The sequence below is a fragment of the Natrix helvetica genome, assembly GCF_964273705.1.
Source record: "Natrix helvetica genome assembly, chromosome: 7".
NCBI classification, from domain to species: domain Eukaryota; kingdom Metazoa; phylum Chordata; class Lepidosauria; order Squamata; family Natricidae; genus Natrix; species Natrix helvetica.
In genome coordinates this window covers 23,771,848-23,843,936 of record NC_138558.1, presented here as the reverse complement: position 1 = coordinate 23,843,936, position 72,089 = coordinate 23,771,848, and the positions used below count along the sequence as shown (strand labels likewise).

The 72,089-nt window shown below is 39.2% G+C and overlaps 1 protein-coding gene across 3 annotated transcripts; it reads left to right on the top strand.

The window, feature by feature from the left end:
* Positions 1-14,591: 14,591 nt before the first annotated feature.
* Positions 14,592-70,854, top strand: PAPSS1 (3'-phosphoadenosine 5'-phosphosulfate synthase 1). 3 transcript variants are annotated; one of them, XM_081960229.1, is made up of 12 exons: positions 14,592-15,025; positions 22,487-22,601; positions 23,694-23,929; positions 28,139-28,277; positions 29,350-29,468; positions 35,603-35,716; positions 37,489-37,600; positions 40,147-40,352; positions 44,245-44,380; positions 47,125-47,393; positions 57,673-57,902; positions 70,020-70,854. In XM_081960229.1, the coding sequence occupies exons 1-12, from the start codon at positions 14,966-14,968 to the stop codon at positions 70,156-70,158; spliced, it is 1,875 nt and encodes a 624-aa protein (XP_081816355.1). In that variant the 5' UTR covers positions 14,592-14,965; the 3' UTR covers positions 70,159-70,854. The 3 variants fall into 3 exon arrangements, with proteins under 3 accessions (XP_081816355.1, XP_081816356.1, XP_081816354.1); XM_081960230.1 differs by having other exon boundaries at positions 14,652-14,670; XM_081960228.1 differs by lacking the exon at positions 14,592-15,025 and adding an exon at positions 15,794-15,858.
* Positions 70,855-72,089: the final 1,235 nt, after the last annotated feature.

Below are 72,089 nucleotides of genomic sequence, written 5' to 3'. Positions count from 1 at the left end.
GAGCGGTGGCAGCCTGGCAGGCTGAGCCTGCGTCCCTTTCAGGCGCTCCGCTCCGCTGAGGAAACGTCTCCGCTCCCAGCCGAGCTGGTGGAGTGCAGGCAAGCGTCGTCCCGTCGCCAGGGGCGGGGCCAGAACATACTTCCGGGTTCAGTGCCGAAAGGGAGCACGCGATCCGGTGCGATCCGGCAGGAAACCACCACTGTCTGGGGCCAGCCAGAGATGGTATTTGCTGGTTCTCCGAACTACTCAAAATTTCTGCTACTGGTTCGCCAAAACCTATCAGAACCTACTGAATTTCACCCCTGTTACAGGTGCAAAACATGCCAGCAATGCTTAAGAGAACTGGGAGCTAAATTTCAAGTTCTGTTGCAAAGGGTCTGAATACTTATGCCACTTATTTCCATTTTTTCTTTTTAATACATTTATAGACATTTCTCAAATTCTATTTTCACTTTGTCATTATGAGATACTGAGTTTAGATTAATGAGAAAAAATGAATTTCAAAAACTAGAATCAGGATGCAGCATAACAAAATTTATAAAGGTTAAAGGAGTCTGAATACTTTCTGAATGCACTATAACTCTCAGACTACCTGTAGATCTACTGCACTTTCCCTGAGCTATAAAGATGGAAAAAGACATGAGGATATATTCAGGACCCACCGATTGGCCACCATATCAAGCCATAGTGAAGCAATCCGTTATTAACTGAGTTATTGGTTTGAGCTCCGAGCTTGGTAATTTGGTTGCAAATGTTTTGTCCTGATTCAAGGAGACATCTTCAGTGCACTTTGGATTGTCAAAGCACACAATTCAAAGCGCACTGAAGATGTCTCCTCAAATGGGGATAAAATGTTTGCAACCAAATCTCCAAGCTCGGAGCTCAACCAACAACATCACTACCAACCTGAGCTACTAATATTCGAAGACATTTCAGTTATTAACTGAATCATAATTGGCTTCCTTTACAAATGATAGTAGCTGGAATCACACAATGCACTATGCTAAAGCCAAATACAGAATATTGCAAATTAATTAGATAAAACACTAAAGTAAAATTGATGGCCCTAGCTATAAATATAATACATTAAATTAAAATTAGATTACATTCATCGGGTAAAAATTATATAGAAATATAGTAACTCGGGTTGTCCAATTTTTTAAAGATTTGGGATTGCTTGTGCAGTTTTTGCCAATTAATGAGAACTGGCTGCAATTCCAAAATCTTAAAAATTTTGGGCAACATAGGTTATTGCATTTCTGGATAACTTTTTAAAGGAACTGGAAATTAAACATTCAGAAATATTGTAGATGAAGATAAGTTGTGCTGCTTGTATTTCTCCTGCCCTCACCTCATTGAATTTTCTTAGCAATATGGATGCATTTCCCAATCTCTTGAAAGGGATTGGGAATTAACTGCTTATCCTTCCAAGATAAATAGATGTTGAAGAGGTGTTCTGCTTTGCATAAACAAGAAACGTTGCCAGAAACAGGATGTTCTGAAAAGTAAAGATTAAAAAATAGATTAAGGTGATAAAATAAACGAATAGTGGAAGACTATGGGAACTCCAGACTCCAATGGAACTTTGACTAAACCTATTCACCTGCATCGTGCAGAATGCAAAAAAGAATGGGACAAACAAACTCAAGAAGTAACCTGTATTATTATATAATTACTTTCATTTTGTCTGCCTTCTGCTTTTTCTTGCCCTAGAAAATGGTGCTATATATGAAGACTTGCTTTTGTGGGTTCATGTGAGCTTGTGCAGGGATGAGGAGATCTCATTTGAACCAACTCCATTGAGACTAGTTAGGACAACACCTTCTGGTGGCTGTTGTCCATGGAGTGTTTTCAAAAACAAACAAATGCTCACTCTCCAGGGTCTTGTCCACCAGGCACTTCTAATTATTTAGAAAGTATTTACCTGAGATGTGGTGCTTAAAATCCAAGCCCAAAAGGGACTTTACTGTTTTATGCCTAGCCTGATAGAGCAACATAAGAAGTGGCCTTTACATACAGTCCGAACATATTAATTATGATACAAATGTTTGTGGAATGCAGCTTATCAGAGCCAAATCAAAAGTTGTTACCGTTAAGCCTGTATGTGCCTATCCATTACCCAATCTAACACTGGCAACGAGGGTGGGATTGGAAGGCAACTAGGCGAACCGAAAAGAGCGTAGAAATCCAGCAAGTATATCCAGCCCGGAGCTCAGCATGGCTTTGAGCAGCGATTTTTGAGCGGCAAACTCAAAACGCCCTCTGAACACAAAATGGCCATGCACGCCCCACCGACTCCGTATGACCCAGTCACCAATTTACATACTACGATTTGACTGTTTCCTCGAGGCAAACGACCTCATGGGCCTATCTGAAGGCCGCAAGAAGAACATGTTCGGGTACTGTGGCTGGGAAGTGTTCGAGACAGAGAAAGACCTCTCTGAGCCGACACCGCTCCAATCAGTCACCTGGTCTGTGCTCCAGCAGAGGCTTAGGACTCATTACGCGCCCAGGCCATCCAAACACATTCGCCGGCATGAATTCAACATCAGAAATCAGAAGGAGGGCAAGTTGATTAACGAGTACATTGCTGCGCTGTGCAAGCCGCAGCGTACTGCAAATTCTGTGGCCAAAATCAAGCAAATTTTGAACTGGGTGTGGAGGGGGTGGCCCAAGGGACCTCTTTGGGCTGATTTCAAAATGTATTTTGCCAAATGTGATGAGTTATCAGTTGTAAATGTCTGTTTACTGTGGGGGGACCCGGTTGTTGTTCCACCCAAACTGCGCATTGCAGTATTAGAGGCTTTACATATAGGGCATCCTGGAATTGTCAGGATGAAGTCTTTGGCTAGGAGTTATGTGTGGTGGCCTAACATGGACAGGGAGATCGAAGAATGGGTGGCTACCTGCACACCGTGCTAGGAGTCCAGACCAGCTCCCCCAGAGGCGTCCGCTAAGGAGTGGGAGCGACCTCAAGCACCATGGTCTAGAGTGGACATTGACTTTGCTGGCCCAGTTCATGGCCAGACATTCTTAGTAGTTGTGTACGCTTACTCGAAGTGGTTAGAGGTAGTCCTGATGACCTCCACAATGGCAGAAGTGGTCATCAAGGTGCTACGAAGACTTTTCTCCACGCACGGCCTGCCTGACATCTTGGTCTTTGACAACGGGCCCCAAATCATGGCCATGCAATTTGAGACCTTCCTAACAGCTCAGAGAATCAGGCATGCCCTGGTCGCGCCACTCCATCGGGCCTCCAATGGTCAGGCGGAGAGAATGGTGACATCTGCAAAAGAGGCCCATTTCTAGGATGGGCCCAGGAAATTGGCAAACACGGGTTAACCATTACTTGCTAATTCAGCACATCACACCCAGTGCTACTACTGGGAGAAGCCCCTCCGAGCTTCTCATAGGTCGCCAGGTAAGGTCCCACTTAGACCGGCTACACCCCAATTATTCTGCCTCATCGCCCCCAGACTCCACAAGCAAGATTTGGACATTTAGCATAGGGGATTCGGTATACACCCACAACTACGATGTGGATTCCTGCCACAGTGATAGGCATCACCGGCCCTTGCTCTTACCTCCTAGAGCTCGAGGACAGTAGGAATTGGAGAAGGTATATTGACCAACTCCATGGCTGCCTCTCCAACTCCACTCTTAGACAACCAGAGGTAACTCCTGCACGAGTTAGCGAAAGCCCTACCCAAACGGAGCAAACACTCACTCCTTCCATGGCCAGCTCAAGCCCGAGGGTACCAAGAAACTTATCTGGTTTTGTTGCAGGCCCATAGTGAGCTCTGAGCGAACCGGCTCCAGAAGCTCCAGCCGCGGCCTGTGAAAGGTTCCAGGAGTTTCCACCAAGCAGAGCTGTGGAGCAAACAGGTCTGTCCGTCCTGTCCAAGGAAACCCCTCCTACTGAACTGCACAGGTCAGCCAGAGCTACCCAAAAGCCCGCCTACCTGGGTGACTACGTTACCAGTAGGATTGTTCCATCTAAGAGGGGAGGGGTGTTAGATACTTGTACTAACTGCAGTGGTTTCCACCAAGGTCCTCTGTTCCAGTGGGAACAGAGGTTTAATCCCATTGATCGAAGGGTCTGACAGCTCCCTATAAAAGGGCTGCTGTCAGACTTCACTTTCGCTGGATTGTTCTCACTTGTTGTACTTAATAAAGAGCTGTTGTTACCGTTAAGTCTGTGTGTGCCTATCCATTACCCAATCTAACAGTATGTTTGCATGTTTGTTAAACCATCTTGTTTGGTTAATGAAGCTACTCCAATGGAAAACAATTGTCTAGTCCAGGAGTGGGTTCTGGCAGGCACTACTGTTGGTTTGCATGTGAGTGCCCTGCGCATGTGAGCTTTGCCCGCATGCGCAGTGCAATACAAATTGTTCTGCACATGCGCATAAGCGGAAAAGAAGATGCTGGTGCCTATGGTGTCACTCAGAGAAGTGGTTCGGGGACGTGGCAGGCCAGGGTCGCTGCAGATTCTAGCAACCCAGGCCACCAAACCACTACCGGTTCAGCCAAACCGGTCCGAACCAGTAGGAATCTACCACTGGTCTAGTCATATTTGTGTTAAGATAATTATTGGAACTGCTGTAATAAGCTCTATGCTTTGATATTGTTACTTCCTAATAAAGAGATGATTTTTTAAAAAATGAGAACTGCCTTTTCCTAATTTTAGAGCCAATTTGTTTCACATTTGTTCTGTTTGTAAATTTATATGTGAAAAATATAGATATGAGAGATATCATCCTATCCTACGGATTTTCAGTTATTTTAGGAAAGTTACGTTGTTTACACTATTATTAGCTTTTCACACTTGGGAAAGCAGGCAGCATATAATATTAGGAAAGCAACAAAGGCAGAAGCCCATGAATGCATTTTTAGGGAACTACTGTTTTCTAATTGTATGGCATATTGACAGCATTGAGGTGGGTAAAATGAGGACCCAGATTGTTGGGGGCAATATGCCAACTCTGTAAATGGCTGACAAAGGGCTGTAAAGCTCTGTGAAGCGGTATATAAGTCTAAGTGCCTTTGATATTATTGACATATCAACATCATCCAATTGGCACAGGACCTAGCTACCTGCGGGATCGCATCCTGCCCCATACATCCCTACGACCAATTCGCTCGCACAGAGAGGGACTTCTCCAGGTGCCGTCCACCAAACAGTGTCGGGGGGCGACGCCTAGGAGCAGAGCCTTCTCTGTGACGGGCCCAACCCTGTGGAATGACCTCCCCCCTGATATCAGGACTACCTCTGACCTCCGCTCCTTCCGTGTAAAGCTCAAGACCCACCTCTTCCAATTAGCTGGCCTGCCTCAACCATAGTTTTACCTTACCGCTCCTGACGGGTTTTTAAATTTTGTAATTTAATTGAGGGTGTTTTAAATTGTCAATTTTAAATTCTATTTTATATATTTGTTACCTCCTCCATGTATATGTATATGTGTACGTATGTGTATGTGTTTATTTTTATTGTATATGTATTGTTCATTTGTATATTTTATGTGTTTTTATTGTACGCCGCCCCGAGTCCTTTTAGGAGAGGGTGCGGCTAACAAATAAAAAATTATTATTATTATTATTATTATTATTATTATTATTATTATTATTATTATTATTATTATTATTATTATTATTATTATCATCATCATCAACATATTGAGGCAAGCTCCTGCCTTTCTGGTTTTCTGGAAAAGCACCAAAACCCCGTTTTGCCAATTGGCACAGAAGTCTAAGAGTGTGTGTGTGGGGGGGGTGTTGGCAATTTGAGGGTACCCCTTCCACCTTTTAAAATTTTGGCCAGTCTTACATTTTAAAACTATTTTTAAGATTGTTTTAAACTATGTCTCTGTTTATGTTTTTTATTGTAAACTGCTCAAAGTTACTTAGATGAGATGGGCAATTGTTGTGGCCCAGCAATGGCCGGCTGAGCTGTTGGTGGACTCTGACAGCTCAGACTGTTGTGGGACTGCTCTGGAGGATGAGGAGGACTCTGGGGGGTGTTTGGAGTCAGAGCAGGAACTGGAGCGGCCTGTTGGTTGCCAGGTGGCATCTGGGTCGGGGAGCAGTGGGGATGAGCGGAGGGAGGTTATCCCTGATGTGCATATGCATAGAGCTGATAGAAGAAAGGAACAGCTGTGGAGAAGACATCATAGAAGGAAGTAGGGACAGCTGGCTAAGGTTGTGGCCCCTTCCAAAGAGTTTATAGGTGGAGTGACGGGAGGGGAATCTTTGCAGGAAACAACAGTCCATTTTACTAGCCATTGAGAAAGCATTCTGTAAGTTTAATCTTGGTTTCTTGAAGATAACTTTCTAGGCTCCTAGCCAAGGGGTGGCTTTATCTATGTAATTAGTCGTGGCAGACAGCCAAGCCTGTGTCTGCATATTCATTGGAATCATGGGACAGAACAGGCAATGTAGAAATATAGTAAATAAATAGGTAAAATTAATTATGTTGATTATCGTGGCTGGTGAATTTAGTCTAATATGTCACACATTTCCAACTTCATAAATTATTTGTAGAAGATGTTCTGATTCTGTTTTTAATATACCCCATGATTATATTCATTGAAATATGGGGAATTTCATAAAAAGCTTGTTGAAACAACATGAATTCACACATTGCTCTAAAGTATAACATGTAGTTTTACCTTAATTTGTTGTACAAATCCAACCACTGTTAAGTTAATCAAACCAGGCCAGGTTTAGCTGCATTAAATAATACATGCTATTTTGAATCTCAGGATCAAACTGTACATTATACCAATAACTTAGCCTAAATTTATTAATGCTTTTGTTATATTTACACTGGGATGAACATAAAATTTTCAAATTAGGATCATCACCAATAGATTTGGAAAATCACCCCACCCATTCCGACTGCTTCGTTTTTTTAAAGGTAAGGTGACAATTGTGCTACCAATATCTCATCAAAACTTTATTTTCTCTAGATCTTTAGACACTGAGTATCAAAGTCTGTGGTGTGGGAAAAGAACAAATATGTAAACTTCTCTGTAATCAAGAACATTGATAAGACAATGTTTAGGAAAAATCTGGTGATATCTTATTTCTACTAAAATAATATTTGGGTCTTCGGTTTCAATTTCAGCTGACCTATGGATTGTTGCACCTAAACAGGACACTAATATTTACTACACAACGAGAAACAAAAGAGTTATTACAGGTGATTGGCTGACCACAAGTCTTCATTCTACGGTATATTGTTGTGCTCATCTGTTGCTTCTGCAATATTTCAGGAAGTTCTTAGTGAAATTTTCCTGATTGCATTTACTGTACATCTGTAGCAGCAGCAATAGCATCTGAGAAATTTGAGTTGTGGTTTGCAAAGTGAAAAAAGATTACACAAATATTGCGAAGGAGAAAAAAACATACAAATGGTTTCATAGGTCTATGGCCGTGATGGCGAACCTATGACACATGTGCCACAGGTGGCATGCACGCAAGCTGTTGCACCAGCTCAGCTCCACCATGCATGCACGCGCACCTCCAGCTGGCTAGCTGATTTTCAGGTCTCTGTTGCGCATGCACGGGAAGTGGGGGGTTGCAAGCAGGAGATGTGCATGCATGCATAAGGGGGGAGCGCGAGGGTGTGCGTGGCACACCCCTCTGCAGCCTGTTTTTGGTCCCAGGAGGCTGCTAGGCCCAAAACGGGATGCGGGGGATCGCACATGCATGTGCAGGGGGACAGGTGGAGCACACACATGTGCAGGGGATGGAGTGCATGCAGTGCCACACATGTATTGCATTATGGGAGTGAGCATGTGCACACGTGCTGTCTCACACGTGTGCCTTTTGCACGCCACAACAAAAAGGTTAGCCATCACAGGTATATGGCAACTGCCATTTTTCACATACAGTATATTGCCAAAAGTTTTCGCTCACAACTGTTTCTGATTATGTGGATGGGTGAGCGAATACGCTTGGCAATATAGTGTATATGGTACTACAACAGGATGTGATGATTTCCTTTCAGGACTTAGGACAACTGTAGCCCCACTTTTCAGAGTTTAGGCAAGGTGGTGCACGCTGTCCCCGATGGACCTTGAGATTGGGCCACTGAAATTCAATAGAAATGAACCAATCTCTGGTTGCAAATTTACTGAACTTTTTGTGTTGTTGTCTGGGTATGCTTCTTCAAGTTGAGAGGTTACAATTAAATGTTAAACGCCTGTAAAATATTCAAATCTAAATCAAACTGCACCCCTCCCACACACACACCAGAAGGATAGAAAAAGTTTCAACTTGTACTCTCTGGCGGGGGCCAAGCTGGATCTGCCTCTGCAAAAGTTCTGTTTATTTTATTAAAACAAGGGCAGTTGCCCAGCTGGAAAAAGCTTGCTTATGTCTGCTTTAACTCACAGCTATAGAATGTGCTAGCTATCCCATGTAGTAATGAATGTTTTTGAAGATAGAATGAAGGCACTAAATTTAAAAAGCGGTCTTTTATAATCTTGTCTAATGTATCTACTGCTGCGTTGTGATCAGCATTTGTTAGACAATTTTCTTAGGAATTTGGAGCCGTTTTGTAAAACACATTTTAAATGACGGTTTTCTACATCTCATTTAACAGGACATTGTGTACTTGCTAGCTGAAATAACATAATCTTGGAAAGCATCTCACATTGATTTATGTCTACCTGAAATAGAAAATGCTGTCAAAACTGTTGCCCTGGGAGTGAATAAAAGTAAACATAATTCCTTTGGCTCAGTTATCAGTAAATCAGTTATCTCATTTTCAGGGGATCTTTTAAAAAGAAATCCCATAAAATTAAAATGAACTTGAGTGGAATTTATAAACATTTGTAAACAAGCTAATTAAAGTCTTTTAAAAAAATCCTTGAAGAAAAATCTTTCTGTTTCTCACACTCACACACCCAGATACAAACAGGATTAAATTGTGAGAAGGTTTTGATAAAGCAGCCTAGCTGTGTATTATGAAGTTAAAGTCCATTTTGTTTTGAAAGTATCAGCCTGGGAAAGGATATTTATATCTGCACAATATATTATAGCATTCCAGCTGTTCAGTGTGAAGCTTACCCTCCCTCCTTATGTCTCTTCAAAACGGTTCTCCCCAAAATGTCCTGGACAGAGGTGAGTTTCTGCCCGTTCGCTTAGGATCCGGTGGAATGGTAGTGGCGCTGGCGGGAGGCTGCAGAGGCTGCTTCTGCGCATGCGAGCATGCATACATGAGCAAACAGGTAGAAAAATAAATTGAAACCCACCACTGGTCCTGGAACTCTAAGATTCTAAGTTTTTTGACTTACATTTTAAACCTAACATGAACGTAAATTACAGTCTGTTTGACTAACGTATTGAGCCATTAGTTATGCAAGCATAGATCAGCTCAGAGTATTATGTGAACCACGTCTGTGGTTAGTTTGACTGACTGTACTTGATTAATCCTTAAAACTGGATAAGGTAACTGATCCAAGGTTACTTTAACTATGACAAGAGGTACAAATATTTATTTATTTAATAGATTTATATGCCGCCCATCTCTCTTCTCAAGAGACTCTGGGTGGCTCACAGTGTAAAATATCAATATAAAATAACAACATTAAAAGCATTAAAATATTGAGCATTAAAAGTTAAAACACTAAAATTAACAATAAACTGGATTAAAAGTCTACAAAAACAGAGGGAAGGTGAGATTGTCTTCTCATTTACTAATCACTTCCAAAATGGGACATCCTCTCTGAGGCAGCAAGCCAGTTGACAGAGCTAGGTTTTCAGGCCCTTTCAAAAGGCCAAGAAGATGGAGGAAGATCTCACCTTGAGGGGCCACAATGTTCCATAAGCAGGGAGCCATGGCAGAAAAGACTCTTCTCCTGGCTCCATCAACCAAAATTCCATGGTCGACAGGGTCTGCAGCGTGTCTCTTCCACCACAGGAAGTGGGTAGGCCAATTCCATTAGGGTGAGATAGTTCCTCAAGTAGCCTTGACCCATGCCGTAAAGGGCTTTAAGGGGACAACCAACAGCCTGAACTGGACCTGAAAACAAAGTGGCGACCAGTGCAATTCATGTTGTAATGTGGGCCACCTTAGGTGCCCCTAAAACTGTCTACACTGCTGCATTCTGTGCCAGTTGTAACTTTGGAATACTTTTCAAGGGTAGTCCCATGTAGAGTGCACTGCAGTAGGGAAAGATGAGTGAATGCAGGGTGTCACTTTACATGGTGTATAACACCAAGTTGCACAAATACTCACCTAGCACTGACTGCCAGGAGTCAAGGACTATTATGGCGAACGTATGGCACGCATGCCCAAAGTAGCACGCAAAGCCATGTCACCTGCCGCGCGTGGCCTTGCCTGTTTGTCTTCCGGGTTTCTGCTGTACATGCACACACGAAGATAAGCTGTCCTTTGCATGCGTGGCAGTGCCAAAAACTGGTATGCATATGTGCACCGGCCAGCTGATTGTTGGGTGCACATGAGCGCTAGAACCTGGAAGTTTGACTTTTCCAAAACGCGGCCCCGACAAGTATGCGTGTGACATACCCACACGACCTTTTTGGCACTTGCTGCCGAAAAGGTTCACCATCACTGGTCTAGGAGAACCCAGTATAACCCCATCCAGAACTAAAGATTCAGTTCGATTGGTCCAGAATGTGACAATGTGCACAGTGATGGGTTTCTCAGGTTTTCCCATGTAACACCTTTATTGCATGAGCTTCAATGGCTTTCAGGTTTTTTTCTGGGTGCTATTCAAGGTGCTGGTCATCACCTTTAAAGCCCTACATAGCCCAGGGCCAGGCTATCTGCAGGACTGGCTTTCCCTAAGGTGGGCATGGTCCTGGTTCTTTTGCCCCAAATAGTGTCGTCTAATGGGAGCTAGGAAGCTGCCTTACGCCCTTTGAAGTTTGGCAGGCTACATCTTTTTAGCCTTCCGTAAAATTTTATAAAGATTTGGTTTTCCCTAGTGCGCTACTCGTAGGGCGTGTCAAATTTGTCCACTTTTAATATCCAAACATTAGGAGTGCTCAACATGCCTTGGGGATTGTAAATATATTTTGGTTACTTTATAAATATTTAACATCTTCCACACTAATAATTCCAGTGCAACTGTCATAAATACATACCAGTTGCCAAGCATCTGAATTTTGATCACGCGAACGATGGGGATGCTGCAGCAATCTTGTAAAAAACGGTCATATCACTTTTGTCAGTGACATGTTATAACTTCAAATGGTCAGTAAACAAATTGTTGCATTGGGGACAGTGGTGGGTTGCAGGTGGTACATCCCGATACGGGCGTACCGGAGCCTGCCTGGAGCACAGGATAGCGTTCCGTTACGGTGCTCCAGAGGGCCCACACGCCTGTGCTCCTTACCAGTCTTTTAAGTCTTCAGCGCTTCCGTGCACGGCGCATACAGGTGCTAAGACGCATGTGCGCGTGCGTCCATGTGGACGCCGCCGGTCCAGTTCCAACCGTACCGGTTGGAACGGGATCCGGAACCCACCACTGATTGGGGGTTACCTTATTTATAGCTTAGAACTTACAACTGTTTATTTAATGTCAATGGCATTGAGGTCACTTATGACTGGTCCTCGCACTTATGATTGTTGCAGCTTGCACACAGTCAAATGATCAACATGCAAGCACTTGGCAACCATCTTGTACAGTATTTATACAGTATTTAATGCAGCGCCTGGGTTATTGTGATTGCCATTTATGATCTTTCTAGCCAGGGAAAAGCAGTTTGTTTAATTAGTGATGATTCATTTAACTGCTAATTTGGTTTAACAACTGGGGCAAAAAAGTTGTAAAATTGGGAATGATTCAGTTAACAACTGCCTTGCTTAGTAGTGGAAATTCTGGTCCTAATTGTCGTAAGTTGAGGATTACCTGCACTGTACTGTGTTAAGCAAGTCTGCCATTTCCTACGACCAATGCTAAGGGAAAATATTTTCTAGCAAGCTGGAGTTTATATTTGTTATGCTGTTTTTCATACTAATCTGTTGTCTCACAAAATGCTCTATTTTTCAATTACTTAAACGTTTAAATATTCTTGATCATGCCTCTTTGGATTTTTGTTTTCTTCTCATTTCTGCTAAATCTGCTCAGTTGTATACATGGATGCATGAATGAGACAGCTCTTTTCTCCAGTTTGATGGAGCTCTAACGAAATGATTTGAATGAGACACAATTAAAGGCTGATTTGAAAGCATCTAATGTTAGAAGGAATGTATTATTCTTCCTGTTTTCTGAAGCTTAGAGCTTACACTGGATTGGAGAAGAGAACTATCATCTAATATATCTTAAAATCTTTGTTAGATGAAAGCAGGAAGAGAAATGCTTTGAAAATCCAGGCTTACTTCCTAATTCGTTTATGATTAAAGTGAAAGCAAGAAGCTACCTTTACTGCGGCCTCTGGTGGCAAAATCCAGAACTACAACATTATTTCTGTATGATTTCCCATTGCTCAGCACAGGTGCAAGCCCCCAAGTAATGAGCACATATGTATTCTAGAACAGAACACTTCCCAAGCTTTTGGGCACCAGGAACTGCTTCCGTGGAGAGGCTTATTTGTGGACCAGAGGGGGCATGGTTTCACATGCTGTCTGCATCCTGTGGGTGGAGCTTTGTTTGTGCAGCCTGGTTGCTGGCATGCCACAGACACCTGTCAGTTGACCAGGGGTTGGAGACCCCTGTTCTAGAAACAGCTCAGCTTCCAATATAATCTAAAAATAGTTTTATTAGCCTGCTTAAAATAAATTAATTTGGAAGAAAAGTGTAAACAATTCACTTTTTGGTTTAAGACGGCAATTGCTGTCTTAACTCCAAAAGTGAATTGTTACACTTTTCTTCCAAATTAATTTATTTTTAAGCAGGCAAAACTTTTAGTGTAAAAGAAAACAGATTGTCTTTGGAAGCTGCAGTGGAATCAGCCTATTAGTTCAGCGGAAGGACATGGAGAGATAGCAGAGGGAAATACTTTAATTGTATTGCATCCAGATGAAGTCTGGATACCCAAGCCTAACTAAAACATGATTTGGTTTTGGTTTACTCAATAAACTTAATTGGATAAACTCTCACGTAACAATAAATCATGTTCTATAAGTGGATAAGACCATGCATCCTAAATCAAACCTAGCAAACAATAATATGGCTTTTTATGAACTGCAAGCTCATTGTTCAGTACTTTGTTTTTGGCTGTATTTTCTTGGTGAAGACAGGCAGATTTTATATGGTAGTACAACAGCATTCAAAAGAAATGCTTCACAAAGTGTATTAGGTGAACAAAATAAAGGTATTTTTTTTAAAAAAGCTTTATAACAACCTTGTTTTCTGAAAAGCTGACACAACTACTCTTTCCATTTGTTTTTCTCAAGTGCCATTACCAAACTCAGTTAAAAAATATATTGTTCAACTCATCTCAATTTTTTCAAAATAATTGTTTCTGCTGAAAACATAATCACTACAGAGAGTGATTAATTCGGCAGAACAAACCATTGGTTGCCCCAAACACCACAGGATGACATCACCAGGTCTCTCGGTTTCAGCAGAGTAAGGAAGATACAATACAATACAATAGTAGAGTTGGAAGGGACCTTGGAGGCCTTCTAGTCCAACCCCCTGCCTAGGCAGGAAACCCTATACGGTTTCAGACAAATGGCTATCCAACATCTTCTTAAAGACTTCCAGTGTTGGGGCGTTCACAACTTCTGGAGGCAAGCTGTTCCACTGATTAATTGTTCTAACTGTCAGGAAATTTCTCCTCAGTTCTAAGTTGCTTCTCTCCTTGATTAGTTTCCACCCATTGCTTCTTGTTCTACCCTCAGGTGCCTTGGAGAATAGTTTGACTCCCTCTTCTTTGTGGCAACCCCTGAGATATTGGAACACTGCTATCATGTTTCCCCTAGTCCTTCTTTCTATTAAACTAGACATACCCAGTTCCTGCAACCGTTCTTCATATGTTTTAGTCTCCAGTCCCCTAATCATCTTTGTTGCTCTTCTCTGCACTCTTTCTAGAGTCTCCACATCTTTTTTACATCGTGGCGACCAGAACTGGATGCAGATACTTAGGGATAATTCACACCCTTAAAATTGCCAAGTTTGAAGACCTCTGCCTTGGGAGGATCTCAGGGTTTCCCTCTAGTCTCCTGGAAAGAAAAACAAACCTATCAAACTTTTTTTAAATTTAAAAATAGTGTTGTCTATTCCAAAACACAGCTGAATTTCAGCACTATGAGGCTCTGCGTTACAGCCATGGAAGCTAAACGAGAAGTAAACACTTTCCCTAAGTAATCCAATTAACTGGGTTTCAGGTTCGTCTTAATTACCATCCTAATTTAGAAGAGAGAAATGAAGCCATGCTGAGGCAGCCGGGGGGGGGGGGGGGAAATCCCTCCCTGCCTCCCCATAAGATCCGCGAGAGCATCCCGATCCCTCACTCTCCCCTCAGCCCCCCCCCTCCACGCTCCAAGCTCTGCGAAGGCCATTTTCTCCACGAACGAGACGAGCACGTGCAGGCTAGAGCGGCCAACCGGAAGCCTCCAGCCTTTTCTCCTGAATTGGAAGACGTCGTTTCCCCCGTCTAACAGTAGAGTCGGCTTGAAAAGCCGGCTAGGCGGACCCTGGGCTGCGCGGAGGCCTGGGGTGGGGGAAAAAGAGAAAGCGGACGGAAACGGTGGGTGCGCGCGCAGCCTCGGTCCTCCGCTCGGTGCGGCGCGCGCCCCACCCACTCGCACCCCACCTCCCTTCCCTCCATCTCTCCGCATCTCTCCAACCCTGGTCGGCAGCAACCTGGGAAAGATCCTCTGAAAGTGCCAAGCCGGCATCTCGCAACCTTTAGCGCCGCTTCTGGCTTTTTCTCGTGTTCAAAGTCCCCGCCTGCTTTATTTGTCCTCTCGGCATCCCTCCCGCCGCCTCTGCCTCTGCCTCTTGCTTTGCTTTTTTTTTTTTTTTAACCGCGCCCGCCGCGAATGGATTTGCCCACCAGCCAGTGCAAAAAAGTCAAGCTGAGCAACAAAGTGCAGAGCTGGGTAGGTTCGACGGGGATGGGTGAGTGGGTGGGAGCGCCCAACCGAGGAAGCGGAGGCGAAGGAAAACGGGGTGGGATGGGGGGGGGGCATGGAAGCCCTCTGCTGCCCGAAAGCCAGCCGTTGACCGGGGAATGCCTCCCCAGAAATGGTCAGGGAAAGGAAACAGCAGCGTCTGCATGGAAGGTGGAATAATTCGGGTTGCAAAGGCTCGACCGCTTAGGTAGGAGATCAGTTGCATCCATTGAATAAGCTGCCCCGTTCGTTTATTTATTTATTTTGTGCTTTCAAGAATGGAATAGAATAGAATTCTGTATTGGCCAAGTGTGATTGGACACACAAGGAATTTGTCTTTGGTGCATATGGTCTCCATATCGTCAAGAATCATAAGGTACAAGACTTAATGATAGTCCTAGGGTACAAATAAGCAATCATGAAACAATCAACATAAATATAAATCGTAAGGTTACAAGCAACAAAGTCACCGTCCTGCAGTCATAAGTGGGAGGAGATGGATGATAGGAAGGATGAGAAGACTAATAGTAATAGTAATGCAGACTTAGTGAATGATTTGACAGTGGTGAGGGAATTATTTGTTTAACAGAGTGATGGTGTTCCAGAAAAACCTGTCCTTCTGTCTAGTTGTTTTGGTGTGCAGTGCTCTATAGCCTCGTTTTGAGAGTAGGAGTTGAAACGTTCGATGTCCAGGATGCAAGAGGTCTGTAGATATTTTCACTGCCCTCTTTTTGACTCCTGCAGTGTACAGGTCCTCAATGGAAGGCAGATTGGCAGTACCATATTTTTCAGAGTATAAGACACAGCAAGATTTTGAAGAGGTAATTTTTTTAAAAAAAGTTTTTGCCCCCCCCTCCCCCCGCGGAGCACTCTGCAGGCCTCCCAAACCCTCTGAAAACTGAGGCATGTAGAGAGTTTGGGAGGCCTGCAAAGTGCTTCTAGGGGACAAAAACGCAATGTGTGGGGGCTTGATCATCCTAAAGGGTAAGGCTTTTATTGATCTCAAATCCACTTTTCAGCAGGTCCCAAGCGCGGCTTTCTTTCCCAGTTACTCAGCCTTTTGTAGATGCCGCCGTCCTCCTCCTCCTGTAAACGAGAGGTGCCTCAGAGACGCTAGATTTCTCTGGATGCTAGATCAGGAAGTTAAAAACATGGAATGGGACAATCAAGCTTCATTCAAAGCCTTCTTTGAACTCCTGAGCTAAGCCTCCTGAATTGAGCTTTCTGAGCTCTGGGAAGCGGCTGCCAGCGATGCCCTCAGGGTGATGACATTGCGAGTGGAGAAGGCTCAACCCCCTCAGGAGCCGCCAAGCCCTTGCCGCCCTTCTGACACCCGTGAGGATCGTGAGGAAAGCATTTTCAGGCGGCAGATCCCCTCCCCGATTCCAAAAACGGTACGTACGGAAGGCGCTGCCAACTGAAAGCTCTTTCTTCCATGATCCTCACATTTCAAGTGGCAGATCTGACCAGGAGAAAAGAAAAGGTGCGTCTGCGGTGGGAGGAGGCTAAGCCGGTGTCAGAGGGGTGGCAAGCATTTGGCGGCTCCTGAGGTGGCTTCAAAAGGCTTTCAATGCAATTCCCTGGCCCGCTTCGGGAACTAGGCTCCATGTGGAAGTGAGGATCCCCGCTACATGGAACCACCCAAAAATACGATGCCCGGACCAGACGGGCGGGGCTACATTCGGAGTATAAGACGCACCCAGATTTTCACCCTCTTTTGGGGGGTAAAAAGGTGCGTCTTATAGTCCGAAAAATACAGTAATTGTTTTTTCTGCAGTTCTGATTATCCTCTGAAGTCTGTGTCTGTCTTGTTGGGTTGCAGAACCAAAGAAGGGGCAAAACACAAAAGAGGGAAGGAATCTGCTCACTACAGGTCTCTCGGATCGCTTTGTGATGGGGGGATCCGTTTTCAGGAATCACATTTGCTCCTTTCAAAATGTCCAGTGGCCCAAAAAAATTGCAAGGCTGAGAAATCCGAGGAAATGCCGAATCGACACCCTTCAGTATCACTTTATTTCAGTTGAGGCAGAAGGGGGTGGAGGCTGAAATCTCTGGTATACAATGTGGCTATTCATAAGTCTTGGGAGTCTGAGAGACTTTGTGGAGCTGTTCTTTGAATGAGAGCACTCATTCGAGGTTGGGCTTGAACAAATGTGGAATTTCATCCATGGGGTGTGTATGTCTGATAGGTTAAATTTACAGTACTGACCAAAGTTTGGAAAATTGACAGTCCCTGTCATTGTGTCTTTCCAGACACAAAATAGAGACGCCAATGGAGTGCATTCAGTTTTTCTCCAATTTGGTGTTCTTTGGGTGTGGTGGACTACAAGTCCCATGCTGCCTATGTTATAGTGAAAATACTACCTTGGGAAAAACGGATATCTGACAGCTATCTAAAAATAAATGTAAAATAAATGTATCCTGGAATCGGAGATAACCTGAGTGACATCTGGGCTGCAGAAATGATCATTAGAAGGTAACAAAATGCTGTGGGACTCTTTGCTGTTGGTTAATGGTCATAGTGCAGTCCATATAATGTACACATAAATGTTTAACTCTCATAGTAGCTGGGAGAATAGGGAGAGAATAGAGGATGGAGTAGCTAGCTGGAAGAAAATCCAGATGTCATATTTATTAGAGATAACAGATATGGAACAAAGCATCTCTGTAGGTTGAAAATGTATAGGAAGGGCGAGTTCATACAAGAAGAAGCATACTGTATTTTTCTGACCTAGGAATAATTCACTGGACATGGTTTCCCATTTGCCAATTGAGCCAGAAAATAGACTAGGATTAAATATAAAAGTGACATCTGTCATTCCTTCACTTTAAAGGCTTTCAAGTTGTACCTGAAAACCCTAGACCAGTGGTTCTCAACCTTCCCAATGCCGCGACCCTTTAATACAGTTCCTCATGTTGTGGTGACCCCCAACCATAAAATTGGTTCATTGGTTCCTAAGACCATCGAAAATATGTGTTTTCCGATGGTCTTAGGCGACCCCTCTGAAAGGGTTGTTCGACCCCCAAAGGGGTCCCGACCCACAGGTTGAGAAGCACTGCCCTAGACCATGCATATAAGATGTTCATCAACACTGATCGCTAATATGTTTTTATTTTGTGGTTTTAAAATTTGTGGTAAACCATGATGACTTCTGCATCTTTTAAGTTAGTACAGGATAATTCTGTGGCTCTTAGAGCTATTCATTTAATTAACCTATAACCAGACTACATGAACAAGTTCAGGGGTCAGCGACCTGTGGCTCTGGAGCCGCATGTGGCTCTTTCATCCCTCTGCTGCCTCTCCCTGTTGCTCAAAATACGCATCGCACCCACCAATGTGCAACACCCGCTGGCACACAATTTATTGAGCTTTTTGACCCCCAGTAGGATAAATCCAAGAAAAGAATAGTTTCAGAAGAAAACAGAATGTTTAATTTAACTACAATATGGTAGTTTTGTGGCCGCTCAGGAAATAGTCAGGCACCGGAAGGGTTTTGTGGCCCCTGGTGTTTTCTGTGGGAAATGAGTCCAAATGACTCTTTGAGTGTTTAAGGTTGCCGACCCCTGAACAAGTTGTAAAAGTTACCATTAAAAAAAATCATTTGTTTGCATTGAAGAAATATAGATCAGATTTGCATTTGGATAGACCACTGAGGAATTCTAAGGGTACATACATCCCATAATCTAGAAAATATTAAATATTCTGCAAAAAACCACCCACTTATACATTGTTACTGCAAATCTTCTGGATGGGTATTGAACTGGACTAGAACAAATCTTTACACATTTTTAGCCATTATGAGGACTAGATTGGTGACCTTTTGATTGACATGTTTACACTGTTAACCAAGTATTTGATTTGCTCTGTGTAGCTGGTGTACAATTGAGATACAATGGTGGTTAAACGTTTGTGAAACTTTTTGAACCTAATTAAATAATGAGTCAAAAACATACTGATTCATTTATTTAGTGAAAAAAATGATTCTTAATAAATCTATGAGGTTGTTTTCTAACAAGCTACATATAAATGTGAGTGTAAGAAAAAAATATCACTGAAGCTATTGAAATGCAGGTTGATTCCCTTTTCTCATAAGTTATTGAATATGTTATTTTTTTAGTAGTAATGGTGTCTTCATTGAAACACTATTTAGATTGTAATGGAACACAGTGCTGAACTAAGACAGCTTGTGACTTTTTGGCTTGATCCTGAATGAATAGACAGAGGTCTATAGAATTGAATAACTTTTGAGGAAAGTCTATTTTTGGGAGAGCTGATTAGTATGCAGTTGATTGCTTGTTCTTGCTGCTGGGTATGCTGTATAGATGTTTTATGAAGGTGGAAATGGGCATTTCTAACAGCGTTCTGGATTCTCTCCATTTTCCATAAGATAAAGATTCTTTATCCTGAATTTTATTTTGACTTGAAATGTGTTTTGGTCTACAAAACTGAGGTCTGTAGAACTGCTGATCTACATACTTTAGAACAGGGGTGTCAAACTCAAGGCCTGGGGGCCGGATCCAGCCCATGGGGTGCTTAGATCTGGCTCACAGGGCCCTCCTGGATACAGCGAAGGAGTGGCTCATGATGCCTCTACCAGTTGACAGAGGGTTGCAGGAGGCCATCGCAGCCAAAAATGAAGCTTGTGAGGCCTGTGGGTAGCCCTCCTGAGCTCTGTTTTCACTGGCAGAGGGTTGCAGGAGGCTGACACAGCCGAAAACGGAGCTCAGTAGACCATTTTCCTTGGGAGAACACTCTGGCCACTACAGGCGCCCTTGACATGAGTGATCTCAAGCTGGCCATGTACCCCATGGCCCCCCGAGGTCAAACACATCGCTGATGCGGCCCTCAATGAAATCGAGTTGGACACCCCTGCTTTAGAAATGTCATCTTAATAGGTTCTTATGTTCTCTAGTAATTCCAGTGAATCACTTTTTAAAAATCTGTATAAAAGTATCTTTTGGCCCCCTGAAACCAAAACGCATTGCCTTAATTTGTGTATCTTTATCTTTTTTTTCTTGCATTTTGCATAAAACAATATTAATTGAGCTTGTCTTTCTAGTATTGTGCCCTGCTTTTTTATGAACATGTTCAGGAGTGCAGATGCATGGTTTTCTAGATATTTATGCTTTCACAGATAACTTTTGTTTTAATGATTTGAGTGACGAACTATGTCTGGGAAGGCAAAGGTTCAGTTCCTCATTCAGCCAGGAAGCTTTTTGTGTTGTCACTGTGGCAAGTTCTGTGGTTTTAAATGCTGTGGCCAAAGCTGTAAAGAATTCTAACTGGTTAGCATCATCTGTGTTATAGTTGAGCCCTTTTTGTAGGATACTGTTTTCTGTGGAGCATAGTGGGCAGCTTGATGTTGACAACCGATTTAAGTTCAGGTACCTCTTTGGTTCCGAGTTTTAGTTTGAGCAATTGGGTTTGGAGTTTTGTTTTCCTGTATTCTAATTTATTGTAGAGATGTAGTCCTGATGGTGATCATCAGCATTTTTGTGAGTTCTAGGATCATGGTTTGTTCCAGTGATTCCTTAAAGTTGGCTATTGAGATTGCTCCTTGAGGTTATCTATGGTATGCTTGGTCAACCCTGGTCTTTGGGTTGTCTTAAAGCAGTCAGGATTTAACGCAAACTCTGGGAGACAGTTGAAGACATAGGAGCCCTATGATCCATGGGTTTGTGAAGAGCCAGTAACAACTTAGTGAACAACAGACCAGCCATAAATCATAGTTTAACTACTGTATTTTTCGGAGTATAAGACACACCTTTTTCCCTCAAAAAAGAGGGTGAAAATCTGGGTGCATCTTATACACTGAATACAGCATTTTTGGCCTCCCAAAACCCCGCACCCTTTGCAAAAATGGCCGTGCATAGCCTTTATGAGGCTTCCAGAGTGCTCCTGGGGGCTGGGGAGGGCAAAAATGAGCGAAAAATGGGCTGTTTCTTTGCTCGTTTCCCCCCCACCACCCCCAGGAGCACTCTATAAGCTTCCTAAAGGCTATGCATGCCCTTTTTTTTGATAAAAAGGGGCCCTTTTTTGTGAAAAACGGGCCGTTTTTGGGAGGTCTGCAGAGTGCAAAAAACTTTTTTTTAATTTGCCTCTTCAAAATCTTGGTGCATCTTATACTCCGGTGCGTCTTATACTCTGAAAAATATGGTAGGTTGTTTCAGGGGATTTCTCTCTCTGATTATGGCTATCTGTCTCATTAGATCTTGCAAAAGAGCCATGTTCTGTTAGGAAGTATTATTTAGCAGGGCCCCAAAAGAGACTTTTTGTGTAGCGGTACCTGCATTTTAGAACATCATTCCTCCCAGCTTAGATGGGTCCAAACCTTGTCATCCTTTCCCAAGTCCTTAAAAGCATGGTATTGTCAGTAGAGATGAAGATGTGTGGCAGAGTTCATGCAATAATTGTGCCGATTTGTTCTAGTGGTTTTGTTTTTTACTTTGGCTGTGAATTCCATGAGGGTTCTTGTTTTCACTGTTAGCCACCTAGAACAGTGATGGTGAACCTTTGCGGCAACGAGTGCTGAAATGGGTTTCCGGTGCGTGCATTTGCACTGGCCAGCTACTCTTCCAGTTACTGGCGCACATGCGCATGTGATGATCTGCTAGCCGGAAGACCAGCTCTTTGAGTTTCTGGCACTGCCGGACGCATGAAGGCCAGCTGATAGTCGCGCATGCATGTACCCCAGAAACCCAGAAGAGAAATGGTGATGCTGCACTTGCCAGGCGACATGGTTTCGTGTGCCACTTTGGGCATGCGTGCCATAGGTTTGCCATCACGGACCTAGAGTCATGATTTGGAGATGGGCAGCTATATAATAATAATGCTATATAATGCATCTAGAGGAAAACAAAGCAAAAGGTTGAATGATTGTCACAGTTAGGTTACTTTTATACTCACTTTTATACAAATATCAGGAAAATCTACTTTCATAGTTCTGACTTCACTCCACTTACTTCATTCACACATTTTAGCTCAGTGTATGAATCTGACTGTGATAAGTTGGTCACCAAACCACAATTGAAATTCTGATTATAGCCTGATGTATGAACCTCGGTTCTTGTGGCTTGTCAACTGTGGCTTGTGGCATTTCATGAATGCATCCAACTGTGCTATATTCACCACTAGGATTTTTGAGGTTGTACAGTGTATAAATGAAAACAATTGTGTTCTATACTGGGGTTCACATAATGATTTTTCCATTTTTTTCTTCTATTTCATGGATGTCAAAGTCGATGGCATCACATGACGAATCGTGACCTATCATGATTTTACAGGATGGGTGTGGCTTGTGTGTGACGCATCTGACCCGCGGGACACGTCACAAGCAAGCCACACCCATCCTGTAAAATCCCAGTTTGACCCCCCTGTTCTATTTTACAAGCAATAATGGATGTTTAAGAAGCAATGTCATTTTATCCTTTAATCTTTCTTTATTTCAGGGGATGCAGAGAGCTACCAATGTCACCTATCAAGCTCACCATGTCAGCAGAAATAAGAGGGGCCAGGTGGTGGGGACCAGAAGTGGATTTCGGGGATGCACAGTATGGCTAACAGGTACAAAACTGCTGCCTAACAAGATATGTTTACTTTGACTTTTCCATTTTTCTCTCAACATCATTAGCAGTATGTACAAGTTAATAATTTAACAAGTCTGAGGAGCATAAAATCTCAAATCACCTTCAACCTGATGCCCCTTTTCTACCTTGCTGTTTTATCTTGCTACTTGTATTGTATTGTGTTTTGCATTTTGTGAGTATGTTTGTGTATGATTCATAAACTGATATTGTGTGCTACTTTATTGCCCACTGGGCAAATAGTATCACTCTGTTGGAAAGAGGAAAAACGTATTATTGCAGTTTAGGACATATTGTGTTACATTCATTTTTTAAACAAATAATATCTTTCCTTTGCATTATTTCCAAGTGATTATGAGACTTCAGAATCAGAAACAGTAGAGCATATCCTTCCCTTTTATATAAATGAAGAAGAAACACTGGGAAATATAAAAAGGAAATTTAGGATTCCTTTATTCCTTTGTCTTAAGAAAAAAAAATTGTGCAGTGATCATACTTCTTTTATCTTACTTCTCTGCATGCACCTGATAAGATAAATTTGCTCAGTTACACTGGCAAATGAAAATACTGGTAGGAAACCTGTGACTTATTATTCTTGATCTTATTTCAAGCAGAATTGCACTGGTAAAGCTTAACCCATGGTGAGTCAATACAAATAATCACTTTCCTATCAAAATTGAAAGTTATATTTTAAAAGTCTTTTGGCTAAGAATGTACATGATTTTAGATAAAGAACACTGTAGAAAGTTGGACCACGATTGCTGTTCTATGAGCCCTTTTAATTTGTTGCTTATAATTGATACAGGATACATAAACAATATATATTTTGCATAATGTCTTTTTTGCGCTATGCAGATTTTATGTTCCTTTATTTCATGGACATTGTGTCTAATTTTGGCATAAATATAATAAAGATCATGATGCTATTCTAATATGGTAGGTTGACTGAAATTTTCAAGAGGCCTAAATGCCAGTCTTTCCACTTTTTCGAACACTGGAACATATTCTTGCAAAAATAGTTGTCTGCATAGGTAAAACAAATTAATACTTTGCTTGTTTGAAAATTACGTAGGACTATCTGGAGCTGGAAAGACCACTGTTAGTATGGCCCTTGAAGAATACCTAGTATGCCATGGCATTCCATGCTACACTTTAGATGGTGACAACATCAGACAAGGCCTCAATAAGAATCTAGGTTTTTCACCAGAAGACAGAGAAGAAAATGTACGTCGGATTGCTGAGGTTGCTAAATTATTTGCGGATGCTGGCTTGGTGTGCATTACTAGCTTTATTTCTCCTTATGCCCAGGTGAGCATATTTTCCTAATTTTTATTGCATACTTCCCATTTTACCATTGATAGTTTCTAGGATATGTGTTGTGGCCCACCAGTGGCCAGCAGAGCTGGCAGCAGATTCCGACAGTGAGGAGGTTGGGGAGGAACACGGGCCAGTCCTGGAGTCTGGGAAAGGCTCTGATGAGGGCTCTGTGTAAGAGACAGAGAGGGGGCCAGAGCCGTGTGCCAGTTATCATCTGCCTTCAGAGGCAGACATCAGTGAGGCAGAGGAACAGCTGGAGCCTGTTCCCAGTGTGCGCATGCGCAGAGTTGCCAGCCAAAGAGAACAGCTAAAGAAGAAGGGTCGACTTGAAAATAAGGCTACAGGTGGATGATGAATGGCCCCTCCCAGAGGAAATAAAAGAGGAGTGGAGTTTGCAGGAGACAATTAATTCCCTTAATTGGTTCGTGACTCTCTGAGACTCCTTGCCACATTTTGCAGATATTGGCCTGTCAGCTCTGCAAGCTAGATATGGTCTGTGACTGTAAATCCTCCCTTGAAAGACTTTGCTGTATGTGAATGAGCAGAATTCACAGTAAATTAATAAAAGGTGTTTTTGTCGGAACAAGGAGTTTGCTTCATGCTATTGGGAAGCCTAGGTCAGAACAATATGATCAAATAATTCATTCTTGAAAATGGACAGTAGAATCAAGTTAAATTTTATGTGGAATCTCTTGCATATTTTACAATGGATAGCATTACTTTTTTTATTTAAAACATTTACTGTATATAGCCCTCCATTTTATAACCAACTCTGGGAGGCTACCGATCAAAAATGAAAACAGCATAAAAACTAGAGACACTTGCAAGACTGAAGGCTCTCCCAATATAGAAAAGGGATCTTTATAGGATATGAAATCATCATCATCATCAATATTATCATCATCATCATTATCATCATCTTCATTTTCCTCCTAGGAAGGAAACAAAAAAATTACCACAACTCTCCTCGAGTAGCCCACTTTCATAAGCAGGGGTCAGCACCAGGCAAGGAACAAAACAGAAAACAATATGTAAATCAAGGAACCATCAAGAAGGAAACTACACCCTCAACAAAACTGGCAGGGCAAGCTACTACATCTAAATAGGCAACAAACACTACACTCACTCATACTTGTGATTTTATCAAATTGGATAATGAAAAGTCTGCAAGCAACCAACCAGGCTCAAAGAACAAACATCCGTGATGCTACAATTTTCTCTGGGCTATAGACAATTAGTTTCAATTGGAATAATAATAATAACAACAACAACAACAACAACAACAACAACAACAATAATAATAATAATAATAATAATAATAATAATAATAATAATAATAATAATAATAATAAAAAGAATTTTCCAGGGTGATTCACTTTCACCTCTTCTCTTCATCATCGTGATGATCCCGCTATCAGTAATCTTTAAAAAAATGAAATTAGGCTACCAAACAGCCAAAGAAGCTGAAAAAATTTCGCATTCATTATATATGGATGATTTGAAACTCTATGGAAAGTCAGAAATAGAAATCCAATCACTGACAAACACAGTCCGAGTATTCAGCACCGATATTTCAATGCAGTTTAGCATAGAAAAATGCGCCACTGTATCCATAAAAAGGGGCAAAATCACTGTGTGTGAGGGAATTGAAATGCCCAATGGCCAACTAATTAAATGCAATGAAAATGAAGCCTACAAATACTTAGGCATTCTGCAGTTGGATAACATCAAACATGGAGAAGTAAAAACTATTGTCAGGAGAGAGTACACCAACAGAGTGAGGAAAATTTTGAAATCTAAATTAAATGGTGAATATACAATCAAGGCCATAAATACCTGGGCAATACCAGTTATAAGATACACAGCTGGTATAGTTAACTGGACACAAGCTGATTTGGACATTTTGGACCGAAAAACCAGGAAACTAATGACAATGCACTACAGTTTACATCCACACGGTGACACTGATAGACTATACCTACCTGGCAGAGGATTATTACAAGTGAAGCAAATAGTTGAAGAAGAAAAACATGCACTGGCTGATTATTTAAAAGAAAATCAAGAACATCTATTAATCGAAGTAAAGAACAAAAATCTACTGAAGGCCCAACAGACGAAACAAGAATACAGAAAAGATGTGATAAAATCAAGAATGGAGAGTTGGCAGAACAAAGCATTGCATGGTCAATTTCTGGAAAAAATAAAAGATAAAGTGGACAGTGAAAAAACTTGGTTATGGTTAACAACAGGTACATTGAAGAAAGAAACAGTCACTAATCCTGACTGCGCAAGAGCAAGCTATCCGAACAAATGCCATTAAGGCCAAAATCGAAAAATCCTCTGATGATGCCAAATGCAGACTCTGCAAAGAAGTTGATGAAACTGTTGACCACATACTCAGCTGCTGTAAAATAATCACACAGACTGATTATAAATTGCGGCACAATTCAGTAGCACAAATGATCCACTGGAATTTGTGCCAAAATTATAATATTAAAACAACAACACACTGGTGGGAACATAAGCCTGAAAAAGTCACTGAAAATCAGATGGTCAAGATCCTATGGGATTTTCGTATACAAACAGACAAAATACTGGCGCATAACACACCAGACATCACACTGGTTGAAAAAAATAAGGTTACAATCATAGACTTCGCAATACCAGGTGATAGCAGGGTCGACGAGAAGGAACATGAAAAAATCGCGAAATACCAGGACCTAAAAATTGAAATTCAACGATTATGACACAAACCAGCAGTGGTAATTCCAGTGGTAATCGGCACACTGGGTGCTATTGCAAAAGCACTGGAATTACATTTAAAACAGTTAAAACTTGGGAAAATCACCATTAGTCAAATGCAAAAAGCTGCACTGCTTGGATCCGCATGTATATTACGAAAATACGTTACGACGTCCTAGGCCCCTGGGTGGAGCCCGACTAGTAATCAATGCCAAATCCGGCGAAACAACTGGCTGCTATGATACCATTGTATAATAATAATGTTATTTATATTTATAGGCTAGGCCAGTGTTCTGAGCCATTAGATTCTCTAGAATGTTTGACCTCTCTCAAAATTCAGGCATGAATCAAAACAGTTTAACTCAGACAAATACAGGTATCAACTGAAAAACACAAGAGTGATTAGTACTGCAACCTTATAGTTCAGGAAGCTTTCAGTAGCACTTCTGCCTTTCCAAGTGACAGCACTGAATAAAAACTTAATGACAATAAATTTAGGTATTAGTAACACATTCTGATTGGAAGGAATTACAAATTGTTTCTTTTGCTAGCGATTTGTATTTGGAATATAATTTGAATATAATTTTTATTTGGAATATAATTTGGAATATAATTTTCAAGTACAATAAAATGTGTTACCCTTTAGTCTTTTATTCGGTAGAAAGGCTGCTAAGTTTGATTTTAAAGAGCCGAGGTAGCGCAGTGGTGAGAGTGCAGTACTGCAGGCTACTTCAGCTGACTGCTAGCTGCAGTTCGGCAGTTCAAATCTCACTGGCTCAAGGTTGACTCAGCCTTCCATCCTTCTGAGGTGGGTAAAATGGGGACCCAGATTGTTGGGGGCAATATGCTGAGTCTGTAAACCGCTTAGAGAGGGCTGTAAATGCACCATGAAGCGGTATATAAGTCCAAGTGCTATTGCTATTGCTAAATAACGGTTGCATGATTTGTGGTTCACACATTTTAAGCTAGAATGACCTGATTGGTCATACTACTAAGCCAAAGCAATCATGTTCTGAGCAACAATATGGCTTAGAGCATGACTGTTGCAGGCAAAGGCTGGGCTTAAACAACTTGTTAAACTGCGCTAAACAAGGGTTTGGACTTCATAAGCTCTGCTTTACTGCTTTCATGGTTTAAGCTATGTTCAGCAGATAACATGAATCCCACATTGCTGCTTGTAAACCATGGGTTATGCCTTACAGTTCTTTGTGACCCAAGCAGCTATGGTTTGCTCAAATAACTATGCATTTTTAAAATGGGAATCCAGCCAGTATTTTTGCAAATCAAGATTAGTGGACTGAACTAATTTAACTGCAGTCAAATTTGGTTACTTGAACGAAGCTTACAAGGGAAGGTGGCGGTATTAATCTTTCCTTATGTTAGCACATGCGTAATGGAGCTGTGGCTAGATATATTGCAATAAATCTTACAGTATTTTTCTTTCTTTGTTGTTCTTAGGACCGCAACAATGCAAGACAAATTCATGAAGTAGCAAATCTTCCTTTCTTTGAAGTATTTGTGGATGCTCCATTGTATGTTTGTGAACAGAGGGACGTGAAAGGCCTCTATAAAAAAGCTCGTGCTGGTGAAATTAAAGGTGAGGCTGAGGGTCCGCATTTTACCCCCTTTTTTTTCTAGAATACTTAGGCTGCTATGTCATTTCCCTATTTTATATTTATTTTATATCTTATGATACAGAGCTGTTCAGTTCATGTTTCGTGCTGTAACATCTTTTGTTTACTTTTGGCGTAAAATGATGCTTAAATCTAATCATTGGGATTTGTAGACCAAAGTTTCCAGCTTAACCTTCTTCAATAAAACAAGGCAAACCACGATCTAATATGTTAGCCACCACTACATGTATTTAGATGCTATACTAAGTCACAATTCTTAAAACTACGGAAGAAAGTTTATATCATTTTCTCTGATGGCTTAGAAGCATTTGTTTTCTTTTTTGTAAATATTTATTTATTTTGGTCTGTCTTTGGCTGGAGATAGCCTGCAGATGGAAATGTTGTCTGGTTTACTTTTTGTTAAGATAGAACACTAAATGGATATTATCTCACTCTAGTCATTGGAGCAGTGAATCAAGCTGGATTATAATAGATCTTTCTGTAGGTGATACAAATGTCCATTAATTGTACGTGTGATTCTTTATAATTATCTGGCACTGCAAATCAAACACCTTAGCTGAACCAGAACACTGTGGCACTTCTAAGCTTTCGTAATTGAAAAGGGAACTGTGGTTTAGTCATTGCAGAACAAATAGATAGAGGTAAAAGTTACTTTTTTTCCTGTACATTAATGCTTAACATTTGCTTGCTTGGGTTTTTTTTTCCTTTAAAATCTTTGCTGATATCACTATAACATTTTAATTTCCCTGGATTATTTGGACCTTCAAACTTGTGTACATTAGTAAATATTCAGGTAGGTTATTTGCCAGGATGAATAAGAATTAAATAAATGTGTACTATTGCAAACGCTTTAATCCAGTTTTGTATACTATGGGTAAAAAAAACACCAGCAGTTGCCAAAGCAATCAAGGTACATATTAAGTCTATAGCACGTTGTTCACTTCCTCATTGTTTTAAATTAAAGTATGTGTGTGGGGCTCCTGGGCTGGTTATTCACCTGAAGTGTTGAAGTGTGTTGTTTTGTTTTTCATGCAGGTTTTACTGGTATTGACTCGGAGTATGAAAAACCCGAAGCTCCCGAGTTGGTACTCAAAACCGATTCCTGTGATGTCAATGACTGCGTTCAACAAGTTGTGGAACTTCTACAAGAACGGGTATGAAGGCTCAAAATATTGAATTCTAAACTTCTGTACTCAAAATGGCTTTCCCTTCAATTTTCACCTTGGTCTTGGTGTTGGGATATGTCTTCAGAGAGAAATCCTCCCAAACATTTAGGACAGTGATGGCTAAACATTTTGTCGCTGCGTGCTGAAAGTGCGTGCACATCCATAATGCAATGCATGCGTGACACCCCCCCATGCATGCACATGTAAACCCCCCCATCTGTGCCCCATCCGCCACGCATGCATGGCAGAGATCCGAAAATCAGCTGGTTGGTGGAAGGTGCACGCAAATGCGGAGTGGAGTTGAGCTGAGACGACAGCTTGCATGCCCGCAGAGAAGGCTCTGCGTGCCATAGGTCCGCCATCATGGATTTAGAATATTTCTGTGAACTGAAACCCAGTATTCTAGACCATAGAGCAACTTTGTGCATTTGAATTTTTCAAATTTTCTACTCTATTCCTTAAAGCCACAAAGTATCTGTTGATATAAAGATTCTCAAAGTTGACATGTGATCAAACTTAACAATTTGTGTATCAATATGAAAGAATATCCTGGTTTTATTGATTGCTCTTTAAGTTATTTGCAGCATTGACTGCTAATGTATATTCCATTATTTGGTCTATACAATCATGGGAAAATTGTTTTCAGTGGAGAAACTACAATTTAGAATCAAAGGAGAGGAAACAGTGGATTTCAAAGGAGAGGAAACAGACCTGGATGAAATGTTCTTATCAGAGTTATAAACAGGGTTGGCTTTAATTTACTATTTTTTGTTCTGTGATTAAGGAGAGTTTACTGATTTATTCAGACTATCAGATTTGGAAAAAATCTGTTTTCTAATATAGGTGATGCACCTCTTAGAGTCCCATAATTGGCTTTCATTCAAGTAAACTTTGCTGTATTCTACAGGACTCCACAGATCAGTCCACTATACATCTTCACATACTAGTCAACTTCCAACTACAGCGTACATGCTGAACTACGCAGGTAAAAATAGCTGGAAACAACATCCCTGCAATATTTTCAAAATCAGCATTGTTGGAGGAGAATGTCAAAGAATAACAAGTTAAAACCAGTTCATTGGGGGGGAAAATACAAAGCTGAGGATAAAACTATTTCCACTCAGCAGACTGATAGAGATTCATAATTAGTTTTCAATGTCTTGAAGTTAATCTTTATACACAAACCATAGACAGTTTAAAAATCATTTTCTAACCCCCTTCAGACTTTATATATGTAATATCTAGCCCAGCGATGGCAAACCTTTTTTTGCTTGCGTGCCACAAGTGGGGGGAGCGCAGGGGGGTTGTGTGCGGGCATGCCACACCCATAATGCAGTGTGCGACCCCCCCCCGTGCGCATGCGCGCACAACGCGTGAACCCCCCATTTTTACATGCTTTTTTCGCCCTCCCCAGGCTCCAGAGACTTTATAGGAGCCTGGGGAGGGCGAAAAGAGCCTCCCCCCCCCCCGGAGGCCCTCCGGAGGCTTCAGGGACCATCCGGAGGCTTCCCTGAAGTCTTTGGAATGCTTAAAGACAACCCTCCGAGCAAACCGGAAGTGACTTCCGGGTTGCTCGAGGGTCGTTTTAAGCGCTCCGAAGGCGTCAGGGAAACCTCCGGACGGTCCCTGAAGCATCCAGAGGGCCTCCGGGGGAGGGTGGGGGAGGCTCTTTTCGCCCTCCCCAAGGTCCTATAAAGCCTCTGGAGCCTGGGGAGGGCGAAAAATGGCATTTAAAAAGTGAACTCAGCTGGCCAGCGCGCACCTCGTGTGCCCTGACAAATGGCTCCGCGTGCCACCGGTGGCACACGTGCCATAGGTTCGCCATCACTGATCTAGCCCTACTCCATCCTCATGAACTATCCAGCGCACAGCTTCCTTTTTGTGTTTTTTACTAATCAAAGTTTGGGCAGTGATGCTGGAATCCACAAAAGCTTGCTGTGACATTGTTATTAGGCCCTTGCAGAATAAATTTGCTGGCACTGATTTCATAACCGATAACAATTCCTTAGAAGTATGCAGTTTTTTCCCCAATTGTCAATGACTATAAATACTCCTCAACTTACGACAACAGTTGAGCCCAAAGTTTCTGTTGCTAAGAGAGGAAATTGTTAAGTGAAGTTTGCCCCATTTTATGACCATTTTTGCCACAGTTGTTAAATTAATCACTGCAGTTAAATTAGTAAGATGGTTTTTAAGTGAATCAGGCTTCTCCATTGACTTTGCTTGTAGAAGGTCAGCAAAAGCTGATCACATGACCCCAGGACACTGCAACCGTCATAAATATGAGTCAGTTGCCAAGCATCTGAATTTTGATCACGTGACCTTGGGGATGTTGCAATTGTTGTGAGTATGAAAAATGGTCGTAAGTCACTTTTTTCACTGCCGTTGTAACTTTGAATGGTCATTCAATGAACTATTGTAAGTTGAGGACTACCTGTACTATACCACACATTGTTAGTTGGGTAAATTAAGGTAATGTGAGTTTAGTGCATTTATACCTATGTCAAAGTTAGTGTCTTATGATAAGGGCATTGAAATTAGGAGCAATAGGTATTTTAGTTATTATCTTGGGGTATTTTTTAAAATGATGTTCATTCTCAAATCAGCACAATTTTCAAATTGTCACTAGAGGGCCTTCTAAGATAGTGTTTCCAAGGAGCAATCCGAATTAATAGTATATGAGGATTTATTCCTAATCTAAACCAGTATTTAATTATTAAATGTACTAGGTACAATACATTTAATAAATAAATAAATACATATATGTGTATACAGGTGTGTGTATGTTTTAAATATTTAAATCTTTCAAAATTTAGAATACTTGTCCTTTTCAGGAAACACATTTCATTTCTTAGCCTAATTTTAAAATTTTATTGATGTATCTATGTTTGCCTTTATGGTGCATTGTTGAAATGCAAATACTGTAATATATGCATTGGGTCACATGTTTGAACTAGCAGAATTGACATGATTGATTCTTTGCTTAGAGCAAATTATCTTGAAGCAAATTGGAAACAAAGTAAAAAAATATAGCATGTTATGTAAAAAGCAAATATTTTAACTCATAAAATTGTTTCCATTAGTGTTAATGTTAGAAAACAGTATTTTACACTAAAAATCTCCCATTCTTATTAGTTTGGTAAGAGATTCTTTAGAACACCTTTTTTTCATATGCATTTATAAATGTTTCTCTTTATACAAATCTAATTTCTGTTTTTGATAAAAACATTAACATGGTATTTTGCTTTTAATAAATAATAACTTTTGGCATATGTTTATAATTAATTTGTATCCAGTACAAAATTGAAGTTCTGTAAATAAATCATTTCATTAGTTTAATTATGTGAATAGTTTCTGAAACTGTTAATTATAACACCATATAACTTTCAAGTCTCACTTTAGAGGTATGAGACTATCATGACCCAGGAAGGACTTTTACAATTGTCAGTTAAAGAAACATTATTTACTATTAAATAGTTACAAAATATTGCAAGGAAACAGTTTCATTTTCTATTGTTGATAAATGGAATTTGTGTATTCATTGACTCCTTGTATCAGTCTGATCGCCTTCTTTCTAAGGCAAGTAGAAGCCATTTTTATTTCGCATCTTTTCTTATACTGAAAATTAAGTGGATGAATGTCGTGACTGTCCGGATTGATTGCTGAGATCAGTCTACTTTAGACTTGTTTGTTTGATACAAATTAGCTCTAGTTTTTGCACAAATGTGATAGAACCTGCTCTGCATTTTTAGCTGTTTCAATATTGAAACTAGGCTTGAATATTATTTTGTCCCAAATTTTCTAACAATGCTGCTTAATAGTTTTTATTCAATAATAATAATAATAATGCATAAAAAGACTTTTTGAAACAAGTAGTTCTTGTTTTTGCATCTTTCAGTGGGTAATCATGTGCATTTACAGAGGACCAAATGGGAGCTGCCCAGATGTTATAAGCACAAACCTTTGCGGCAGATTTCTAAATGCTTTGATGGATGTTTTTCCAATAATCAGGTTTTGCTTATAAACAATCTGGCTTCATAGGACAACAGTTGCAGTTCCCTCTGAGAATCCTTTCCCTTATTAATTTCTCCTTGATGTACCCACTGTGTCCTATTAAGCTGTTTACTCAAACTATACTAATTAGGCTTAGATAGAGGATTCCCAGCTCATCTAGTTCTTGTATCTCTTGAGAATATTCTGCTGAAGATATTCCAGCTTCATATTGCTTGCAGTAAATGGAAGAACTGAAGACCAGACAATGCTTGTTATGACTTGCGAACAACTGCATTATTTAAGGAAACTGCAGGGTGTTTTTCTAGTTTCCAAATCAAAGCAAAACCCGACAGCTTTGTAAAGATTATATAGCTCTTATTTGGGATGAGAGCAGAGGCTGCGTAGGCACCAAATTTTAAAACTGTTTTTAGTTATAAGTAATTTTGGGGATGTGTCATTGGCGAGAAATTAACTTTGTGGTGACTCCATCATGTTCCTTTCCCACTTGAGTGTTGTTCTGGTTGTCTGCATACTTCTACGTGCTGTTCAGCAAATGTTATGTTGTACATACTGGTTTAATCCAAAATACGTTCTCTTGAAAGAGAGGCAATGGCGTTGTCTATAGGCCAGTAGTTTGGGGAGCAACAGCTTCATCTTCACACTTGTATTTCTCACTGGACAATTGCCCATTCTCAATGCACAGAGAAAACGGAGGAAAAAAAGACGACATAGGTGCAATTTGAGCAGCACTTTATGCAACATGACTTAGTGGGTTAAGAGCAGTGGTGGGATCCTCCCGGTTTAACAACTGCTTCAGTGATCGTGTGATTTGTGCACACCTGTGCCCGCGCCTGATGCGCACTACACCTCTGTATGCAGTTTGAAGAAATCTTCACTTCCATGTTTCTTTGGAGGAGTAACACAGCTGATTTGCGCGGCAATCTGTTCTGCCGCGCAAATCAGCTGAGAAATAGAGGAAGGAAAATAGCGCTGGAGGGTGGGTGGGCCTATCTGATTGTCGCGGATTGTCGGAGCTACCAATTCTCCTGAACCAGTCCAAACCAGTAGAATCCCATCCCCGGCTGAGTCCTCCCTGGGCCCAGTTCCCTAAAAAGTGAAGGAGGAGAAAACTGTATTTTCTTGCTTGTATGTATTTTCCTGGGAGTGTCTATGGAGATTCTCAGCCATCCAGGTCAGGGTTGTCCCAAAGGCGCTTTTTTCAAGAGGCAGCTGGACTTTCTTGTTTTTCTTTGAAGACATTTTGCTTCTCATTCAAGAAGCTTCTTCATCTCTGACTGGATGGTGGGGAGTTCCCCCTGCCATTTAGTCAGAGCTGAAGAAGCTTTTGGTTGAGGAGAGAAAACAAGAAAGTCCAGCTGCCTCTTGAAAAAGGCGCCTTTGGGATATTCTTCTGGAAGACCTCGGAGGAGATGCCATAGCTGAGATCTGTGTATCTGAACACTTCAGAATTGGAATTGTCTCCTCTTTCTTCTTCCTCCTCTGTTGTGATCACTAGTTCTGGCCAATAAGAGTTTTCTGCCTACCAATATATTAGGACTATAAGGGAATATAGGTCCTTGACTTATGATCACAATTGTCCAAGATTATGGTTGCTAAGTGAGTCATTTGTTAAACGAGTTTGTCCCATTTTATAACCTTTCTTGCCACAGTTGTTAAGTGTAGTTATTAAACTAGTAACATGGCTATTAAGTGAATCTGGCTTCCTCATTGACTTTGCATGTCATAAGGTTGCAAAAGGGGGTCACATGACTCTGGAACACCGCAACTGTCATAAATATGAGTCAGTTGCCAAGTGTCTGAATTTTGATCACATGACCATGGGAATTCTGCAATGGTCAGAAGTTTGAAAAATGTCCGAAAATCTCTTTTTTCAGTGCTCTTGCAATTCTGAATGGTCACTAAACATTGTAAGTTGAAGACTATATCTGTAGCAAATACATTTATTGACCTCTCTTTGAATTCTCTTGGGTGCTAACATATTCCAGAAATAGTGCTGCCAAAACAATGTTTTTTTTTAGAATGCTCAAGTATTAAATTAATAGCACAATTGCTTTTTAGCATCAAAGATGCTTAAATAACTTTTGTACATCCTTCACCCCCCCGCCCAGGATATTGTACCAGTGGATGCCTCTTATGAGGTGAAAGAACTATATGTGCCTGAAAATAAGCTTAAGCCGGCCAAAACAGATGCAGAAACATTGCCAACTCTGGAAATAAATAAGGTAATGGGGAACTTGCAAATAAGTTTACACAATACTTCATTTGTTCACATATAACTTGACTTACTGGTAGTTATTTGTGCCACACATCTTTTCTTACCTATAAACATTGGTCATATTTTATGCTACAAAGAAAAACTGTCCCAGTCACCCAGATTGCAAAAACACCTATTCTACTGCCAGAAATGAGCGAATCAGATCGTTATTTATGAGCCCAGCTTAGTTTTGAAAAATAAACACACACAAAAAAGAGATAATTGTTTTCCACCCTCAAATTCATCTAATTTTCCTAAGTGCCAATGATTCTAGCAAACTTCTGTTTCTTAATAAGTATTGATATCACTGGCATTATTAGACTGGCCTATTTTATTTTGCTAACCAATCACGTAGTGTTTCCGTATTTTCTACTACGGCATCTTTCCTGCATTTGCAACAATGGTTCCCTTAATTCCAGCGAGCTATTTGTTACTTTCAGTGTGTTTTAAACCTGTTTTTTTTAAATCTTCGATCAGCTTAATTTCTACTACCTTATTGATTTGTATTTTTAGATTTACAAATTCATTTGATTGATGCTTCCTTTCTATAGCCTTTATAACTCACTAAACTACCCATGCAGTTAAATTAATCTCTATGTTACCTACATACATATCTGAGTGGACACCCAACACTTAAAATGAACTTTTTTAACAAACACAATCAAATATGAACTAGATTGTTTCTATAAGCAGCTTACATATAGACAGTTGCTTTCTTATTCTCCTTAATGATGAATCATTTAAACATGTCATAACTTTCTTTTGAAGTGTTTCTCAACCTTGGTACTTTGAAGATGTGTGGGCTTCAACCTTCAGAATTCCCCAGCTAGCTGAGGTTCACACATTTTTAAGCTTCCAAGATTGTGAGACACTGCTCATGTATTGAATAGAATAGAATGGAATGGAATGGAATTCTTTATTGGCCAAGTGTGATTGGACACACAAGGAATTTGTCTTTGATGCGTATGTTCTCAGTGTACATAAAAGAAAAGATACATTTGTCAAGAATCATAAGATGCAACACTTAATGATAGTCCTAGAGTACAAATAAGGCAATCAGGAAACAATAATAACATAAATCGTAAAGATACAAGCAACAAAGTTACAGTCCTGCAATCATAAGTGGGAGGAGATGGGTGATAGGAACGATGAGAAGACTATTAGTAATAGTAATGCAGCCTTAGTGAATAGTTTGACAGTGTTGAAGGAATTATTTGTTTAGCAGAGTGATGGCATTCAGGGGGGAAAAAACTGTCCTTGTGTCTAGTTGTTTTGGTGTGCAGTGCTCTATAGCATCGTTCTGAGGGTAGGAGTTGAAACAATTTACGTCCAGGATGCAAGGGGTCTGTAAATATTTTCACGGCCCTCTTTGACTCATGCAGTAAAAGGTCCAGAATAGAATAGAATAGTGATAGTGATAGGAATGGAATGAAATGGAATGGAATAGAATAGAATAACAGAGTTGGAAGGGACCTTGGAGGTCTTCTAGTCCAACCCCCTGCATAGGCAGGAACCCTGTACCGTTTCAGAAAAATGGTTATTCAACATCTTCTTAAAAACTTCCAGTGTTGGAGTATTTACAACTACAAATATTGTTTTGATATGATCTCTATGGATGAACTAAGAATCATAACTTACCGTTTTTTTCACATGTTGTCTTTCCAAATGGATGCTTTTATTTTGATGGTGCACAGACTTGGCATTAAATCTAGGACTTATGAAACTTGTATTTATTTACAGGTTGATATGCAGTGGGTTCAAGTTCTTGCAGAGGGATGGGCAACCCCACTTAATGGCTTTATGAGAGAAAGAGAGTATCTTCAGTGCCTTCATTTTGACTGTCTACTGGATGGTAAGACATCTCAAGTTGGCCACACAGTCCATTCATCTTGCAGAGAACCTGCATATAATTCTCCCATTTGCACTTAATAATAATCAGTTGTGTTTGTGAAAAAATTAGGCTAGACTCCAACTTAGAAATTTGAAAATATCCTTATTCTTTTGGAGTTGGGCCATTATATTTCATCAAACCTTTGTTTATTTGAAACTCAAGGTCCTGGGCTATATTTGGCCCTGGGAGACTTCAAAACAAAATTACAAGTTGAATGTGACAGAAGTGGGACATTATTAAGTACACATCTGGTGAGTAATCATGTTGGCTATATTCAGTTTTAATTAAATATGTAAAACATTTAAAAATTTTTTGTCCTGGGCACATCCACAAATTTTAGAGAATGAGTCTTTGACACGCTTCTGATAGAGCAGTATGGGTTTAGATCAGGGGTGGGTTCCGGCAGTCGCTACTGCCGGCTCACTCATGGCCGTGCATGCGCAGTACAATAAAAATTGCTCTGCGCATGCGCAGAAGCAAAAAACGAGGCGCTGCCAGGAGAACCAGTTCAGGGGCGTGGCAAGCCTGGGTCGCTGCCAAACCGGTAGGAACCCACCACTGGTTTAGATCCCGAAAAAGTTTCTGCAAAATTCTATGGCTAAGCCCTAGTCATCCATAATTTGCAAACCATAATAGATAGGCTTATTCATCAGGCTATGGTCTAATATGGTGGTTTTTTTTTAGCTTTGTCTTACTGATCCTGGTCTTGGTTTTCTGTTTTCCTCATCTTGTCCTTTTCCTCCAAATATAAATCGCTATTCCTGTTCTTACTCAATGACCCTTGTGTTCTGACAATATCTTTTCATTGTTTTGGCTTACATGGAAAATTCATTGAAAGAAAGAGTTATAGAGAAGTGGTTTGCCAGGAATGTTTATGAGCTTCCCCCCCAAAAAACCCAAAGCTATAAGGAAAGAGTTGGTGTCTTAAAACATAGGTCGCCATCAATACTGAATACAATATCCAGCATTTTAACAATACATGTTAGACTAGGAAATGAACGCCGTTTTTAGAATTTCAGGTAAAAGCATCTTGGAAGCATGCAAAAAGAAATTTGGCAATTGTTGAAACTTGAAGTAGTAAACAGGGAGTAGTAAAGGTTCAACCCAAGAGTAGGCAAGTTGGTAGTTTCCAGATGCTTTGGACATTACCATTGGCAATGCTCACTGGGTTTGATAAGGATTGTATTAATAGTTTAAACTATTGAAACATATTATTTCATCATTGTGGTGAACCCATATTTTGGTTGAACTGTTAATAACATTGATCAGTTTATGGTAAAACCCCTGTATTATAATTGATGTAATATTAACATGGATGGATTTCTTGAACATTAGCATTACCATATTAATCAATCAATGTCTTTGTAATATTTATCTTTTGTTTACTTTCAGATTTTTACTAAGACTGTATTACTATTATTCTTCTCATCCTTCCTATTACTTATCTCCTTCTACTTATGACTATAACCTTGTTGCTTGTAGCTTTACAATTGATACTGTTTTATTTCCTAGTATGATTTTGATTGCTTATTTAGTATCCTATAACTATCACTAGGTATTGTATCTTATGATTCTTGATGAATGCATTTCTATGTACACTGAGAGCTTATGCACCGAAGATAAATTCCTTGTGTGTCCAATCACTCTTGGCCAATAAAGAATTCTATAAATTCTGTTGTATAAATAAAAGATTTTATGAGGCCAAACCTACTATTGTATCAATTTTATAATACAATAATATATGATTGGAAAACGCTGGTGATTTGAATTCAAAGATCACATTCTTCATTTTTGTATGGTAATATGACTCTTGAATACAGTCTTGAATGCTTTTATCTTCACAAGTCAAGAATATGGGTGATCTATCCTTTCATGTGATCTTTTTTCTGTTGGGTTCAGTGATATTGCAACTGCTCCAGAACCCTGAAAAGGTTGCAGCAGCAAACCAATGCTGAAACAAAAAGTTTGACCAACAGCTGCAACTTGCGTTTTAGAGAAAATGAAATGTTGGGAATGAAAGATGAAAATGAAATGTTGGGAATGAAAGATGCAGTGCAGAGAAAGGAACCTCTGATTTGCTGTCCTCGAGTAGTAAGAGCTGTAGCTTATTATTTGTTACTCTAATCACATTGGCAAGGAATGAAGATCCAAAAACTGCTAAGCAGGTCTATACCTTAAGAATAGAACCAGCAGCAGATTTCATCTATTCATCATCAAAGGATGATATACTGTCAGAACACTGTAGATTAGAATAATTGTGTGCAGAACATATGATCTGATTCTGAAATGTTCCATTAGTCCCTGAAATGTTCCATTCCTCTTTTAACTGATCTGAAGGTTTGAGTCATGTTCTTTGGTTCCAGAAATGAATTGCACAAGAAGAGATGTATATTGTTCCGAATTTTGGGAATTGGTTGTTCTGGTTTCCTAATTCTTAATTTTTATTTTCCCTCCCAGAGAATTGGAGATCCTTGTAATTTAAATGCCTGTTACTACTTTTTTTAAAGGTGGGGTCATTAATTTATCAGTGCCTATAGTGTTGGCAGTTACAGAAGAGGACAAGGAGAGACTGGATGGATGCACAGCTTTCGCCTTGCTATATGATAACCGGCGTGTAGCTATTGTTCGCAATCCGGAGTTCTATGAACACCGAAAAGAAGAACGTTGTGCCAGACAGTGGGGAACAACATGCAAAGAGCACCCATATATCAAGGTAGCATTTTCAAGCAGATTTTATCATTAATCTGGAGTCCTCCTATAATGTGGATATGGTTATAAATAAGTTGGTGAATAAGATTATTGGAATGGTTGCAGTACGTTCCCTATGGCAGGAGTCCCCAATTCCTGGATCTCAGATCGGTACTGGATAAGCGTACCATGCTTCATTTGCGCATGTGTGGGATTAGGTTGCCTGCACAAAATCATCCCCTCGCCCACCGTGGCTGTTGCCGATCCGTGGAACCAGAAAGGTTGGGGACTTTGTCCTATTTTTTGTCTTTTAATGACCCCATAATCCCCGTAAACTGAATGGAGCTGAGCGTTTACTGACCCGATGCCCTTCCTGTCACCAATGCAGAGCTTGTAGCTGAATTTAGATACCCATTGTGCCCAGAGAGAGAAATATCTGCTGCTACCTAGGATCAAAGTCACAGTCTCCTAATTGTGAGGCAAGAGCGCCACCTCTAGGTCACTGCACCACTACCTGTGCCCTATTAGGAAACAAACAAAATGTTAAAAAGTTGTGATATTTATGTAGTTACTTACCAAGCACATTTAAATTATATTAAAGCAGGGGTGTCCAAACTTGGGAACTTTAAGACTTGTGGACTTCAACTCCCAGAATTCCCCAGCCAGCTATGCTGGCTGTGGAATTCTGGGAGTTGAAGTCCACAAGTCTTAAAGTTCCCAAGTTTGGACACCCCTGTATTAAAGTAACCAAAATATCTTTACAACCCTCAAGGCATGTCACAATTTTTGAGCACCCCTAAAGTTTGGAAATTGAAAGTTGAAAACTTTGACACGCCCCAAATTGCTACAAACCTTGATAAGATGTTTAGATAACCTTCTTGTTACATTAAACATTTCTCTACAGTCTTTTCGTGCTTAGCATGTTGAAGTACTGTATTTTTCAGAGTATAAGACGCACACTTTCCCCCCCCAAAAGAGGGTGAAAATTTGGGTACAACTTTTACACTGAATACAGCATTCTTGGCCTATCAAAACCCTGCCCCCTTTGCAAAAATGAACATAAAGGTTTGGGAGGCTTGCAAAGTGCTCCTGGGGGCTGGGGAGGGCAAAAATGAGCAAAAAACGGGCCATTTTTGCTTGTTTTTGCCCCCAGGAGCACTTAGAGCCTCTGTATGCCCCCCTTTTTTGCAAAAAAGGGCCATTTTTTGCTCGTTTTTTGTTCCCCCAACCCCCAGGAATACTCTACAAGTCTCCCAAAGCTGTGCATGCACCCCCCTTTTTTTCTTGCAAAAAACGAGGCATGCAGAGGGTTTGGGAGGCATTCAGAGTGCAAAAACTGGTTTTTTTAATTACCTCTTCAAAATCATGGTGCGTCTTATACTCCAGTGCGCCTTATAGTCCGAAAAATACGGTAAGTCTACAGTGATTGCATATCTTTTGGGTACAAAGAAATTCATCTAAACCGCATAAACTGTCACTGAACTGGGCAGCAATTTCTGTCATCTGGTTTATAAATATAGATTCGTGATCCTAGCGGAAACACTCGGAAATGAATTATTCAGCAGTAATGACAGAAAAAAAACATCTGCCCTTTCTGCCTCAGGCCTTGACCAGATTAAAATAACAGAGTCCAGACTTCAATTCATCTTTTATTTTGACAAGCAGTTTAAATTATCTATTAAGCTGGTCTCTTAATTGCAATGATGAATCTAAATTTAGATTCAAGCTAATTTATAGCAGGACCAGTGATATAATTCCTGTTTTTTCTTGATCATACTCAGTACTCAATAGGCTTATCTATAGCAATTATCCATGCCCCATCCTGTCTTCTGAAAGACAGCTCATAATGGCCCCATAGTTTTTGAAGAGGTATAAAGACATATTTTCCCGATTACCATATTTTTCGCTTCATAAGACACACTCCCCCATCTCCAGGTGGGTGGAAAGGGTGCCGGTCCTTTGGTGAATAGCAGCTGGGCCACGGCGGTGGGATCCTTTTACAATTCTGAACCCTACCTCTTCTGTCTTTGACATTGCCGGCCTCTTCTGTCTGTTTTCCACAGTGCAGGAGTCAATAGGCAGAGCTAGCACATGAGAGGACACCTATCTGTGGTCCTCTCAGGCTCCGCCTGATTGTTTTGTTTCTTGTTTCCTGTTTCTAAACCTAGGGGCAACGTATGGTCCGGTGCGTCTTATGGAGCGAAAAAAATGGTATTTTTCAGGTTTCAGTAGGATAAATCAATGTACAGTAATGCAAAACACAAGAGCTTGTAGGAAAACCGTAGCACGACATACAGTGGAGTACCCCAAGGCTCTGTTTTGGGCCCAGTACTCTTCAACATCTTCATCAATGATTTGGATGAGGGAATAAATGGGGAACTCATCAAATTTTCAGATGATACCAAGCTGGCAGGAATAGCCAACACTCCAGAAGATAGGCTTAAGATACAGAAGGATCTTGACAAACTTGAACATTGGGCACTATCTAATAAAATGAAATTCAATGGTGAAAAGAGTAAGGTTCTACATTTAGGCAACAAAAATGGAATGCACAGGTACAGTATAGGTGTTAACTTGCTCAGTAGTAGTAACTGTGAAAAGGATCTTGGAGTCCTAGTGGACAACCATTTAAATATGAGCCAGCAGTGTGCAGCAGCTGCCAAAAAAGCCAACACAGTCCTAGGCTGCATCAACAGAGGGATAGAATCAAGATCACGTGAAGTGTTAATACCACTTTGTAATGCCTTGGTAAGGCCACACTTGGAATACTGCATTCAGTTCTGGTCGCCACGATGTAAAAAAGATGTGGAGACTCTAGAAAGAGTGCAGAGAAGAGCAACAAAGATGATTAGGGGACTGGAGACTAAAACATATGAAGAACGGTTGCAGGAACTGGGTATGTTTAGCTTAAGAGAAAGAAGGACTAGGGGAGACATAATAGCATTGTTCCAATATCTCAGGGGTTGCCACAAAGAAGAGGGAGTCAAACTATTCTCCAAGGCACCTGAGGGTAGAACAAGAAGCAATGGGTGGAAACTAATCAAGGAGAGAAGCAACTTAGAACTGAGGAGAAATTTCCTGACAGTTAGAACAATTAATCAGTGGAACAGCTTGCCTCCAGAAGTTGTGAATGCCCCAACACTGGAAGTCTTTAAGAAGATGTTGGATAGCCATCTGTCTGAAACGGTATAGGGTTTCCTGCCTAGGCAAGGGGGTGGACTAGAAGACCTCCAAGGTCCCTTCCAACTCTACTATTGTATTATTGTATTATTGTACTCACTTAAGTTTTGAGGAAATATGAAATATTGGGGAAAGTTAATAAGAAATCCTGATACTGGTAGTCCTTGAGTTACAACTATAATGGAGCCTGCACAATACAGTTATAAGTTGCAACAATCATAAAATGGGTTGGTTAAGTGATTGACCTGATTTTTATGACATTTTTTGCAATAGTTATTAAGCAAGCACAGTAATTGTAAATGCAAATGCTGTGGTCATTCAACTGAATCCATTGTTTGCTATGGTGCAGTTTTGCCCCAAACCAGAAGTAAGTGGTAAAACTATCATGCAATGTGGTGACAGGATTGCAGGACATTGCAATTGACCGTAAACATATTGGTGAGTACTTGAAATGAGGTCATGTGACCATGAGCAGGGGCTGTCAGACCTTTCTGGGTCGTGGGTCCCCTTTTTCAGGTAGATTATAACGCTAAGCGACCGGTTATAAGTTGAGGACAACTTAGTATGCTAGTGCATGTGAGTAATTTATGGCGCAGAACAACACAAATGTTGTTACAACAATGCCAGATATTGGGATTAACCTGGTCTCTCTTAGGTTGCTCAGAGCACCCTCACGTAAGTTACCTCATCCCCATTTATATTGCTATTGATGCAGTTTGCTTTCTTACGTTTCCTAGATGGTCATGGAACAAGGGGATTGGCTTGTGGGCGGTGATCTCCAAGTCCTCGATCGAATTTATTGGAACGATGGTCTTGACCAGTACCGTCTCACACCGGCTGACTTGAAGCAGAAGTTCAAAGACATGAATGCTGGTGAGTTTTTAAACGATAATTGGCAATAAAGAAAATTTGGCTGCCTCTTTCTAGAAATTTGCCCTGAATAATGCTGCGGAGCAGACCCCAGGCATTTAATGGTTCTTCAGCTGTCCCTGTCTGGTTCGTGATGTCAGGGGGAAGGCATCAGCAAGGATGGGGCATTGGCAGGGCACACAGCAATGTTGGCAGGGCAGGAGACATTGGCTGGATCAGAGCAGTGGCACAGATGCCCCAGGGCAGCGGTAGGGGGAGGAATCTCGGGGTGTGTGGTAAGGCAGCATTGGCGGGGGTGGGTGGGTGGGTGCATTGGCTCTCCACAACAGTCCCAGTTTCTCATGTGGCTCCTTGGGAAAATTAATTGCCCACTCTTGCTTTGGAGTCTGATCTTTATTTCCATCAGAATACTATGGTTGCAATCCTAAAAACCAATAAGTTTTGCCATTTTTTTTTACTGTTTCTGACTGCATTCTGAACTGGCTGATTTGATATTCCAAAACAATACACTAACCCTAACTTCCAAATCTTTTTGACTGCCTGCACAATACTTTCCTGTTCCATAATGGCTGCCTGCGACTGTGGTTTCCAGTAATCCGGATAGATTTTGGTTTATTTTTGTATTATGTTATGTAGCATCTTTTAGCTATCTTTATTTTTGTCCCTCACTTCCCAAGGAACAGCTGTATAGAAACAAAACATAGGATTATTAGGCTCGGGGGATAAATGATTTTTTAAATGTTTCAGAAAAATACTTTTGGAAAGATTTTTCTAGGCTTATAACATAGTAATGAAGACGGCCATGGTATAGTCAGTTTGTTTGTACTGTAGTATTTTCCAGTTTGCATTATGCTGGCAAAATAAGAAACAGATCAACAGTAGTCTGACAGATTTTTTTTTCTGTGCTGTTATAGTTGGGGCAAACAGGACCACTGTCCAGATTAATACTCAAAATTGTGGGTAAGAGGGTTTGAAGTTAGAGTTGCTACTTTAAAATAGAAACAAATAAAGATATTTGTTCTGGATCTGTAAGAGCCCAGTTTTATGACTGCAAACTATTGCAACATTTTAATAGCTGATCTGGTGCAGATATGGCTTAAAACGTAGCCACATTTCCCTTCTTCGTTTTCTCTTCCTAAATTTTTAAGTATTGTGCTTAATGAAGACTTTTGAAATCTTTACAGATGGCTATATTTTATAACTTTTGTTGGCCTCAAGGAACACCATCATAATATGCTTTCCCTCCACTCCATCTCTCTCTAAGCTGGGAAAAAATGACTGCCAGTCTCAGTCTCAAACTCTGTTTAAAGTGTGCATTTTTTCCCTTGGAATTTTGGCTCCAAATATTTCCTTCAAATAGTTAGCATTTGGGTTCACAATCTCAAAACTCATGTCTGGGATATATTGGAATTGAGATCTTGGCAGTATTTACTTTATTTAAAATTGATAAACTAGTTATTGTCCAGAAACTGGATGGTAAACTGATTTAAAGAAGCAGTTCATTGCCTAAAATTAAACAACTTGACTTTTGCATAGCTTGAATGCTTACAGGGCAAAAAAATCAAGCATGAAATCAGAACAAAACTGCTGAAATTGTCCATAGTAAATATAAGCAATAACTTGCAAACAATTATGGATGCATGCAGAATATAAACAAGTTTATAATATGGCCCTATTCCAGCATCAACAGTCCATGTGTACAGATATTTTTTTACCTCTGCTTATAGTAGAGTTGGCCTACCATGGCCAGCTGCAGGGGATGGAGAAATAGCTTTTGAATATGTTGCCATCACCATATTTCACTTATTTACATGTATGCTTCCTCTCTTCACTTTGATAAAGAGGTGATAACCCTCCTTTGGAATTTTTGTTTGTTTGCTCTAGGCAGGGGGAGGGTAGATGGGAAATCCTGTTGCTTTAGCTGTGGGATTTAGTTCAGTTTGAGTTTAAGACGTACAAAAATCACATCGATCAAAGAAAATGCATTAAGTGGCTGGATATCTTTCATGTCCTTAGTGCTAGCTTGCACTTTTCTTGGCAGCTATTTAAACATTCCTGCTGGTACTACACCCCCCACACCACCCCCGGCAAGCTTGTATTAGTAGGCAGTGTCAAGGTACTTTATGTGCAGTAGATTGATAGATCTTTCGCATGAAACAGGGATGACACAGCATTGATAGAATGCCTCCTTTGAGGGAAATGAAAGCCAAATATTCTTGACTATAGGATTTTGATGACTACCAGATGAATTGTAGTTCATCATAGCAGCGTTCAAAACTATATGTTGTATTCTGATCTTCCAAACATTAGCCATAATTAGGGGGATGATCCATTGAGACATCTCTCTACAACTGGCTATCTCTGACCATGAGCCATGGTGGCATAGTGGTTAGAGTGCAGTACTGCAGTCTACCTCTGCTGACTGTTGGCTGCCTGCAATTTGGCAGATCGGATCTCACCAGGCTCAAGGTTGACTTAGCCTTCCATCCTTCCGAGGGTGATAAAATGAGGACCCAGATTGTTGGGGGCAAAATGCTGATACTGTAAACCACTTAGAAAGGACTGTAAAACACTGTGAAGCGGTATATAAATCTAAGTGCTATTGCTATTGCTATCCTTCTCACCCTTTTTATATATTACAAGCCAAACAGAGTTGAATAAATCATTAGTGCCCACTTGCCATCGGCTACTAGAATTGTTGATTTGTTACTTCTAGAATGGTTGATATCTCTCCCTTCTTTCTTCAGATGCTGTCTTTGCTTTCCAGTTGCGCAACCCTGTGCACAACGGGCATGCCCTGTTGATGCAGGACACTCACAAGCAGCTTCTGGATCGAGGTTACAGGCGCCCAGTTCTGCTTTTGCATCCCCTGGGTGGCTGGACAAAGGATGATGATGTTCCTCTGATGTGGCGAATGAAGCAACATGCAGCAGTGCTAGAGGAAGGAATATTGAATCCAGAAACAACTGTTGTGGCCATATTTCCCTCTCCTATGATGTATGCCGGACCAACCGAGGTAAGACGTCATATACCACAGCTTGCTAATTCCTTCATCCATTTGTTTTGATCCTTTCAGCTGATTTCCTGAGTTGATTTATCAATACAGCCTCCCGTAGGCACCGCTGCTTCACCGCAAGACCCTTGTATGATTCATGGTTCTCCTGAATTTTTCTGCCATGAGTTGTTTATAAAATTTGGTTTAGAGGCCCTTAATGGAAAGGTCCTGTTGTGTTGATCTTCAGAAGTTTCTTGTTTACAGACAAACTCCTTATTCTATTTCTTCATCTTTTCATTTCTACAAAGTTATAGTGTTCTTAACATACTGAACCATAGCCAGAATTGAACAGCTGGTTCCCAACTCCTCTTCATTTTAGTGTTTTCTTTCAGATCTGTATGTGGAGTTGAGACAAGTGTAAGTAAACAATTGAAAAGCACACTGACTGAAGAAATGGCATAAAAGCTTAAATTATCATGCTCTTTTTTCCAGATTTTATTTGGAATTTTTGGTGGTACTTGTGATATTGAACTTCTCTACCATTACTATTCTATACATGTGCGTGTCACTTTGCTTCCTATCCACCAAGGTCACGTCTATTCCTCTCTCTGTGTGTTTAAATTGTCTTCAAGCCATTTTATCTTTTTTTTAAAAAAAAATTAAAAATTGGTTTTTAATTAATTACATTTCTTAGTGCCCTTGTTAAAACATTGTCTGGGTATTTAATTTGCTTAACAATGCTGGTTACATTCTTAATCTCCATCCCCTTTTTCCCCATCTCTATATAAAAACGTGTGTGTGTGTGTATGTTCCAGCATAAATCTGGAACGTCTCGAGCAATTTCCACCAAACTTGGTACACAGATGACTTATCCTCTGGAAACAAATACTTACACCACTTGCACCCCTCAGGGTGTTCTGTTAAGATACAGCCTGTTGTGCCTTAAATGGCTTCTACTGTACAGCACAGTGGAGTTGCCACTGCACTGCACAAGGGAAAATCCAACATTAGAAATTATGTTTGGTCCGGACATTTGCCCCTATAAATAAATACCTAGGCAACCCCGGGTTATTGGCTAGTCACTGATAAAATAGATTCCATGTTTGATAGTATTCTGTGTTTTCTTTCTGTTTAATTTTCAATATCAAACTATCCATTTCTGCCCAGTCTAGTATCTTCTTAATTATCTCTTCATCTCGTAGTGTTTCTTCATTTTTCCAATGTTTTGTGCATGTAAGCCTCGCTGCTGTTACGACATGGGATATTAAATACATACTTTTCTTATCTCATTTTTCTGATATTATATCTAATAAAAACAGATCAGGTTTAAAATCTACGATTTATCTTGTTGAGCAAACTCAGGAAGGAAGGAAGATGATTTGCTAAAAAAAAAAAAATCACCTCACTTCTTCCTTAGTCCAGAAATGAAAATGGTTTTCAGAATTGTTCCCGTCTGTACATAATTATGCTAAGAAAGCAATTCATTGCATGGACTTGTTACCTTGAGGTGTTAATAGATGTTTATGAAGAAAAAACTTGCAACTGAAAAACTTTATGATTGGTTGGAATAGAAATACAATTGTGTTCCAAACATGAAATATTGCTGTTCTTTGGCTTTTTTCTTTCCTTTTCATTGCGATTGTTACCTTTTGCTGACATCTGGAAGAGGGTCACTTCCAAATCAACCAGGCAGCATGAGATATTTACTTTATTTGCTGAGATGTTAATCCTATCCTGCTGCTTCCTCTTGCTGATGCCAGTGGTTGAAGCAATACAATGCTATTTGCTAGGCAGGGAAAACATGGCAGCACCACATGGTTTCACTCTGTCTCAAACCTTGGACCAGAATAGCCTTTAGGGGTGTGCCAGGTATTGCACTCCAATGTGGGTGAAATCGGGACAAAGCTAAATTTGATTTAATTTACATAGTATTTGAATTAAAACTGGAGTGACATACTGTACATTCAAAATAATTAAAATGGTTATTCCTCAATAATTAATAAAGTTCTACTTCCATTACATCATAAAGTAAAATTAATTGAAAACATTTGGAGGGTTTCTGGATAGCTCATGGGAAGCTACAACCCCTAGGACTTCACTCTACACATCATGCTAAACTTCAGTTTGCCAAGTAGGTTCTGAAAATAGCTCAAACCTCTTTTTGATATTCTTCTGTCTTTTTTCTATGTTTCTTGCTGTAGCTTTGTTACTTGGCATGCGGAAAGACAATTCAAATTGGTATTGCAGTCTGGGAATTATGATTGACAAATCTGGTACTTTGTGAGAATATCAAATTTGAGAAATCCATCATTCCTTCTAGTTGGCAAAAGTGTTTTTCTCTTAATAGGCTACTCCAAAATAGACATATGAATTCCTGTTGTGCACAACTTACTTATCACACTCTTAGAGTTCAACAATATGATACAGTTTTCAGTGGTTGGAAGTACAGCAGTGGAATCTATCTGGTGGTGATGCTGTCTAACCCACATTCTTCTATTTTGTCTAACCTACTACTAGATAAAGTAGAAGAATGTGGGTTAGACAGCATCACAATCAGATGGATTCATAACTGGCTGACCAACCGCACTCAACGTGTAGTCCTCAATGGAACTGCATCTACATGGAAGGAAGCATGCAATGGAGTACCCCAAGGCTCTGTTTTGGGCCCAGTACTCTTCAACATCTTCATCAATGATTTGGATGAGGGAATAAATGGGGAACTCATCAAATTTGCAGATGACACCAAGCTGGCAGGAATAGCCAACACTCGAGAAGATAGGCTTAAGATACAGAAGGATCTTGACAAACTTGAACATTGGGCACTATCTAATAAAATGAAATTCAATGGTGAAAAGAGTAAGGTTCTACATTTAGGCAACAAAAACGGAATGCACAGGTACAGTATAGGTGGTACTGTGCTCAACAGTAGTAACTGTGAAAGGGATCTTGGAGTCCTAGTGGACAACCATTTAAATATGAGCCAGCAGTGTGCAGCAGCTGCCAAAAAAGCCAACACAGTTCTAGGCTGCATAAACAGAAGGATAGAATCAAGATCACGTGAAGTGTTAATACCACTTTATAATGCCTTGGTAAGGCCACACTTGGAATACTGCATTCAGCTTTGGTTGCCACGATGTAAAAAAGATGTTGAGGCTCTAGAAAAAGTGCAGAGAAGAGCAACAAAGATGATTAGGGGACTGGAGACTAAAACATATGAAGAACGGTTGCATGAACTGGGTATGTCTAGTTTAATAGAAAGAAGGACTAGGGGAGACATGATAGCAGTGTTCCAATATCTCAGGGTTTGCTACAAAGAAGAGGGAGTCAAACTATTCTCCAAGGCACCTGAGGGTAGAACAAGAAGTAATGGGTGGAAACTAATCAAGGAGAGAAGCAACTTAGAGCTGAGGAGAAATTTCCTGACAGTTAGAACAATTAATCAGTGGAACAGCTTGCCTCCAGAAGTTGTGAACGCCCCAACACTGGAAGTCTTTAAGAAGATGTTGGATAGCCATTTGTCTGGAACAGTATAGGGTTTCCTGCCTAGGCAAGGGGTTGGACTAGAAGACCTCCAAGGTCCCTTCCAACTCTGCTATTGTATTGAATTGAATAAGCTAACTGTAAAAATCTGATACTTCTCCATAATTCTGACATGAGAAATGTTTATTGATCCAACAATTGCTGTCAGAGTTAGCAAAACATGATATTAAAGACATTAATCCTGAGGGTGAATACTAAGTTGAAATAATTCTAGGTCTTATTCTATTATCATGATATTATAACATTATATTCTGTTCTGTTCTATAATTACAGTAGAGGAAGATCAGAGCTGTGTCAGTTGTTATGGTTGCTGCATACATTTTTGGTTCCTTCATGCAATCAGTGAAAAGACCAGTATGATATAATGACTAAACTTTCCATTCAGCCATAAAGCTTATTGTATGACAGAGTCCATTGGAGGGGAAATATAATGTACTCTGCCTTGGATGTCTTGAATGAAAGGTAGATTATTAATTGCAAAATGTATATTATGGCTTTCTGAGCATTTTGGAATCTCAACTCCTCAATGCTGCAAGTTTTGAGGATCCTATTTGTATTGGAATAAGATACAACATTTGTAGGAGATTTGAGATAATAGTTGAGAGCAGAGTGTATGGAAAGAATTAATCCTATTTCTATTTTACATGTCTGAAAATGATGGCTTATTCCAAAATAATATTTTTTGTTAATTATTCACCCCTTGGACTCTAATCTGGATGTAAACCAATTATAACTTCATTGGAACCTTTCCTTTCATTCATATTCTTTGTGCATTTTTATTGTGGCTACTGAAAATAATCCATGCCATGTATGTGGGTATTCTTTCCTATGCTTGGAGGGCATGGAAGCAAGTAGATGAAGAAAATCTGCACTTGCAGTCCTAAGTCATGATTGCAAATAAAATAAGAAACATTCTTCAATTTATGCCAAGTTTTCCAATGACCTCAGAAAACCGTTTGCCAATATTGTGTTTTAGCCAACTAATAAAAGACAACTTTTCCTTTAATCATTTTCTTTAGGTCATTTAGAAGACATTGGTACCAGATTTGTTTCTGTAATGCAAATGACTTGCAGAACAACAGACAGATGCTTAACCAATATAGTTATCGAGTGTTGGAACATAGCTTTCCCGTCAGTAAAGATTTCATGGTGATGTTTTGTAGGACTAAATCTAAACATGTCACATTTTCCTTTCTATCCTCCTTTTTTTTTTAAACTTTCTATAAAGTAGGACGTGTCATCAAATAAACTAGGCAATTATATTTGCAGCAGATAGGCTGTTTTCAGTACGGCTGCAAAAGATACCGAAAAACCAGTGATTTCTTTAGAAAAGCAAATTTGTTAGAATTCATGGGAAAGATGAATGTATATACGATAACAACTAAGTTTGTATACATTTCAAAACTACTTTCTCACACAGGGTCTGAATGCTTATTGTAAGATATAAAGCCAACTTTCTTGCATTTTTCTTGAAGGATCTGAAAAATTTAGCTCCTGGAGTATATCCTTAAATGCCCTGAGCATGAACAGATACAGTTGTGAGTCTTCGTTACCAGATAATATTCCATCAATCAAAACTTTAGCATGATAAAGGTTTTTCCCTATTTTGCAACATGCCTCTCTCCATTAGCAGAACTCTTCTCTCTGGTCTAGATGGAAATCTCTGGCAGCGGATAATGTAGCTCTTGGTGGTAGCATGTAGCATATTGATGTACCAGGAATTTCTATTTACTGGTAAATGTATTTTGTAATTCTCCAGATTGTTCCATTTAAAAGTTCTTTTAAATTCAGTTTTTTTGGCTTGTCCGGATGGCATGTTGCATTAAGCCCCAAACCTGTATTTGAATCATGGAATCCTAAAGTTATAAGAAATCATTTAGGCTGCTGTGTCCAAACCTATTCTTAGTGCAGGAATCACAGGCAGATAACTAGCATATGTTTTCTTCCAATGAATGGTTTCATTGTTGAACTGCTCTTACTGTTAAGGGTTCATTATATAATGAACTATATAACCTGCCCTTTCGCATTTTAAAATCCATTTCCATATCTTGCATTCTAAAATGATAGAAAATACTTAAGAAGGTCCCAGTGTTTAGTGTGGCATCCTTTTTAGATATATAAAGAGTGCTATTATACCATTAAATGTTCCTGGTTCCTTCTATATTTTTTTCCATAGGACTGACTTTCTCCTTAATCACCTTGATGCTCTTCTCTGAAACTGTTCTGGTGTGTCTAAACTCACCTTTGTAGATGGTGAACAGAATCAGCTATACTGCTAAAGGTGGAGACAGACCAAAGCCGAATAAAGTAGAATAATTACTCTGTGATTTGAAAATTATACTTTGGATGATGCGGTCTATCTTGCATTTTCCTGTTTTGCAGCCATTTTATTACTAATTCTACTCAGTTTTTAATCACCTCTTGATGAAATAATGTTTTTCACTATTATTATTAACCAAGTGAGATATTATCCTCATCCTTCTTGCTGCTAATGCCTAAATACAATTTCTCTCTCTTTTGTCTTGTCTTATCCTACCCTACTTTGCCTCATTTTCATGTAGCTTTTTTCCTCCTTTTTTCTTTATTTTCCTTTTATTATTTTTCCCCTTTTGAGGACACTTGGCAAATATCCTTGCACATAAGCCACACATATGCACATATCAACACATACAACTCTGCCACGCACGTATATTTTATTTGCAAAATTTCCAGGTCTGGTTTGTTCTGAATTGGCAATATTAGATTGACAATATAGGGACATTTATAGGGAATTTTTAAATTGTGTTTATATTTTGTTTTCTCTTTATTTTTCTCTTGGTGCTGGTTTTAAATTTAGAGTTAAATGCGGTAGATATTCTTGAGTCCCATGTCTGTCAATTTCAGTCTTCAATCCTACCCCTTTATTTGTTTCTTACGTTTAACTACTGGAATGTGTTCTTTCTTGGAGACAATTTAGCTAAATAGTTGAGTACTGCTGTAGCCTCATTAGTTTCTTCTGATTTAGCTATGGTATGGTTTTTTTCCCCTCCTTTTTCTATATTATCACTTACTTTCTTTTTGCTCGCTATTTCTTATTCCTTTGGATAATACATGGACAATACATGATTATGCATATATATCAAAATGCTTAAAGCCATCTTGATCAAGCTTTAGTCAAATCAACTTTGCAGCTCTTGTAAAAGTGCAATCATCCTGTGTAAGCAGTTCAGTAGTCAATTAATTCAGATCGTGTTCCCAGAAACCAATTTTCTTATTTAGCATTATTTGCAGAGAATAGGCATCTGGATGTGTAGGAGACAACTGAAAAGAATCTTGCTGTCATGAAAACCGGGAAAATATACCATTATCAAGAGTTCCCCATAAAAAGACATTTTTCGGTACTGCTAATTTAATGCTGTTTGGTAAATATGATACTATTGATGACTGAGATTTAAAAACATTTCTCTTGGATAATTTTTTTTCTGGACATCCTAGAAACATATTGTATAGTTTGTGAATAGTACTGAGTTGGTTGCAAGAAAAAAAATGCAAAGAAATAAACTGGTGAATGTATTTCTTTTCCATTTCATAGTATTTGCCTTTCCTTTAGATACTTTTATCAAAAGTGATTGCTATAGCTTCCAGAATAAAGAATTCTTGTTTAATTTTTTTTAAATTAATACATTATTTCTATAATAAAAGCCCATTGATTTGAAATCTCTTGACTAGCATGAAATAAGCATTATTTGGGAATAGAATTCTAGAAACATTGAGGATTTCAATTTCCTTCCCCTTTTCATTTCTAGGGAGTAAGAAAACCTCAGATAGGAGGGACAAAATAATCATCAAATACTGTTTCATTCCCAAAATGAATAGTATTTTGAATGTGTAAATCTCACAATTTGCAATGCCCAATATATTATATTGGGCATTGCATTCTGACCTCCGCTCCTTCCGGCAAAAATTGAAGACCCACCTGTTCCGATTAGCAGGCCTGGCATAATTACAACTGTCCCTCCTGGCAAATGTATTATATCTGGTTATTTTAGGGATTTTTAATTTACTGTATCTGTTTTTAGGGGTTTAAACTTATATCTGTATTGCTTTGTACAGTTCTTTTAATTGTATTTTAACCTCCTCCATGTCAACTGTCAACTGTACATATTTAATTTTTATTGTATCCTGTTATATTTTGTATGAACTGTACACCGCCCCGAGTCCCTTTCGGGAGAGGGGGCGGTCTAGAAGCATTAAATAATAATAATAATAATAATAATAATAATAATAATAATAATAATAATAATAATAATAATGATAATGATAACAATATATCATAAAAATGTCTAATATTTAATATGTTTATTCATCTTAAAGATTTAGTGTCTATCTCTAAAAATATTTAATGAACTATCTAATGTATTTTTTATAAATGCAAGTACTGTACATACTAAGAAGCACTTCCATTTCACACATGGAAAACACCACATTCATAAAGGATGATATGTTTTTCTGACAGATACACATAATCTAAAATGGAAAGAAGTATGTGATGTGTGCACTCAAAACTTTCTTGACTTTCATTGAATTTATGCATATCACGTTAATAGAAGTTTAATTTGATGACAGCCCCTGTCAAGAGGTTTAAGGCACTGTTATTCCTTTTTTACCACCTTTTCTCATTATAAATTCTATATTTCACTCTTTCTTAAACAAAGCATATGTATGGTTTGTCTTACAAGTTTTCTCTATTCCTTATGCAGAGAAACTGCATTGCTAAAAAAATGACAAACATGTTTGTTAGTGTACATGTAAATACAATCCACGTGAAATATATATTCTCAGTTTGAAAGAAACATGCAAAAGCTCAGCCTAGAAAATACGTAGTTTCTCAGATGCTACTTTTTCTTGATTAACATATAAATAATTAATAAATGTCCATTAGAGATTCATAGTCATCCACCCCATGGTTGTCTCAAAGATGCTTTTTTTAAAAAAAGGCAACTGTTTTTTTCCTTGAGGAAGAAATAGTTGTTTTTTTTCTCTCGAAGAGGAAGATGTTTTGCTTCTTATCGAAGAAGCTTCATCCGTTCTGACCGGATGAAACTTCGTGGATGAGATGCGAAACATCTTCTTTTTCAAGAGGGAAAAACATTTCTTGCTCAAGGAAAAAACATCATCCAGTTGTCTTTCTCAAAGCACCTTTGAGAAAGTAATAAGTCCCCCCCTCCCCCTATTCTTTTAACTTTAAAAGGCATTTTAACTACCGTATTTTTCGGAGTGTAAGACGCTCCGAAGTATAAAATGCACCTAGCTTTTGGGGAGGAAAACAAGGGGGGGGGGGAAATCTGCCTCTGCCTCCCACCAATTTGCCTCCGTGCAGCAAACAGTAGAGACGATATACACTGTTTGTGGTGTTACATTTCAGACTATACTTGTACAGACGCTGTTAAAATTGATGTGGCTTTCTGGAAGTATACATTATTATCTGCTATTTAAAAGAAGATACAATAGCACTGGGCCTCTTCAGATTAAGCATTTATTTTAAAAAGCTTCTTCATTTTATTAAGTTGTCTAGAACAATAATAAAGCAGTCTTTAAAAAATAAGTCTAATAATGTGAACATTCTATAGGCATTTATAGTTATTGACTTACCTCCTTGCAGTAAACAGCAAACAGCCTGTTTCAGTTTAGTCTGATTAGAAGGGGAAAAAATCTGCCTCTGCCTCCCAGGACTTTGCCCCTTGTAGCAAACAGCCTGTTTCACTTTCAATTTTGGTTTCAGCACGGGCCTCCCGATGATCAGCTGTTTCAGGCTGCTGGGACTACCATACCATAGTCTACTGCCGCCTCTGCAAACCCCATTTTCCTGTTTGCTGCAAGGAGGTAAATTGCTGGGAGGCAGAGACCAAAGGGTGGGGGCTGGTGGGTGGGCAGCGCTACATTGGATGTATAAGATGCCCCCAAATTTTCACTCTCTTTTAGTGGGGGAAAGGTGTGTCTTATACTCCAAAAAATACGGTAGTTGTTATAAAAAAAGAACACTGTTACATAGAGAGCTATTCTCTGGAATTCTGCTTCCAATGGAGCAAGGCCATCTAGTAGTTTGACCCTCTTTTTTTCCCTTTTATGGGTACATGTGTTCACACTGAAATTTTTGAGGCTTTCTTCCAGTATGATTCTCTGGCATGATAAGTGGCATCCTTCTGTTTGTTTGTAAAACTGATGTACAAACTGCTATGCAGTGTTGTGCATTAGAATTTTTTATAGTCTCTATATCTAAGCCACGCGATGGCTCAGTGGCTAAGATGCTGAGCTTGTCGATCAGAACGGTCAGCGGTTCGAACCCCTAGCACCGTGTAATGGAGTGAGTTCCCGCTACTTGTCCCAGCTTCTGCCAACCTAGCAGTTTGAAAGCACGTAAAAATGCAAGAAGGAAAACAGGAATCACTTTTGGTGGGAAGGTAACAGCATTCCGGGCTTTTAGTCATGCCGGCCACATAACCATGGAGACATCTTCGGACAGCACTGGCTCTTCGGCTTTGAAAGAGATAGAGATAAGCACGGCCCCCTAGACTTGGGAAAAACTATCACCTATGTGTGAGGGAAACCTTTACCTTTACCTTTATCTCTAAGTTGATGACAATCATAGTAGATGTGCCCTTGAACAATGTATGAGCCTAGAGGATACTTGCTTTTTTTATCTGTTGGAGATCGTCTTTCAGGTCTGTTGCACCTTCTTTTCAAGTTCTGCTTTTTGCTAATGTCTTGAATCTTATTCTAGGTTCAGTGGCATTGCAGGGCGAGAATGGTGGCCGGAGCAAACTTCTATATAGTGGGCCGAGACCCAGCTGGAATGCCGCATCCTGAGACTGGGAAAGACCTCTACGATCCAACCCATGGTGCCAAAGTCTTGACTATGGCACCAGGCTTGATAACATTGGAAATTGTACCTTTCAGAGTGGCAGCGTATAATAAGAAAAAGAAGTGCATGGATTACTATGACTCAGAACAGTAAGTTTTAGGGGAGGTGGGGTTAAAAATGAAAGCCACACATAATATTTTGGGTATGGATCAGTAGTGGGATTCAAAAAAAAAATACTACTGGTTTTGTGGGCATGGCTTGGAGGGCGTGGCAGGGGATACTGTAAAATCTCCATTCCCTCCCCACTCCAGGGGAAGGTTACTGCAAAATCCCCATTCCCTCCCGTTCAGCTGGGACTCGGGAAGCAGAGAATAGATGGGGGCAGGCCAGAGGTGGCATTTACCAGTTCTCTGAATTACTCAAAATTTCCGCTACCGGTTGTCCAGAACTGGTCAGAACCTGCTGAATACCACCTCTGGTATGGATTTGGGATTTGACTTTATATGCCATTATATCTCACCGTACATTGCTTAATTTCCCAATAAATACTCATTTCTCAAGCCTTATATTAGGCTCATTTTCTGTACAATTTAGAAACCTATAATCCAAAATCATACCATACATTTTAACTTCTTATATCCTGTGCCCTATGTTTAATTAAAAAAAGCTTGAACCTCAAACGATCTATAGTGGTTTTACTATTCTGGGTGGCCTGGAATTAGCCCAAAGTTTGTTCTCACATTTATAATGGAAAATTTTGGTTGTCATGATACTGTAGATCATATTGCAATTTTTTTTTTTTTTAAATCTTTCCATTTGGGAATAATGTTCTTTTTGATACCGTTGAACCATTTAACAAGCTTTGAAGTACACGTTTAAAGTTTAGCATGTTTGTTATTACAGACATTTTCTCATCTATGACAACTACAAAGTTGTTTATTTTTTTCCATATAAATAATGCTATCTTGTAGTATATATTCTTTGCAGTGCTGCTGTTTTTATACAAGGGTTTGATTATCTATTGCATGGATTTTAACACCGCTATTCCTGATGAGGGAATAGAGTCTGGTAATTTGAAATATATCCTTTTAACATACTGCCTGTCATTTAAGGTACTGCAACACATTTTTCAGAGTTGAAGAAGGGGGCAGTTTTTACATGATTGATTGAATTGTGTTAATTTGGGGGGCAAGATTTTCAACTTTTTATTTTCTACAGCCAGTTAAGGAATTAAACTGTTGCCTCTCTTCTCTCAGTTACGTAACAACCTCCATTTTGTTTCTTTAAGAAAAGACTTTAAAAATCAGAGTGATGCTACTCCTCGGTCTTTCCAAAACTGGGTGATAAATTCAATACTGGAATTTAAAACGACTGAAAACCATTACCAGTGCAGAAAACAGAAGTCAGTTTACTGTTGTTAAAAAAAAAACAGTTGCAAACTGTAGCTGCAAAAAACCTCCCATCTCTGCATTAGAAAGTTACTTTAACACTTTAAGAACAGCTTTAAAATATTAATATAATCCTGGAAGTGGATTGCACTGATCATCAGTTTGCCCCATTGTGTGTGTGTGTAACAAAGTGGTTTAAGTAATTAATTCCTCTGAGACACCATAAGTTTAACTCTGTTAAAGGCTTTCTACAGAAGGGGAGATGAAACAAACACTCTAAGTTTCCTCAGGGCTTAAATCTGCAACTTTATTAATACAACCTTTTAAAACAATTATAGTCTGGCAGTCCCGTATTGCATTCTGTGAGTTGAGGTCTGTTACATTATCCATAATTTCTTACTGTTACATCAGGGTATTGTTTTTAATTCTGGCCGTTTCAGAGCTTGCCTGGGTTGTGTTTTTAATATAACAAGGAATATTTCACAATAAACCCCCTAACTTTGGTCATATCATAAAACCATGAGAGAAGTCACGAGGCGGTTTATATAATCCACTCGCTAATCCCTTTTTGCCTCAAGGTTTCACTTTCCAATTTAGATCCAAATGGAAACTTCGATCAGTATCTCATGTGACTGTCTGAAAGTATCACCAGAAAAAAGTATTTGCTATTAAAAAGTATTAAGTATTTTAGCAATAAGTATTTTTTTTAAAATGAAACATTTTGTCTTGTGATTCCCCCCCCCCCCTTAAACTCCCTTTAAGGAGTTCTATTTCATATTTGTATGTTAACTTCACAATAAATACAGAAAAGAACAATTATGAAAGCCAGCACTTACTTCAATGCTAAACAAATTGACTTGGATGTTTGACTGGCAGTCTGTTCTGCTTTTGTACTTAAAGCAAAATTCAGTCAGAGTCCAGATCACTCTACCTCTTAAATTAAATGAGCATAGCCATGGGGATACCATAGTAATCCCCAGTCCTGTTTAATCGATTCAAAAGTTTAATTCTTGGGAGCCCCATACTTCTAGAGCCAAGGGATGGGGAAGACCTGTGGCTTTTAAGTGATAAATAGTATTGATGGTATTGACATCAAACAGCATCTCATTGATTCTTGAAAAATCTGTTGATGAGATTCAACAAGAAAAACATCCAACAGAAATCTGTTTTAAGACTCTTCCCAGAGTCTTAAAAGTCAATATATTTGTCATTTGCTGTCCTTTGGTTCTAGTGAGTGTGGCTCACATGTCTAAGTGAAAGGTATTTGGGGTCTTAATTCTCAAAAACCTTTTATGCTCAGCATCTCAAAGAAAACAAAATTGCACAGAGTAAACCCAATAGAGAATTAGGGTTTTTGTGGTTAGGAAGCAGGATGTCATATGAAATAAAGGCAGCTGTTAATTAAAAGCATATGAAAATAACTGAAGTTGTGCTGAGAAGTATGTGAATAATTACTAATTACACATACACACAGAGAGTTAATTTTGCTTAAACATTTCTTCTCTGATATATAATCATCGTTTTACAGATCTGGGTAGATTCTGAGACCTTGGACTCATTCTGTTACCATTTTTTACTATCTCTGTTCCATTTTCCTTTCTTGAGGGGTTTGGATTAAATTCTAAGACACTCAGGATGTATTTTTGTTTTTGTTTTGTGTTCATGCCTTTAAGTCATTGTTCCTGGCAACTGCTTGGACTAGGCCCTGCAGTTTTCTTGGCAAGATTTTCGGAAGTGATTTGCCATTGCCTCCTTCCTACAGCTGAGAAAAAGTGACTGGCCTAAGTTAACCCAACTGGTTCTGTGTCAAAAGTGGGAGTAGTAGTGGTCTCCTGGTTTTCGGCCTGGTATTTTAATCACTGCACCAAACTCTTTCTCCTCAATATGTTTTGACTACTTAAGTTATCTTCAGGGAGCAACAAAAATAATCAAAGTCAGCTAAGCAAAATAAATTAAAATAAATCATGACTAAAATGAATCAAATAAAATGAGCAAGTAGTTCATCAGCTATGGTCAGCTCAACAGTGCCATTTTCATGACTTACATGAGATGTTAATTTTTACTTGAGATAATCTAAAGAAAATATAGATTTTGATATACTTAAGTTTTAATAAAAACTAATAATTTAATCTTGACTGCTATTTGTGTACCATAGTGGTATGAAAGACATATTTCTTACAATGAAAATATATTGTCTAAGAATTTTGCAAAACCGAAAAGGTAGTCCAAAAATTACCCTTGATTAAGTAACATTTTCTTGTTCCTTTTTTAAAAATGGCTCACTCATGAGAGTTGAAGCCAAGCGGGTAGGCCTAGGCAGACGAAGAACAAAAAATGTCACAGTCCGGGCTGTAGTAGTCAAGATCCCTTTAGACATGCTCATGACAACAAAGAATGTGAGTGTAGTTAAACAATATCTGCTTCATTTCTTTTGGGTGTGGCTGTTTGTATTATGTGAATAACTGCTAGCAACAGCACGTGGAAAAAGCTGATAGCAAAAGCAACAATAAATAACAACAACAATAACAATAATAAAATTGATACAGGCTGTGCAAATGGAGAACATTATAAAAACAACAGAAACAAAGGCAGAATATAAGGAGAAACAGCTGGATGACAGATTAAATGGATGGAAAACCAAAGCTTTTCACGGACAGCAATTGAAAAACATTGAAGGAAAATGTGATAACAACTTATCATGGGCATGGCTTAAGATGGGAACCATCAAGAAACAAACAGAAGATTTTCAAGAACAAGCACTACGAACTAATGCCATGAAAACAAAGATACAAAAATCCACTGACGATCCACACTATTGACTTTGCAATGACAACGTTTCACATTTAATATGTAATCGCACAAGCTGATTACAAAGCTAGAAATGACCAAGGTGCTAAATTAATCCACTGGTCATTATATAAAAAATACGACTTGCCTGTATCCAAAAAGTCATGGGAACGTAAAGTGGAAAAAGTTGTCTAAGATGAGAAGGTGAAGATCTTGTGGGACTTTCAAGTACAGACCGATTGTTATTTGGAACACAACACGCCAGATATCACAGTTGTCGAAAACCCAAGCGTACAATTTATTGATATTGCTGTACCAGGAGATGCCAGAGTCGAAGAAAAAGAACTGGAAAAAAAATCAAGAAATATTGCGACCTGGCCATCAAAACTATGTGATCATGGCTGAAACATGGTACCAAGTGACCCATTGTCATTGGGGCACTTGGTACCAAGAATTTTACAAAATACATCAATAAATTGCAGCTTCCTGCAATAACAGCAGTGGAACTGCAAAGAACTGCGTTACTCGGAACATCGTACATCTTAAGAATGTACTTGGTCGATACCTAGGATGCTGGCAGCAACCCATATCAACCATCAGCCCCTGTCAATAATATTTGTGATACATTTTTAAATGTTCAGTTGACTGGGTTACATGTTTAATGAATAAAAGTTTATAATAATAATAATAAATCATTTGTTAGGCATATGCTAGGGTTTTCATTTTTATTACAAAGAGACAGCACCTTTACAGTGTATGAACCTTCCAAGAGTTACCAAAAGGAGCTTATTGTAGATCAGGGGTGTCAAACTCCCACTCACGGGCTGGATGCCTCACGCTCTAGCCACGCCCATTCTAGCCATGCACATGCATGTTTAGCAAAGGGGGAAAAAGTCTAGACACATCACATGATGCTGCTGTGATGACGTGAATTTGACACCCCTGCTGTAGATCATGGGTAGCAAGCCTAAACATTTTTGCAAGCCTAAAGAAATTGTCTCTTTTCTTGATAACCTATGCATCTCCTTGCCATAGAATTCAGTCCCTGTGTATTCTTCCATCACCATCATGAGACGTAGCGTGGAAAAGCATTACATTGAGCAAACTCTTCCAATCTTCCTAATTAATTAGAGTGAAAAGATGTGTTTACTGTAGTTGGATTGGAGGAAAGATGGCTGGCAACATGTGAAAGCAGAGCTCCCATTTGGGATGGTGTCTGTAGCATGCAGCCCAGATGTAGGGCGAAATGTTCTTAGGAGAAGGTGCCTGGGGAGCCACTCTTGAAATCCCCCTTCAAAGGGAAGGCATACCAGCCGCCTGGATTCAATGCACACAACTTGGCGCTGTGGGAGAATGTAAGGTTTTAATAGGTCTGCCTTTTTTCTTTTAATCAAAAAGCACCGAACAAACCGATGGGCTTTTATTATTCCATGTCTCTTGCCAAATAGCAGGCCAGCTTTTCTATTTAAATACACAGTGACTTGAAGTCAAATGAAGTAGAATGTTTGACTGTTTGTGGCCTGTAATGATGGCTGATGTTAGTCCAGTTAAGCCATGCTGGACCTCCCATGGTTAGAACTGCAGGAGTGGGAAGAATATTAGAATGCTCTTGGATCTCCCTTCTGTCATAGTTTGGAAGTGGGAGCAGATAAATTACATGACAACATACCGGTCTCCCTTTTCCAGTGTTGGGAGTACTATACTGACAGTTTACCAGTCTATTCCCTAATTTTCTGTATTGTGTTTTGTCAGCTATTCCAAACGAAAAGAGGGCCGGTTAGGTGTACTGGTTTAGATATTAGGATATAAACTGGGAGACTGTGAATTCTAGCCCTACCTTACACACAAAGGTGACCTTGTGACATTCACTCGTGTTTGTCCCTGGAAGAAGGAGGCAATGAAGAACCTTGTCTGAAGACTTACCTCTTAAAATTGCGGGGTATACTCCAGACAGTTTCCAGGGGTCAACAAATGACACAAAGAACCCCCCAAACAATAGCCTAAATGTTATGTTAATTGTCACATAAATCTGGCACAATCTAGGAAGTGTCAACTTTTTCAGCTTTCAATATCCAAACATTAGGGGTGCTCAAAAGTTGTGACATGCCTTGGGATTGTAAATATATTTTGGCTACTTTAATATAATTTAGATGTGCTTGGTAAGTAACTCCATAAATACCATCACTTTTTAACATTTTGTTTCATATAGCACTAACACATTTGGTTACTCTTGAAGGCTTGTTCTTAAAAGCAATAGTGATAGCAGGTTGGGATACTTATTATATTTATAATGATGAACAAAATGCACAGATTTGTAAATCGGTGAAGTTTTTTAGAATGAAAACTCTGAAAAATTCTGTTTCTTGACAGAATGCCCATCTTTTCCTAATCTATTAGACAGGCTTTATACAATAGTAGCCAGCATGTATTTGTAATTGCATATATTCTGGAGCAGTCTGTAGGTCAATATGAGTAAAATGTATATTCTTTCATAATGGGATTTGCTCTTAGGTCAATGGTAGAGTATAAGCTTTGGGAATCTTAAGCCTTGATGCCTCCATTTAAAAGGACCAAGTAGAGAAAATCAGAAAATCCTCTGTGTGAAATCAATTCTTTTGATTTTTCTAAAATAAATCAATTAAAAGGAACCCAGTGTACAGTAGTGGCCAAGATTGTGGAAACTTTTTGGGAAAAGTATTTTCTAAAACTAGCTAATAACGCCACTTCTGTTTGGAGTAGTACCATAAAATTATATATCAATGGAAATATAATTTACTCAAGAATGTAATGCAATAACTTTTTATGAAGGATTTGCTATTAAAATAGCAGTTATAAAGAAGAAAAGTGAAATGAGATATACAAAAATTATCACCATGTCAGTTAATACTTAGTTGGGTAACCTTTAATATGAATTAACAACGTCTTCCCATGGAGTGAACCAAGTCTTTTAGTTCTGCAGCTGTTATAATGTGAAACCAAGATTGGATTATTGCTTCTATTAAGTGAGTTTTATTGCTGGGTCGCTTCTGACTAACAAGTTTCTTTAGTTGGCTCCATAGATTTTCAATTGGGTTAAAGGCTATTCCCAGGTCATCCTAGCAGTAGAATATGATTATCTTGAAACTAAAAAAAAAAAAAAAAAGGTATCATTAGCCATCAAACCTCAAAAATACACTTTTCCACAATTTTGGCCACTACTGTAGGGTAACCGAGAGGTAATTTATTGTACAACTCTTACTTCAGTCATAAAATGCATCATATTATGAATTACTATGTGGGCACACCCTGCTGCAATACCTCTATAATTTCTCTTTAATCTGCTAGGGAGTTTTATTTATATATTTAAATATTCATGATACCAACTACAGTTCTACAGTTTCCCCCATCTGGTAACAAAAGATGTTATCTATCATATTGTGCCATCCTATTTTTTTACCCTGAAGCTTTATAAAACTGATTTGTAATTTGAGAAGTTGTCAGAGACTTCCATATTTGTGCAGAATATCCAGACATTGGTTCACTTGTTTTAATGACACAGATTGTCCATAGCTCTGTTGCGTCTGTTATACAGAAATGCTTGATAAAAAACACATTAACAGTATCTTTCGGCACTTGATTCAATTAGGAAATGTCTCTAATTTGCACTGTTTATTCCTAGTTCAGATCTTCCATTAAACTTCTTTTGAGTAACTCAGTATAGTTTATTCTCCAAACTGAAATACATTTTGAATGCCAGATTAAATGGAAAATAAACTGTTTCTCATTAATACTTATTATGAAGCGTGTGTTGGCTTTTCTCTTTTCCTTTTTTTGAAAGGCCCCTGTAATCTTTCTTCTTCAGAGAGCTGGATTTATTTACAATTGTTATCCAGTACGAATGTCACTGTAAGATGGCATGGCTTAAAACTAACCACATATAATTCTACCCCATTGTGAGTTCATTATTTAGGCAAAAAACTCCCTTCTCAACGTGTTGTCTTTCTTGGTTAATAAGAATAGTAAAAAGAGGACAGCCTTAGGAATGAGGAGCTGCAGAATACAGATGGTAGAATAGATGCAGAAGTTCAGTTCTTGAAATTGCATACAACAATATAATTAGAACATAGAGCACTAGTGAGTTGTTAGCAGTAAGTATATAAACTAGGCCCCCTGTGTGACAAACCTGTGGGTGTAACGTTGCCAATTATATCACAAATATATCACAACATTTCAAAAATTTCCTATTTTGAGTTGGCAGTGAACGTAGAGATATAATGGTCATTATATTATTTTTTTTAAATGGCATCTGTTTGATTCCTAGGAAATATATTTATTTTTGCCTTGCTATCATAAATGCAATATAGAAGAGAGACCTTTTGATAGGTTTTAAGTGTTCATGGAAGAACTCCTAAAAGTATTATTGCTTTGAGGTTTAGAATTTAATAAACTATAGGGAATAATTTGGGGGACATAGTGCCTCAGCAGTTAAAGGCTAGAAAGCTGACACCCTGGGTTCAAGATTTGATCTCCTCACAACAGGGTGAGCTCCGGATACTTGCCCCAGCTCTTGCCCACCCAGCAGTTCAAAAGCATGCAAATGCGAGTAGATAAATAGGTACCACTTCAGTACGATGGTAACAGCGTTCTGTGCATCTCAGTGTACAATCATGGTGGCCACATGACCATGGAAATGTTTTTCGACATTGCTGACTCCCTTGGCTAAGAAATAGAGATGAGTGCTGCCCCTTGGGTTGGAAACAATGGATAAGGAAAAACTTTACTTATAGGAAATAAAAGAAAGGAATAGGTAAGGACAGAAATATAAAATTCAGCTTGGCCTAAACGTGTTTTGAGATATTTCTGGCAAGTGAGCAGGGCAAGCAAGGAATATAAAACCAAAAAATAATACTGAAAATCACTGTGTGAGGTCTTGCTTGGGGAATGTTCTCACAAGAGAAATATAGTTGGTACCTATGTATCAACCTTTGACAAAAGTTCAAGATAATTCTCTCACACTGATTAATGACTTTTATCCTAAACTTTTATTTTTTTCCTAAACTTTAAAGCACATACATTTTCTATTAATATATATGTTATTATATTTACCTTTTTTAAAAAAATAATTACTTTGCAGCTGCATCAGACAGCTACAATTACTGGACAAGTAGTAATGGACAAGTAGATTAGAACTTCACTTCTTCCATGTTGTTTTCAGAGCAACAATATGAAAAAAGTGTTTGATTGCCTTTTTGAAGCATGTGCTTTCTACTTCTCTCCCTAGTTTATATCCCCAGCTTTCCTGTTTTGATCTCCCATCTAGGTGTTAACCCCAAGTCCAAACAACCCAACTTGGCATTTTGAAGTCTGCCAAGATTGGCCAGCTGTGATGGAATAGAAATATAATAAATGTTCATAAGTAATAAATATAAACAGACAAGGAATGGCATGATCAATCATAATCTGAATATATGAAAGTACTATTGCAATAAGATTTGTACTTATTTAATGTTCTTATTTTTAAAAAATGGCCAGGCTCAAAGTCAAAAATGATTCTACGAAGCTTTAAATTTGACCAAGGACAATTCATAAGAAAACAAAAACATTAAAAAGTAACCACTTATTAAGTAGCTAAGAAAAAGAACAAGATGCCAAAAGCATAGTGGAATATAAAGTTTAATCTTGGATGGGGAACTAATGAAAAGAAGGAGTAGGAGTAACATGATAGCAGTGTTCCATTATCTAAAGGGCTACCACAAAGAAATCGGGGTCAACCTATTCTCCAAAGCACCTGAAGGCAGGATAAGAAGCAATGGGTAGAAACTAATCAAAGAGACAACCAACCTAGAACTAAAGAGAAATTTCCTGACAACCCAAACAATCGGTGGAACAACTTGCCTTCAGAAATTGTGGATGCTCCATCATTGGAGACTTTAAAGAAGAGATTGGATAATCATTTGTCTGAAATTGTATAGGGTCTCCTGCTTGAGCAGGGGATTGGATTAGAAGATCTCAAAGGTCTCTTCCAAGTCTGTTATTCTGTTAACTCATCCAAGGTGATGCAATCCCAGAGTCCCAGGATTGCATCAGATAGGATGTATGAGTTCTTAGATGTTTAAATGAGACATACACTTACTGGCATCCACCACCATTGGAGCTGCAGAGGTAGACAACCTAATGTTTTCCTGATGCTTTGCGCCCCAGATTCAATATGCCCAAGCCATAGAAATTGCCTGCCCTGGGGAGGGTATCAGTTCCATATACATCTTCTAAGGATTTTAAGATCAGAATTGTTATCCAGTATTTGGAATAAGATATTACTTGGTAGCACAGATTTTTCAAAATGGGGGGACCATGAGCTTGACAGCTCTAACTTGTTAATAGTACTTTGCACTACTGTTAACTAAACAGTTAGTAGTTCATTGCACAGAAATCCTGGGATAATTTCTGAGAATTGCAGTGATCCTTGCAAATTTGTATCCATCCAGTTCAAAGATTATGCTGCTAAACTTTTGCACGTACAGTGAGAAGACTTGCTCTTTATTTGCTAAGTAATACGTATAGCTTAACATTCAGACAAGCAAATTAGCCCCAAATACATTTGGTTCCCATTTTCTTCTGTCTTGAGCCATATCTAACTGAAGTCAGCATTTGGCTTACATTTAAGATGGATCAATTGAAAACGACTAAAACATAGATGGAACAGGCTGAATGAAAGAGCAAGTAAAAATATTTCTTTTTATTGTTGATTAATCACTCTTGCTTCGGAGACTTGAAAACTATATGTGTGTGTCTCGCATTTGTACTCTTTGAGGCTGCGTGTTTTTAAATTGCTTAATAAAAACCTTGATAAACAGTGTATCTTATGGCTACCTGGATATTTGATTTTGTTTTTCTCTCTCGTATCCATTTTGCAATTTGTGTCATGCTGTCTGCATACTGAATGCAAATGCTTTATTTTCTGGGAAAAGTGTTCTTTACTAATTAATTTAGGCTGTAACATAAGTAAATGGGCGGTATCTTACGAACAAATAACTCATTTTGTTTTCTGAGAAAGAATGTTTATGGAAGCAGAATATCCACATAGAAGAAGGTAAATAGCAGCTTTGGGAAGATGAAAACCGTCTAAATTCACAAAAAAACACAACAGACTTTGTTTTAAAGAAATCATAGGATGTCAGGTGTTTTTGGAAGCACAGAATACAGAGCAGGAAAGCATATCATAGAAAAGCATAGCTTCAGCAAAGCATGGAAAAACTAACCAGAAACTGAATCAGTTCACGCCACACTGCAGTTCTGTGGCAGATTTTACTTGTGTATAATATTTTTGAACGTACAAAACAAAATGCTTTCCACAGGGTTTCCCAATAGTTCATTTGTGTTGTAAGCACGTTTGGCATGCTAAAAGAAAATTGTAAAATCTTATCTCCCCTTTTCCCTGACATCCCATTCATTCCAATGTTGTCGAATGACATGTTTCCCACATCCGTGCAGTAAAAAAAACCCAGTGCCTGTCACTGCTAGTGTGATCCTTCATAATTGTAAGATGCACATTTGGCTTACAATACAGCAGGGGTATCCAAACTTGGCAACTTTAAGACTTGTGGACTTCAATTCCCAGAATTCCCCAGCCACCCCTGCAATACAGGTAGTCCTTGATTATTCGTTTAGCAATCATTCATTTCACCAGCACTGGTTAAAAAGTTGTTTACACTTAAGACCGCTTGCAGCATCCCCTCAGTCATGTGATCAAAATTAAAGCGCTTGACAATTGGCATGTATTTATGACGTTTGTTTGGTCCGTGGAACATGTGATCATCCCTTGCACTCTTCGGAGCCAATTTCCAAAAAGCAAAGTCAATGGGGGGAAATGGGATTCACCTAATCACCACATGATTCATTCAATAACCTCAGTGATTCTCTTAACAAGTGCAGCAAAAAAAAAAAAAAAAGGCACAACTTGCCGAAAAACATCTTTCTTAGCAACAGAAATTCTGGTTTCAGTTGTGGTATTACTGAGCGACTTCCTGTAATTTTAAATGCAAGCAAAAGTTCAATTGAAACTCACTGCATATTCCTTCTAAAAGGTTTCTTTCTTTCTTCTTTTTATTTTAGCCATGAAGATTTTGAATTCATTTCAGGAACTCGCATGCGCAAACTGGCTCGAGAAGGTCAAAATCCTCCGGAAGGTTTCATGGCTCCTAAAGCATGGACTGTGCTGACAGAGTATTACCAATCCTTGGAAAAAGTTTAAGCTGCTCTTGTTCATTGCAGATCAACCTTTGGCACTTGATTTATTGACAAGACAGGGGACCACTCAGTGATGCTGCTTTGTTGCAGCCTCCGTCAGAAAACCTTTCCTAAATATCTTCCTTAAGAACCATTCTATGCTTTTCTTACATGTTTTGTTACATATTACTAAGAAACTTGTTTTTTGATGTCTTCTCTTTACGTTTTTATTATAGTAGGTTTTTTTTTAAAAAAAAAATCCTTTATTATAATATTCTATGTACTCCTCTTAGTTGACCTGCACTTTTCTGGGATGCTGAAACTTACTTTTTTTTTCTTTTCCCTTTATGTAATGGAATTCCAACACTTTGTTTTATACTTTAAGGAATAGCTATTATAATCTGATTACATGAGCTAGAAAAAAGTGTTGAATTTGATCATCATAAAATGGATTTTAATGTACTACACTTGTACTTTTCGGTCTGGACTTTGAGGTTCTTATATAGAATCTCCAAAGTAACCATGGATGGGAAATTAAACGTCGTTTGATAAATGTGTGATTTTTATTTTTGCCTAGCTTTTTCTTAATCATGTATAAAAATTATGGGAAATGCAACAAGGCATCCTGATTATATGGATCACTAATTTTGTTTCCTATGTTTCTGGTGGTTGTAACACTATTGCTGTCTTTCAAACTTATGTTTTAAACTTTTCTGCTCAATATAGTGCTCTTTTAAAATTATTTTGGTTGATACGATTATTCTTTAAGCTCCAGTCTCATTTAGCTCAGTTAGATGGCTGCTAATTAAACACAAAGGTTTACCCTTCTGGAGAATGGAAAGCTTGGGTAAAAAAAATATTTGTCTGTTTCAAAAATGCCTGCTTTGATCCTTTGAAATTTCAATATTTGGGGGCTGCAAGTTAACTGAATTAACATAAAACAGCCTTGTTATTGTAGAAGCTGAACATATGAATTTTAACTTCTGGCTAGGTACTATCTCTGCTTTGTTTAGATACTATACAGTTTATGTCCTTAAAGTATCAGTGCCTTAAAACTAAAGGTGAACGTTTGTATAAGAGCATATTCTACAGCAAAGCATGCAAAAAGGTTCCAGGCTCAATTCTTGATTTCTCCAGTTAGAGGGACTGAAAACGTTTGTTTCCAACCCTGGAAAGAGTTAGCTGGGGGATTGTTGGACTTGATTATACATTAAACTCGGCAAGATTAAGAAACACTGGTCTATCGAAACAACAAAACACAGAATTAGATAGATGAATCATGTGATTGTATAGAAAGGAGTTTCCAAATACAGTTAACAATAATTTAGATTATGTAAACTTGTTAGCCAAGAATATTGCAATTATAGGTGAAGAAAAGACAACAAGAGCAAACAAGCATCAAGAACTTCCTTCTGTTATTTCACACATAAACGGAATCCTAAGGGCTTTCTAAAATCTATCTACTTAAAACTATACAATAGGTACTCGATGACTTACAATTACCTTGTGGGATCAGAACTTCCATTGTAATGTTAAGTGAATTATGACCAAATTTATGGTCCTTTTGCCAGGGTTACATGCATCATGGTCATTAAGCAATTCTGGCTTCCCTTGTTGACTTTGCTTGTTGGAAACCCCCTGGGAAGGTGGTAAATGGTGATCAGGTGACCCCAACACACAGTAACCATCATAAAGACATGCCAGTTGAAAAGCCCCCAAATTTTGATTGTGGCCATTAGAATTTTGTGATAATTTTTAAGTGTGGGAGCTGGTTGTTTTTTTCCAGCACTGTCATAATTGGGAACAGTCATTAAATGAATTGTTGTAAGTCGAGGACTACCCGTATGGGAAAAAATGGCCATAATTCTATTCTGACCTAGGCTTCCCAAAAGCACGAAGCCGACTCCTCATCCCAATAAAACCCCTTTTATTTCGTTTAAAGTGAATTCCTCTCCA

Coding starts and splice junctions, on each gene's coding strand:
- PAPSS1 (XM_081960228.1), top strand. CDS start 15,796: ATGGAAGGCAGATTGGCAGTACCATATTTTTCAGAGTATAAGACACAG. Junction 28,278..29,349: donor TCGTGCTGGTGAAATTAAAG/GTGAGGCTGAGG, acceptor TTTTTCATGCAG/GTTTTACTGGTATTGACTCG. Junction 47,394..57,672: donor TGTATGCCGGACCAACCGAG/GTAAGACGTCAT, acceptor ATCTTATTCTAG/GTTCAGTGGCATTGCAGGGC.